Here is a 72,089-nt window from a genome sequence, read left to right as displayed (position 1 = left end):
ATAGCACTACATATACAACATGTACACAACACCATCTGTACATAGCACCGCATATACAACATGTACACATCACTGCATATACAACATGTACATAATACAATATATACAACTGTACACAACACCATATATATACATTCGGAGACCATGTTATCTCTACCAAACAACCTTCCCTCTAATGCCTTTCCACTATTGATGCTTACCCCACCATGTCACAGATCACAATGCTTTCATTTCATTGATGTATCTCTCAACATATCAGCTCCACATAGACATAGTATAAACACATAATATCAATTCATATCCACATGATACTGATCTCATAAATCTATTAGGGCTACTCTTCCCACTTGATACTAGGAACCTCTTCATGTCATTCATCTGCATAAGAAATCATTCCTCCACAAGCAAGATTCGTGATGACCCTGTCAGAAAACAACATATATACATATAAACATTAGCATAAAATAATTATGATCCCTGACGACCCTATCAAAAATTGGCATTCATACATAGATATACATATACATATACATAAACATATGCATATACATACACTTACATACATATATACATAAATACATACATATATATACATAAACATCATCATAATAATGATCACAACCTAATTAACAACATTCATAAGATCAAGATTAAAAGGACTCCCTTTATCCATGTATAACATGCATGACATTGAGAACAATAGTTCCCAACATAGCCAAGGCATATGAAACCTCAAATCCATTTACTTTACCTTTCTTGTTACCATTCCCGTGACTATCTTCTCATCGTCCATTTACCCCAATGGACTCAAGCAATCTAACTGGTTGTCATATTCTTGCCATTATATGCCCTTATACATGAACTGAGATTCATTTGGGTTTTACATTACGTGTCAGGTTCATTCAGCTCTCCCCGAGCTTTGTTAACTTTTATTTCCTCAACCAATTCCCAAGACCCTCAAAACATAAAAAGGAAAGAATAATAAGAAAATAAGAATAAAACCCATGAAAACCAATTGAAACCAATAGAAATATGACAACGCAAAAAATTGGCATGGCCATGCACTAGACATAATCGAAACCGCAAATCAAGTGCAAAAAAATCACATAAGATTGAAAGAAAAAAACTAGCAACAGACACCATGACTCAACCCCATGGTTTCCCAATGCTTCCAAGGGAAATCTTATCTCGAGCCTTCTTCAAGATTTCATGGCAGACTCTTTTTCCATGTGTTTCCTTGCATTATACTTCCATAAACACACAATTGTCAGTGCATAAATAAACATAACAACGAATTGGTTACCTTACCTTGTTGTACCCAACACATTGACCTGTAACTAAACTCATGCATATATCATCTATCAAGGGACTCAAGTTCCTTGATGAATCTTTCCATAACTGGAAATAAACTATTATACTTGTCAAATACACATTCATGACTATAGCACATATCCAAATAATGTTAAACAAAATCAAGTTTAAGAAGACTTCTTGCATGCAAAGCACTCATTTTTTTTGAGTTGCAATTTCCAAACATAGCCAAAGGAATTCTAACCCAATTCCTATTTTTTTTACTTTTTTCTTGCTACAATTGAGTCTTTCTATGTGCTATCACATCACCTACTTGTTAGTTATATAAGAAAATCAATTGTTATCTTGTCACGCTAATGCCAAGCATGTTTCCCTGCAATTGTTCTCACATGTGAGTCACATCTTCAAAATATCAAGACATCATGTCTATTAATTTGAAATTATCCTTTACCAAGAATAACAACCATTTCATAATCAACAGTCAACTCACAGTGATTAGTCATAATAATACAACTAGCACCCACTTGCACTCAAGTGCATATCCGTTGTCTCAACACATATTGTGTTAGTACAATCATCTTAAAGCAATATCATTCCTTCATGCAATCTTATAGATACATACTAATATCATGTAATTCATCAAACATTCAAACAACCTGTAAAAATACCATGTAAGATAAACCAAATAGACAATATAATCAAACTCATAACTTAATGTATTTGAGAGGAGGTTATCACATATGCACAAATCAATCTAAATTAGTATGACATAATATCAAATGTATATCAACCCATACCTGAATGTCATAACACTAACCATATACACAGGAAAATCTAGATTAGCATGATACATATAACATCAATATATTAAATGGAACAACCATAATCATCATATGTATAACCACAATGCAGATAACAACAACTTACTACCATTCACGACTAACCAACGCATGTGAATATGACCACACTGATTAACTAGCATCTATCATGCATGTAACCAAGACAACAATAGAATGACAGGCATGCATATAACCATAATGCATATAAAAACCATCAACCAACATACCTGCATGCCCAAGATATAAACATCTATGGTGATTTTCTCTTACCCCAAACTCTAGTGCTACATCCTCACTCTAATAGTCTGAATCTCTTGCTCCATCTCATCTAACATATCAAGATCATTATGTACCAACGTCATCATGATTACACAAATTGCATAATGACCACCACAATGCATGTCATACGTACTATGCATGCATATCTATATACCTTTAGCTAGATGGGCCAAATCGGCTAACCATAACCATATCCAATCCAAGTGTTTGAACCATGCTCTAATACCAATATGTCGTATCAGATATCCCCCAAGGAGAACGGAAACCTACTTTGATCCTACCCTATAACCACCCCTGCCACATTTAGCCAATTTCACTGGCCTGCTAGGGTAAACATGATATTAAGAGTTACTATGGCATGATCTAACCTCCAAGATTCATTTAATGAAGTGGAGATGACAACTAACCAGATATTGACATCCTACAGGGGATACGAGTCACTCAGGGGCTGAAAAACCACCCCAGGTTTCTAAACCCTGAGTTGGACCCCCTTTCTTCTACCCTGGGCCCACAACTACACCCATAACAAGGCTTTCACGTGGTCAGAGGCCTCCATCCACATGCACAACATTGCATCCACACTATTGTAGCCCAATTTCTCCAGTTTTGAGCATGTGGTCCCAAGATCAGTGCCACCTTTTTAGGCCTACCTCCTAATCACTGCCCATAATTGTTTGTGACTTTCCCTAATCATATCTAACACGGAAAAAAAGCTAAACATTCAATCTCAACTCAAAAATTGACCTAGATTGACCAAAACATACTAGGAATTTCATCAAACACATGAAAAACATGTAAGTTGTGGGTCATGAATGCATATCTGATCATAAAAGTTTGAGATTCATATCAGAATCACCGAGAAGGCCCTATTCACTCTCCACATATCAAAAACAACACTCATTAGTCCATACATTCATCAATGAATCAATTACTAAACAATCCATGACAAGAGCCGTATATGATACACATCATATAATCAACATATAACGAGAAAATAACCAAAATTTAAACCATGTCAACTTAACCATAATATCACCATCATATTCAATACATATTTGCATAGATCATATTATAAAAAACCTCTTATTAACATTTGGATTCCAACCAAGTTAGGGACTTCCACGTACAACCCAACCATAGATTAGGTTGAACCAAATCTTTTTTTCAACCAATCACACTCACACCATATTCTAAGCATGAATGTGGGATATCATGGAATAAACAAAGAAAAACCAAACCATGCCTTTTAGAGGAAAAACAACCTCAACCCTCAACTAGTGATTCCACCTCATGGTGGGACATCACTAATACCAAACAAATGGTCTCTACCCAAGTTTTCTAAGGCTCCAGGAACTAGTGATTCAACCCTTAGCCTTCCAGGGATCCAAAGTGTTTTTCGAACCCAACTCCAAGGACTAGTAATTCAACCGAACAACGGCTCCATATCGTTCATCACAACCTAGGCTCTAGGAATAGTAACTCAACCCAAGTTGTTTCAGGGCTTCCAAAGTGTTTTTTCGAACCCACAACCATAAGGAACATGAGCACCAATTAGAAAAACAACAAGTGGAAAAACCCACAACATCATCGCTATCCCATAAATGACAAGGCAAGGCTAAAACCAATATCAATCCAAGAAAATCTCCATGCCAATGACAACACATAACCAAAAAATCACATGTATATATCATGCATCCAAAAATTGGAAAGGAATCACACATGCAACCTGTTACCTGCAAATCAATCCAGTTGTAGTTGTTGATCCAATTGTTCCCTTGTGCTTTCCTACTTTCCTTTGCCTTCCTTCTAAAGATTCAAGTGAATACTATAGTGCTTCAATCATGCTCCAATAATGTTCTAACTATGTAGGAGTGTGAGGGAATGAGAGAATAGAAGAGAGCTCCAAGCTAAACTAAAAAAATTCCATGACCTAGTCCTCAAAATCCTTTTATCATTGAGGCCTCTATTTTATTCCTCTCCCTCTATTTTTCCTTCAATTTTCCTCTCATGCAAACATGTGACCTTTCATCTCCATTTTCTCCTATTTTCCTTTATTTCATATATAAAATATGAATTAATTTCTCTTTACCTTTTCCAATTTCCTTAGCCATAAATAAACCGAAAGTGACACCCACTAGGATGTTTTCCCCAACATTTAGCTCCCATGACCTTGGTCTTATATTTTTTTACACAGATAATCAATTAGGGGTTGCTACACCTTATTTCTTTCCACTTTGCCATAGTGATTCAACTTATCCCTGAAGACCCACATAGTTCCAATGACAATTTTGTTGGTCTAGGAACAAGTTACCATGTCTGCATTTTCTCAACATGATCAAATTCTTCATGCATTTCCTTTAAACATATTTCATCTTGACTAGCTTGTGCAACATCCTTGGATTTCTCCATTAAAAACAAGGCTACACGTGCTTGCAGAAGGGGATTGGGCAGCTTCGTTCCTTTCTAAACATTTCTTTTTAAATCACCAACTGTAATCTAATCATCTGGCTTATATTTTTTCACATACCTTGAAGGATATTTTTCTTAAGGATTGGAGGGCTCTTCATTATCTTCTTCTGAAAGTGGCTCATGGTCCTCCTCATCATTTTTTATTGGTTTTCCATGGTACTCAATCTTTCTTCCCACTGTTAAATTGATATGAAGTAACCTGGCTCTGATACCAATTGTTAGAAACCAAAACAATCTTGAGAAGGGGGTTGAATCAATATTTTAGGAATTTAAAAACTTTCTTTCACTTTTAATAATATTAGGACACCATAAAAAACTTCAAAAGTTAATTCATATGATCATGACATGAACCAACATGAACAAAACAAATAGCACACAAAGATTCTTCAAAATTTTATCCAATTTCTTCACAAGGCAAGCTACAACTTGTTGTCACAAATTTCTCTGGCTACAACCAACAGGAAGATACATCTCCCTTCTTTATCAGCTACAAATGAAAGGAGCCACAACCCATAATTTTTTTGCAACACCTACTGGAAGGAGCTACAACACCTGATATGCAAACTACAACTTGATTGACATCAATGATTCATCTCTCATCCATTTTCAAACTAGAACCATGAATTCCACATTTTTTTGCAAAATAAAACAATTTGTCTCTTCAAACACTCACCAAAACACATTCAACAATCTCTAATTACTGAGAAACTCAGCATCCACACTAGCAACCTCAATCCAACCCAACTCTTACACTACTACAACACACTAACAAAATTATTCAATAAATTTTTCTTATAATGAAATTTGTTGCTAAATTGGGTTTATTTTCTTTTTAGTTAACTTTACCTTAATTCTTGCATGAATATATTATTTCTAGATTTGTCTTATTCATTTTATTCTTTTGAATTTTCTCTTCAAGTGATTAGTCACTAATCACCTATTTATGTAAGAAAAAATGTTTGAATCTGCTAATTCTGGCAATCTGGCACTTTATCAGGATTTAAGTAAAGTTTTAGTTATAATTCTAACTTTAGTTGTGTGCTAAATTCAGCCAAAGTTCTAAATAAACCTCTTAATCTATTCATGCTTCCAATTTATCCCTTTACTCCCTTGGTGTTGGTGGATTGGCCCCCTTTTCGCCCATAAGACTATGCATTGTGGCCTTCTCCATAGTCCCTAACTTCTTAACCATGGGCCCTTTGCATTTTAAGTTGTGAGGGCTTATTTTCCTTCATGTTGTCAGTCTTCTCAGTGCACAAACCAAGCGTTGGTGCTTGGATCTCAAAAGCTTTATCCTAACACTTTCCTTATTATGCCCTTAATTCCTTTAAGGGTCATGTCTTCAGGTTGACATGTCCTAGTGGGAACTCCTATGTGCTTCTCCCATTAGTCATTGGCTACTCGACTGGACTGCTAGCATATCCCAGCTCTCATCATCTTGATGATAGCCTCATGTGCCTTTAATCTACCTCTAGGGTGTGCCTTCATGGATGAGTTATCATACTGGGTCCTCTACTATACCTATGAGCCAATCAATTGTCAACCCAAGCTGAGTTGTCCCTGACAGTTATCATGTCAGCTTAGCGCCTAAACAACTCACTAGTTCCTCCTCTATGCATTTCAAAGTCCTCCGGGATCAAGCCATCAATATGATGTCATGCTCACATCATCAATGCCTCATGGTCCTCTATGAGTGGTCAAAATATCACCCAAAAATGGCCCACTTAGGTACCCATAACATTTAAATCTACATGTCACAAGTCCATCGTATCTGATGTCATGTTGACACCATTTTCCATGTCAGAGGATAGGGAAAGGATCCTAGAGCCTTGTGTTTTGCGACCATTTCCTTTATAAATTTTTCTATGGGTCCTGGCCATTTTATGCACTATGTTCTTGCCACGTTTCCCAAGTATGATCCATCCCGAGCTTTCTCTTCTTTTGGTTATCCATCGCCTTATTTTAAATCAAATGATACGGTCGTATTTATTGTCTCGGTTGCAGTTATGGAAAAATGTTGGCAGTTTCCACACCCATCTCAGGATGTTCGTCGTTTTGATAGGGGGTAGTGTAATCAGCCTCCACCATCGATCTAGAAATTGGAAGTTTGGGAAAAACCACCCTTTGTGTGACCACCCCACCTGTTAACTCTCGAAAGCGCTTGAACCTATGCACATCCATCAATGTGTTAGTGGGGACTCATAGCCCTTCACCCAACAACTAACATGCCCACCTTTTAGCCAAACACCTTCACCAGTTGTTCCACTAGTTGCTCCACTAGGTTTGGTTGACTGCCAAACTTAAACTTCACCAAAATCACTTTTCCCATTTTAACTTTACATTTTGACTTTTTGGTTCCCTATCTTTAATTGGCCTTATCTTCAAATATAGGAGGACATTTTTAGTCTTCCACATACCACTAGAAATCTCTTTCAGAGCTCTATCCATCTATGTGGTTTCCATATGCTCTTAAGTTGATATCCAACACTATAAATACCTTCAAAGTCTCTACACTGTTTCACCATGCTCTACTCATCTTTGTAGTCACCTTATGTCATCCTTTTGTCATCCTTTTCCATTATTTTCCATCAATGAAAACACATTCTAACAGTAACCACACATTTGATATTTCCATATCTAATCGAAAAATATATTTTTTTTCTAATCAAGCTAATAAATAGAGAAACTTTATAAAAAAAAATGAGATTTATCAACAGTGTGCCAAAACTAAAGTAACTACATAAAACTCTTAAGTCAAATGAAAATTTGTTATTTCGCATAGATAAAAAAGAAAAGTTATTTAGCTTTTTATATAAAATACCAATGGCCCATGGATTTGAACATGTCATGTGAGTCTTAACCTTGATTTCTAGGCTTTAATATTCATGCTTTTGGCTTAAGTCTGTTTAATGTGAAACTTCATAGCGTGAATGAAGACAAAGATGATCTTAGTAATGGGGAATTCTATGCTTATCTTGAAGTCTCATCTTAAAGTCTTAGTATTGTGGGTGTTTCATAGTAGAATACTTATTTTGGAGTCTAAACTAGTAGGATCACTAACTTCTTTACTTTATGAGATTTTATTTGAAATTGCACACACACATATATAGGTAAAGTTTTAAGACACCCATCAAATTGATGGTTTGTAAAATTAACCATGATTAGTGACATGCATGTTTTAAAATGGTCAGTATTTGATAGTTAAATAATGAAAATGCAAGTAAATACTTATCAAGTTTAACCACTACTCACAATGGCCCCAAGGAAATTAACAATGGAGTCATCATGCCTTTCAATAGGCTAGATTTTATTAAAATACCATCGGCGAAATTGTGGGTCAGAAAAACATGAAGCTCACAAGGAACCAATGGTAAATTGACTCTATGACTAAGGGGATTTGACCCTAGTTACCCTAAAAATCTGCCCCATGAAAATTAATTGTGGGTCTGACAACCTTGTTGAAGTCCAAATAAAAATTTTACCTTCCACTGTAATACATGGATAACTAGTCATTGTATATGTTGATTTTCTAAGATAATTTTCCTCCTACATGTTCATCAACCATTTCACATCCTAATATCTCACATTCCCCCACTCAAGCTAGCATATGAGTACACCTACAACCCTTATGCCTATTCATTTCGTTTACTTTATAACTTGATTATACATAACTCCATGTTCCACCACACTACAACATAAATGAGTGTATAACAAGTCTTACAACAAACTAACCTCAAGCTAGAATGCTATTACATATGTCATATTTATACTTATTTTAGTGCTTCATTCTACAACTCAATCCTCCATCCTCTCGACGCATGAGAGGGATGGCATCATGTGGTAGCTCACGACCACATGTATCAGGTTTGACAACAATCTTGGTTTCACCCTTGTACTTATTAAAGTGGTTCATTCTACAACATAATCCTCCATCCATTAGATGCATGAGAGGGATGACATCATGTGTTGTCTCACTAAACATGTATGAGGTTTTACAAAAATATTTGGGAATACTTCTTTCCTATTATTATACTTTACAACTTGGAGAAAACATCTTAGGATGTTTCTATACTATAGTGACTCTCCATAACAAATCAACTACTTCATCACCATCAACTCCATCTACATCCCCATATCCATGCAACTACTTGGCCTTTATCTCAATATATACCCATGCTTTTGAAAACCTTTATATTGTGCATAATTTGCACTTGTTAAATCCAACAAATATCACAATAGCAAGTGACTAGTAATCATTATTGTAATTAAAACAACACATCATCCCCATATACTTTACTCACTTAATATTTTTCCTCTTCCATGTAGATAAAATTATCTAGTTATTTAATCTTCTAAGATATTCCTACTGATGCATTTATTTGCATATATAGTTATCCAAATTGTAGATCTACTTAAGCCACTCTCCATACATACCAATTGTTAAAATATATATATATATAAACACAAATAAAGACAAATTATTAATTGTTATAAAAATATATATACATATATAATATGCATACAAATATGCAACCTGACTGGGCCTGGAGTATGCCCTAAAACTGCTTCTGCTTGGCTAAGAGCTCGTCTTCCTCGGACGTAAAGAAACAGGTTAACGGCCCAAGACCCAGAGGCATCTGGTAGGAGTGAAAGCCTGCTCCCTTACGGACCACCAGCGGGTTATTTCAGGTGGCGTGGTTTTCCTTGATAATAGTGATGTGTCAACTGACATTCGCGGATAGCAGCCAGAGATGGCTGTCCTCACTGTTGGTTTGACAAACTGAGTTTGATAGGTTTTTCCACCTTTTGAAAAAAAATAAAAAATAAAAAAAATAAAAAAATAAAAAAAAAAAAAAAAAAAAATATGCAACCTGACAAACTCGTAGTAAACAAAATTTAGGTAGTTCACCCCATATAAGCTACGCATACCATGAAAATCCCCAATCTTTTATTTTGTCGCTATCATTTTTAAAATATCCTTTCTACCATTCATTTAGAATGACTCAAAAAAAAGTTAACGACGGAGTCATCATGCCTTCAAATAAAGTACACTACATTACAATATTATAAATAAAATTATAAATTACAATTTCTTCCATTTTACCATACCTTACCTTAAGCTTAAAAGAAATGAACATTGGAGTTCTTGTGCCTTCAAATACATTACACTACATTACAATATAAGGAAAATCATAAAATACGAAAATAGCTCATAAACCCAATAGTAAATTGCTTTTATTATTAAGTCAAATTTATTTTAACTATCTTAACAATTTCAACATCAACACATAAATTTGAACATTAATTTGCATTAGATTTAACATTACAATTACATTAAGTTCATAATTATTTTTATTAGAAAATTATATAACTTTAATTAAAAACCAAAATCAATTTTTAATTTAAATCCTAAATGATAATTTTTCATATATCGATATTCTAATTAAATGCTATATCGCATCCGTGTTTAAAAAAAAAAAATTGCTTAAAATGGTCCACATAAGTATGTCAATCAACCTCAAATTTATAGCCTTGAATGGAACAATATATTCGATATACATGTGGTTGTAGTGAGTATATATGTATTTTACATAAGTATGCCATTTAAATAGATAAATATGAGATTATATATGTAGTTTACATAAGTAAGCTATTAAAATAGATAAATATGAGGAGGGAATTTAAATGTAGATTTATCCTAATATATTTATTGTTGGACGGATTATTATTTATTACTTTTAATTTTTTTCCTGAATATAATAACATATTGCATTTCTTTTCTGAAATTTCAACTTTTACACCGAATGAGACTTCAGAATGCATTAATTAAGGTTTGAATTTCTTTTACTGATTTTTTTCGTTACATTAATAATTTCTTACTCTTTAATGCATTTTTTAATAATATATTTTTAAGGCATTAATTGGATTTTGTAGGTAAAAGTTGTCGTGCAAAAGTTGATTTATCATGATTCATTATTATAATTTAAGATAATTTTATATCAATTTTTATTACTTGTGAAAAATAGACTCTGTATATATAAATTATAAAGAAGATTTTAGAAAGGTCATAATTGTAACATTAGTTGTGAGTTTGAAGAGTCAAACTTGACTTTTATTTAGTTATCAGGATACATTATAACCCATCAATTAGGAGGAAAAGAGGTTCCATCAATTTTCAGTTGTATCTTCTTTTGTATTACAGCAGAGTAATAGAAATTAAGAGGGAGGAAGCATAGCATAAGGGTTTTAGTGTTTATAGAAATATTTCAAGTCATAGGTCTTAGATAGCTTCATAGAGAGTGCATTTTCCTCTGTACTTGCATTATTTCCATTTTAGAGAAATAAAGAGGAGCATTATCACCTCCTAATTAAGTTTTCTTTCCCAATAATTTCCTAGAGCATATATTGTATTCATTGTGCTTGGTGTGCAACTATATTTCTTTCTACCCCATTTTCCATGTTTTATCTATTGTGTGCAAAAGTAGAAAAATGATTAAAAACTGAGATTAAACCTCATAGTATAGATTTTAACTTATTTTATTAGATTTGTTGTCAATGACATTGCATTATAATATCCATACTAATTTACAAATCATAGTTATATTGAATATGATGGTATTCTCAAAAGTGTCAAGCACCATGTTATCATTGCTCATAGTTTAATGGTCAAATAGGTAAGACTTAGTAATTTCAAGGTCACAATCAGCCTCCCCTTTATTTTGCAAGGCAAGGAAAAATATGGTCATTTTAATTTGAAGCTAAATCAACATATTTTCAATGATTGTGATTGGCCTTGGAAAAATTGGATTTGACCACATCCTTATCAAAAAAGAAAAAAATATGAAAAAAAAAAAACATTGTACTAATCTCCATTTGAAAAAATTGAAGAATTAATCTCTTTCTTCTCAAAATACTACATGTTAGGATTACTACCAATACAAGTAAGAGGGTCATGAAAGAAACATCATGGAAAGGAAAAATAAGTCATTATTGTAGATTTTGTCTTAGTGACCACAAAATTCATTGCCAATAAGGAAAGTACCACTCTCCTCTTTTGCATTTTTAATCAATGAGTACTGGAAGATGAAAGGATGAAAACAAATCACATTCACAAAATCTTGCTCAAATGTTAAACTAGGATGAGAATCACCCATTAAATTCATGGTTTCTTAGAGATTTGTAGTGTGTAAAAATATCTAAACTTTTCAAACTTTTCATGCCCCAATGCTTTGGTAAAGATATCTACAATTTGTTCTGAGGTTGGACAATGTGTCAGATGAAATGTTTTTGCCTCTACATGATGTCGAATCAAATGATACTTGGTGTTGATATGTTTGGTTCAATCATGAAACTTTGGATTCTTCGCCAATTGAATTGTAGAAGAATTGTCGACAAATAGAGGAGTTGAAGCCTTTTGTTTCACCTGCAAATATTCAAGTATCTTGCGAAGCCAAATGATTTCTTTTGTAGCTTGAGCTGCTACAACATATTCATCTTCGGTGGTAGAACCAGTAGGAACATATTGCTTGTGTGATCTCCAAATGTTGGTTGTTGATCCAAGATTCATCAAATAACCATAGGTTGATACTCCATGATCCTTATCACCATTAAAATTTGAAATTGAAAAACCAGTAAGATGGAAGTCTAAAACTTTGGACTATTTGATGTCATATGTTTGAGTTCCTTTTAATTATTTAAGAATTCATTTTTATTCTACCCAATGCCTTTCATAAGGTTGATGCATAAATCTGGAAATTATCACAACAACAAAACTTATATCAGGACGGGAAGTACAAAGATAAATCAAACTTCCAACAAGTTGTTTGTATTTTGCTAGATCTTCAAATGATTTTCCTTCTTTTGATGTGAGTTTCAAAATTTTTTCCATTGGAGTAGCAACAAGATTACAATCCCTCATACTATATTTGTTCAATAACTTTCCAACATATTTTTTCTAAGAGATAAAAATATGTTGAAGTTTTTGATAAACTTCGATTCCAAAATAATAATGAAGTAAACCTAAATATGTCATATCAAAAACCTTTTCAAATTCCCTCTTAATAGATGATATATATTCATTATTGTTTCATATAATAATCAAATCATCAACATAGACAACTAGATATACAACTAATCTTCCAATTTTTTTAACAAAAACAGTTGCATCATCTAGGTCAAAATGATTAAAGTTCAACTTAAGAAGATGTTCAGTTATTTTCTCATACCATGCATGTGGTGCTTATTTTAAACCATACAAATACTTCATTCATATGCATACCTTTTGTTGTTTCCCTTTGATAGAAAAACCTTCTGATTGAAACATGTAAACGTGTTCCTTTAAATCTCCATTTAAGAAATCAATTGCAATATCCATAGGTCCACACAAATCTAAATGTATGAGATTTATTTTTCTTGAAGCTATAGAAGTAGAACTTTGAAAACATTGTTTGTGATGCTTCCCCAAGATACAAACACTAAACAGAGTCAATTTTCTTGGAACTATTGGAAGTCCCTTAATCCCCTATTGTCTCATAATTCTAATATTGTCATAACTAATATGACCAAAATGGGCATGTTACAATAAACTTGATGACAAAGTATCATTTTGTTGGACTCAATGATTAGTATTTAATGCAATAGATGACATACCTTTCAACTTTAATCATTTGTCTTCTTCCACACCAGTCATTACAGTCTCATTGTCAGTTGCTCTTCGAATTTCTACTTTACCATCAAATATGTGTATTGAATGCCTTTGTCGTCTTATTTGTATAAGAGATGATAAATTCCTTTGAAACTGTGGAGTATAAAGAACATGATTTAAAGTATAATCTGGAAGTTCATGAATTTTTAATTGAGAACTAATCCTTGATAGTTTGATTTGATATTTATCAGCAAAATACACTACTCCATCAATATTATCACTGATTTTTTCAAATAAACCTCTTCTAAAGGTCATATGACAAGAGACACTTATGTCTAAAATCCAAATATCATGCCATGAAGAAAATAAAGTACTAAATATATCTTCCCTATTAAAATTATAATGTACAACAACATCATATACATTCTCAAAACAACATAATATGCATTCTCAAATCGCTATCCTTTTTCTAAAATTAATTAGAAAAACCACACTACATTTATAAAGCAAAATTATATAAAAATATTATTTTTTTCTTTCTCACTAAAACATCCTTTTACCCTTTCCCTATAATAATACAAGATATTATATTATTAAATATTTATAAGAAAAACAATTCGACTAGGTATAAAACACACTATTATCTAAATATATTATTATTATCTAAATATAATAATAAATAATTGCATATGTCTCCGATTTACCTCAGAAAAAGATGGTTAAAATGCAAAACATAAACATCTTAATCAAACTCTAATTCAATACTTTCAAAAAGAACAATATATTCAATCACGTGCGGTTGTGGCGAGTAGCTAAGGTTGCAGTGATTGGGTTGCGTATGGTAAACGTAAGTTCTGATTATCATGTTCATACAAATAACCATTCTCTTAGATATCGAAATTTAAAATATAAGTATGATATTTAAATAGATTAAGATAACCATTCTCTTAGATATCGAAATTTAAAATATAAATATGATATTTAAATAGATTAAGATAAGAAGGAATGTGTATTATATATATCTTCAGAATCTATCGCATTGAAATTTGTCCCATGATAATCATATTTGATGGTTCCAAAAGTTTGAACAATGTTAATGCAATGGATCTAGAAGATGTATTGCAAATCAATTCTAATTATTGAAGTTTCGATTCAATCATGAAATGGAAATTTAAATATATATTTATGTGTATCTTTTATTAAGTGGAAAAAATCAAAATAAAAAAGTGATAGATTAATTTGATGTGTAATTTTTTAACCTGATTTATTAATGCATATTTATAGGAAAATCATGCTTATTATATTAATTTATTAGACTAGTATGATAGTTTGCAAGACTCCTGTCTTTGACATCATGAGTTCAAGTCCTATCTCCCCACACAAGAAGAGAAGTAATATGGTCTGAAAAGGATTGCTTTTAACGATTTTTATCATTACTATTTATAAAAATATTTAGTTAAAATAATAGTGTAACATTAAAATAATGATTTTAAAAAAAATGGAAATGTATTAATTAATGTTAGTATTTTAAATTTTAGAAAGGTTTTTGGGTATTTTTTTTGTTTAATTTGTTTAAAATTTAAGATTTATTGCAAATACAAGTTTGAGTTGTGGGTTTTTTGTTATATTTTCTAGTGTAATTTGTCCAAAATCTAAGCTTTTCAGAGGTTTTTCAGGGTGGTAAGGTATCATTTTTGGGTTGGGATTCAACTACGTTAAACCCATTTAGCACTCATTGCATTGAGTGATGCTCACAAGAGTGAAGAAGTGGGATTGAATCTAGTGAAATAAATCACATAGGGTCAATCATCACTTTTAATGTAGGGTGAAGAAGTCGGATTCAAAAACTCAAGCAAACTTAAAAGTGAAATTTTCGCACAATCAAGCTCACTTAACTTGCTACCCCATTTACAAAACCTTAGCAGGTATCATGCCTAATAAACCATTCAAATAGAATTTCTCAATTTTACTTTCACCAAAAATTTTAAAAACTCCCAAACTTAAAATACTTACACAACGACATATTTTTAAATCATCTATTGCTTACATCAGCAATCGCCCACTGTTTAGCTGCTGCACTTTTAAGCCTAAATTTCTCTGACATGAACGCCAAGTACAAATCAGCCACCACTGTATCACGCTGGCGTTATTGATTTTATATTTGTTCATGGCCGAGAATTAGCAGTCTTCTTTCCAACGTCGATCTAGGTTACGCTGAGGATAAAAGAAAATTTAATATTACACCCAGATACCAATGCATTCTGCAGGATTATGCGAAAATCGAAGAGGGCATACAATTCTCTCGTTTAATTATGAAAGCGATCGGCAAGTGCGACGATTCATTCAAGAAGTCAGAGTCGTAGTGATGGTTGCAGATCCAAGACTCGTGACTCTCATATTCTCTTCAACGACTATGTTATACAACCCTCTGTTCGAATTAGTACATCCCCAGACTGCTGGTGGTATAGTTTTTTTTATTTTTATTTAGTACATCCCCAGACTGCTGGTGGCATAGTTTTTCATTTTTATTCTCTTTTGTTGGCAATAAGGTTGCTATGTGGGTTCAAGGAACGGGTTAATCCAAAGGCGTTGCACATCGAGTCAACTTAACTATTTGCAGCTGGATTTTTATGGACCCAACCAGGATTGAATCCGAGCTTCATAACCAGAATTGCCGCGCTTCTTGACAAAGGGCCAAAAAATTGGCAGTATCTTCAACCGACGGGTTAATCTAAAAGTGTCGAACATTGAGTCAAATTAACCATTTGGAACTTGATATTCATGAACACAAGAAGAATTGAATAGATGCTTTATGACTGTGTTAAAGATTTGGGGAACCCTTAACGAATTGATTAGACATTGTCTCAACTTAATTATTTCGAACTTGATTTTTATGGACCCAAAAAGAATTGAATCTGCTCTTCATCATGGCCAAAATTCGGCGGGAATCTTCAACCCAAAGGCGTTGAACATCGACTCAACTTAACTCTTTGGAGTTTCATGTTCATGAATACAAGAAGAATTGAATCGGGGCTTCATGATAGTGTCAAAGACTTGGGGAATTTTTAACTGACTGGTTAGACATTTTGTCAACTTAACTATTTGGAATTTCATGGAATCTTCAGCCAATAAAGCTATTCATAAAAAATTACTATATCCCAGATTGCAGGTGGCATAATTGTTTCTTTTCTCTTCAAAACGTCCCTAGACTGTTTCATATGGTGATATGTGGTTTAACGACAAGTTTTGTTGGGTAAAATTAGCTAGAGCTCAGTTCAAATCCCATTGAACATATGGTCTCCTATTGTAAGGACCTGTGGTCCTTGACTCGCCCACCGGGTGAAGTGCCACCGCGGATGAAGGCTGAACGAACGCTCCGGCTTGAAGTGTGGCTGTGGTTGGACGAAGTGCGAGCTCCCTTGATATGAAACAGTGTATTATGCGCATAATAGAAGGAGGGCGAACATGTATATATGCGTGGAGCATGACTTAGGAGTTATGGAGGTCGACCAACGAATGTGTGAAACTGACGAAGGGTGAACGCATGTGTAGGAAGGCCGACTTGATGTTTAGGTGGCTTTTGCGATGAAGTAAGGGCATTGGGCGAGTCGGCTGGGCAGTCTAGACTTTGCCCTGCATTTGGTACATATGGAGATGAGTTGGATGGCATTTCAACACATTCAACCATCGCTCAACATTTTCGCTCAAAGGAGTAAGGCGCAGGTCTAGTGCACAGAGCTAAGGAGGAAGGCGCAGATTATAGATGTGTCCATTCTTGGGCTTGGTTGCACAGAGGAGACTCGCTTAACTCGGTTGTGGGTGAAGGGCGTGGGCAGGAGCACCCGGTGGTTGGGTGAGGCATGCACGAGTGTGTGGCGCCCGGTTTGTGCGACGACTTGGCACGGGTTCTTGGGTGACTCGGGTGAGCGCTCGCCCATCGTGCAAGTGTGCACAGTGACTTGGTGAAGTGTTGAGATTGTGGACAAAGGTGTGTCTCGGATAGAGGCGCCCGTGTGTGGCGACTTGGAGGTGCGCCCAGGTTGGGTAAACAACACGATTGTGCGACAAGGTGAACGAAGCATTGGTGAGTCGTGTGGCGACCGTGCGGAGGTGCCGACGAGCTAGGCAACCGAGTTTTGCCTTGGGTTGTAAATTTGGCTAAGTATGAAACTTGGGGTTTCCAAGTATACTTGTAAAGCTTGTAACTTGTAAAAGATTGTATAATATATTATCAGGCAGACTCATTGTTCAGGAAGTTGCCCCTCCCATTATACTGTGCAATTGTGTACTTCATTTATAATTGTTATTGATAATGAATATGTATGGGTGTTCATTGGTATAAAGGATAACATAATAATACTTGGTTGCGAAACACAAACTAAGTAGGAGTAAGTGGTTAGGTGTAGTCCATGAACATAAGTATTGGTGAAAAGAAAGTGTTCAGTGGTGCCGCACCTCGCTAAGAGCGGTTGAAAGACTACCGCCGGCTTGGGGGTGTGACAGGTGGTATCAAAGCTAGTCTGAAGACTTGGAGGAGTCTTGCAGGAAGCTGGGTGAAGAAGGTGTACATACACTTGACAGTTGGTGACAGTGAAGCAGGTACTTGTAGGTGAAGGAAGCTGTTTCACATACATGTGAGACAAGAGTTGGTTCAAGTTGCAAGCATCCTGGTGAAGTTGTTGGATGGTCGAAACTAGATTGCAAAAGAAAAGGAAGCTGTTAGCAACGGCAGCTGAATCTCAGGCTGGGTCTAGTCACAGTGCGAAGGATGCTACTATGGCACTTATGGAAAAAGTGTTGGAGAAGATGGAGGACATGGAAGCATCCTGGACTAAGAAGATGGACTTGTTTGATAGGGAGCAAGAGGCCAATTCGAAGATGAGGGAAGAGCTCGAGGAACTCCGGACTCAACATGAGTACACTGATCTTATGTGTACACAACTTGAAGTAAGGGTCAAGGAGGTTGAAGAGGCAAGAGACCAAGGTCTTTCAGAGATCGTGGGCTTGCGAAAATCTTTTGACGAAGCCAGAGATGAGATCGCGGGGTTCAAGAAGGCCATGAGGCATAACTTAGGTGGAGGAGTGCCTCATGTGAAAGTCAGGGAACTAGAATCTTACGATGGTACAAGGAGTGCAAAAACTCTTGGCAACTTTCTATGGGACATGGAGCAGTACTTGGAATGATTGGGTCTATCTGATGATGAGATGAAGGTCAAGGTAGCTGCTTAGTTCTTGACAAAGCATGCTAAGATGTGGTGGCGAAAGAGGATGGATCAGATTGCCAATGGCAGTGCTGGTGACATTACTTCATGGGATGAGATGAAGAAAGCTTTGCAGACCCATTTCAATCCTCAAGATGAAATGTGGGAAACAAGGATGAAAATTAAGTTCATAAAGCAGACAGGGAACCTTCAGACATATCAGCGGGAGTTTGCAAGTGCGGTTCTGGAACTTCTTGACATGGTGGAGAGGGACAAGGTGTTCAATTTCATTATTGGGTTGAAGCCTTGGGCACGCAATGAAATGAAGAGGCAGAGGATTAGAACACTTGAGGAAGCTTTTGCTAATATGGACAGGTTGGTGGAGCATTATGATGAGACTTCTGATGATAGGAGGAAGAAGTCCGATAAACTGAAAGAGAAGAAGAAGGATGATGCTTCAAAATCGGATGATAATTCGAAGATGAAGAAAGCCTTGAACTGTTGGATATGTGCTGAACCACATACGGTGAAGAACTGTCCTTCTAAACCGAAAGTGGCTGCGATGGCACAATCTAATGCGAAGAATGAAGAAGCTTCTGTGGGGATGATGCAGATACTTAGTGCTACTATTGCTACAGAGGTGGTCTCTCGGAGAGATCTTGAGAGGAATTGGTTGGAGTATGTTTGGATGAAGGTTGGGTGTGCTGATATACTCACTATGGTGGATAGTGGGGCTTCTCACAACTTCATGGGTGAAGATACTACGAGAAGAATTGGGTTGAAATTGATACCGGTGAAGGCACAGATGAAGATAGTCAATTCTCCTCCTCATAATGTTCTTGGTGTAGCTGAGAAAGTGGACACAACACTTGGTGAGTGGACAAGGAAGGTCGACTTCACTATAGTGCGAATTGATGACTATGAAGCTATGCTGGGGATGGAATTCATGAAACAATTTGATGCTATGATTGTTCCACATTTGAGGAAGCTGTACATTTACGATGGAAGGGAAGATGTACCCATTGGTGTACCAACCATTGGAGTGACAAGGCCTGATTGTAAGTTGGCAGTGATGCAAATGGAGGACGAAAAGCGGATGGAAGACATGAGTAAGCGGTTGTCTACAGTTGAGACAAAGCTTACCGAGCAGTCATTGATCATCAGGACACTTTCAGATAGTATCTTGGATTTATTAAGAAGGCTAGAAGTGGTTGAGGATGATGATGATGATGATGAGGCATATGTGAGGCCAAATGTCTAGGAGGAGGATCGGGTCATTTATCTACAGAGGATGGAGATAGAGAATCTTGACAGATGGATTGAGTTGATTAGTGAGGGTGAGCCTCGAGGTTCTACCCCCTCCACATCTTCTTAGATGACAAAGAAGATGGGGCTCATTGTTAGCTGCTCATGGCAGTGAGTCCTTAAAATAGGTTGAGCAGGTATGACAAGATGGTGCAGGGATGGCTTGGCATCAAGCATCATGACATGTTGCGGATGGGATGGAGTTTCCATGGACCTAAGCATGGTGGTGAGATTCTTGGTGAGTTCGATGTGGTAGGAATCCGAGATAGACTGGTGAAAGCATAAGGATGTTCAGTCTCATGGCTTGAGCATGATAGTTGGATTATCTACACAACTATTTCAAACATGGGGTTCGGAAGTGCACAAAGAGATGTTGGCATCAGGCAGACAAGGAGGATAGTTCACAGGATGAGGACGACACATGGTGACGATGGTAGTTCTACATATGTTGCAGGGATGTTTGCAGTATGTGGAAGAGTTGACATCATGGACCAAGGATGAGATAGACATTGATGATGATCTTGGTGGATGGCTACCAGGATGGTACGTTGTCGAGGACAACAACAACTTCAAGTGGAGGAAGATGTAAGGACCTGCAGTCCTTGACTCGCCCACCGGGTGAAGTGCGACCATGGATGAAGGCTGAACGAACGCTCCGGCTTGAAGTGCAACTGCAGTTGGATGAAGTGCGAGCTCCCTTGATATGCAACGGTGTATTATGTGCATAATAGAAGGAGGGCAAACATGTATATATGTGTGAAGCATGACTTAGGAGTTATGGAGGTCGACCAACGAATGTGTGAAACCGACGGAGGATGAACGCATGTGTAGGAAGGATGACTTGATGTTTAGGTGGCTTTTGCAATGAAGTAAGGGCGTTGGGCGAGTCGGCTGGGCAGCCTAGACTTCGCCCCCATTTGGTATATATGGAGATGCATTGGATGGCATTTCAACACATTCAACCATCGCTAAACATCTTTGCTCAAAGGAGTAAGGCGCAGGTCTAGTGCGCAGAACTAAGGAGGAAGGCGCAGATTATAGATGCGCCCATTCTTGGGCTTGGTTGCATGGAGGAGACTCGCTTAACTCGGTTGTGGGTGAAGGGTGTGGGTAGGAGCGCCCGGCGGTTGGGTGAGGCATGCACGGGTGTGTGGCGCCCAGTTTGTGCGACGACTTGGCATGGGTTCTTGGGTGACTCGGGTGAACGCCCGCCTGTCGTGCAAGTGTGCACGGTGACTTGGTGAAGTGTTGAGATTGTGGACAAAGGTGTCTCGGGTAGAGGCACCCATGTGTGGCGACTTGGAGGCGCGCCGAAGTTGCACAAATAACATGATCGTGCGACAAGGTGAACGAAGCGTCAGTGAGTCGTGCGGCGACCGTGCAGAGGCACCGACGATCTAGGAAACCAAGTTTTTCCTTGGGTTGTAAATTTGGCTAAGTATGAAACTTGGGGTTTCCAAGTATACTTGTAAAGCTTGTAACTTGTAAAATATTGTATAATATATTATCGGGCAGACTCATTGTTCAGGGAGTTGCCCCTCCCTTTATACTGTGCAATTGTGTACTTCATTTATAATTGTTGTTGATAATGAATGTGTATGGGTGTTCATTGGTATAAAGGATAACATAATAATACTTGGTTGCGAAACACAAACTAAGTAGGAATAAGTGGTTAGGCATAGTCCACGAACATAAGTATTGGTGAAAAGAAAGTGTTTGGTGGTGCCGCACCTCGCTAAGAGCGGTTGAAAGACTACTGCCGGCTTGAGGGCGTGACACCTATGATCTCTTAGATTAATCCAAAAAAGTATCAATTCACCATGGTTTAAAAAAAAATTAAGTAAAACCTCATATACTCAGTCAACTCAACTCTTGACAGGGTTTTCCATTGGCATATTTTTACTACTGGCATAGTAGAATTACTATACCCCATATTGTAAGTAGCATAGTGTTTTTTTCCTTTCGAAAGGACTTCCCTAGGCATTTTCATAAGGTGATATGTTGTTTAATGGCAAGTTTTGTTAGGTAAAATTAATTAGACCTGAGTTCAAATCTTATTGAATATATAATCTCATATGATCTTTTAGGTTAATCCAAAAAATTATCAATTCACCATGGTTTAAAAAGAAAAATAAGTGAATGCTCACACGCTCAGTGAACTCAACTCTTGACAAGGTTTGCCAGTGGTATATTTTTTAATTTTTTTTTCCTCAGAGGTCGCTGGTTTCATCCGAAGCGTCCCCCTAGTCAACTCAACTATCTTGAGCCTAACCCAGATGGACCCGAAAAAAAATTAAACACACCCCTCGTTACACAAGGCGAGAATCTTCAACCAACCTGTTGGTATAGTTGCACTTGCCTCTGTTTCTTTTCTCTTAAAGGCATAAAACAGGCGGTGAGTGAGCGTGCACACACTCGAAGTGTTTTTGTGCTTTGTGTCTCCTCGTTTTGAGTTTTCATGGCAAAACTATTAATACTGATTTCTTAAATGTACTCTATGTGGCTCTCCAGTAAAGGCGCGTTCGTACATTTTAGTTCCATGCCAGACAGAAGGCCGTCGCATCATTGAAGAGAGTGTGCGCAATCTGCAATATCCACGACATGAGATTGATGGCAGCCGGGCATATGGCCGGCCATCCTCCATGGGCTAATTTCGTTGAGATTGTAGTTGAAAAGTCTTCTCAATAACACCGCTGGGGTGAATTCCGATTACTATGAGGTGCCGCAGATATTTGTATTTCAGCAACCAGCTCATGCATTCAGCTTCCCAAAAACTCAAACATGTCTTCTCCGCTGCTTCCTGGCCAGATCTCAAAGCTTCCCAAAAACCCAAACATGTCTTCTCAACCGCTCCGTCGCCAGATCTCTAGGCACGGCCGTAGACACGCCATGTACTCTTCTAATACGGTGCGTTTAACATTTGAGTGGGCACTTGGTTAAAATAAATATAAAACATATGAGTAGTTTAAAGTTCATTTTTTTTAAGAAAGTTTTCTCATTTAGTTTCACATTTAATTTGTTTCTAATTTTGTATTTTTGTTTCTAATTTTGTTTAGTTTTGAAATTGTGAAATGATAAGTTTGATATTTTGTTTCTAATTTTGTTTAGTTTTGGAATTGTGAAATGATAAGTTTGATAGGTGAATTATTTATAATTGAAGTTAAACTATATAAATCAAAATTTAAATCCAAATTTTTCATCAAATTCCCATAAAAAAAAATTCACCAATTCCAATAAAAAATCCATTAGAAATTTCAAAAAATTCACAATCAGAACAAATGGTTAAAAGTGTAACCAAATGTGCTCAACCTTGCCTGTAGGACTGGTGGGTTTCCTAATTTAATTCGGCCACTCATTCAAGGTTTAGAAATGCCATGAAATGTTTGATGCTGCGGGATTGAGAACCATCCACATTGAAAAGGTTTTCTGATAGTTTATTAATTTTCATATGAGTTGGATTGTACATTTAGGTTTATAATTTTTTTTATATATATCTCAATTAGAAAATAATAAAATACAAGAGAGTTGTTATAAATTTAATTTTTAATTAATATTTTTATTTTACAAAATAGGAAGATTGCTTCTTAAAATTTTATAGTTTTTTATTTAACTTTAGAAGTTAAAAATAATTTATTATTTTTTGTTTTCTAATCATAATAAGAATATTGTATTAAAATCAAATTATGTTATATTATACATAGTTAAAGTAGAATATGAATAAATACTCTAAGAAAGCAAAAAGTTAATGATTTTTAAAAATGACATTTTTCAAATAAAAGAAGGGAGTAGATTCAATACTAGACTTTTCAGCCCTTCAAGGTACTGCATTCTTACAATTAGCTTCCACAAGATGATATCTAGAAATAAAACATTTCCAAGATTTAATCAGAATTAAGCCACCACTAGGACCACAAAATGTATTAGATTTTTGGGTGTCTTACTTGGATCTTTTCAACTTTTTGTTAATGCAGGGGTAGATAACATCTAAATAGGAAGGATAAGGAGAGGAGGGATTGATCTCCTTTTCTTCTTTCAAACTAACCTCTTTCTCCTCCTTATCTAAAGGAGGGATTTTGTCAATATCCTTAGTAGAAGTATTTTCTTTAAAGGATGAAATAATGTTCTCTGAAGGAACTAATGTTCTCTAAAGGCACTTCATCTTAATCTGGATAATCTTCTTCATCTATGTCTTTGGACTATGGCAACTTCAAAGCTTCATATCTATTAAGGAGATTAAGGAGATTTAAACTTGTTGGAATGAGGCCTACTAGATAGATGATTCTTGTGCTTCCTTGAAACTAGTTTGAATGCTCCTTTATCATCATTACTTTCAAAAGATAGTGGAGGAATAGGTGGAGATTGGAATTGTAGAGCTTTTGGACAAATTTTTGCAAATTGCCCATACTCATTGAAAAATTTGCATTTAAAATAAATGTGCTCATAATCTTGAGCTTAATGATGGGACCAACCCTTGAAATCAAGTTGAATCACCTAAGTCAGTCCTTATGCAAAATCCATTTCAACGCAATTTATATCACATGAGATGTTATCACATCCTTTTCATGAAAAATGGTAATTTAGTGGCTCAATTTGTCACCTACAGATTTGAAAATATCACCACCATAGCAAAAAATGGGAAGTTATGACAATATAATTGAGACAGCAACAGAGGAAATTTCCATTTTAGGATTAAAATATAGAGCTAAATGGGTGAGAAGCATGCACTTGGAACCCATGAAATAGGGCTCAAATATGTAGATTTGATCCCTATCCTCTTTGATTTCAAAAAGAAAAGCAAGATAACCATTTCCACAATATGAAATACCAATGGGTGCCTAATTTTTGGATGTCCATTCTGCTATACAGTTATAATTGCCCATACCAAAGACAAGTGAATATACCAATTAACCCTATTTCCTTATGGGTATTAATGCTCTTCTTCAAATGCATGTACCCCAAATCAAGAGAAGGAAATTTATCCACCCTTTTCAAAAATATACCACATGGTAGAGAGCCATGACCATCCATGCTAAGGTTAGCCAGATCATCAATTGTACAAGAAATGAACTCAATAAAATTGGTTTGAAGAATAGATCATTGTGCCAATAGACAGTCAAAAAAGAAACTCCAAATTAGAAGAATAAACTCTTGATCTACCACAAAGACTAAAACACTCCCACTATAAATGACCAAGCAACCAAATTTGCCACAATCTCATCTAGCCCACTGTGTAGATATGCATCGAGTGGGAAGGAGAAGTGGCAACTAAGAAACCCTAACCTCTCACTCCCTTTGACTCTGCCAATCTTTTTTTCCTCTTATTGAATAAAGTTATGGTTCAGTCAAGTCTACTCCAAATTAAGCAATCTACCCACTTACTAAATGTTATCACGAATATCATCTAAGGTAAACATGATTCTTAATAAAACAATTTTTAGGAAAAATCCCTCTATCCACTTGCTAAATCATATCCCAAGTATTTTGTAAAATAAGCTTAGTTCTTAAATAAAAAAGTTTTTAATGTCCACCCTTAATTTTTATTTATAAAATTGAAATCAATAATTAATATTTTTTTAAAATCCTTAGTACAAAAGCCTTGCATAAGAATTTTTTAATATTTAATATTATAAATTTTCATTTAAAAAAATAAAATAATAAAAATAATAATAGCTAATTATAAATTCTATAAATAAATAAAAATGCATATTTAACATTAACTAATGTGTACATTTAAATCTAAAATATATATGGGAAAAAAATCGTATATCTTAAATGATGCAAAATCGTATACATATTTCGAGTGTCATTTGTCTTTTTCAGGTTTTGCCTTTCCAATCTCATGTTGGTTGTTTCTTAATCGTGCCAACTCTCTCTTCCTAGTCAGAGTCTTATCATTATTGATATTTATGTTTTGATGTTTATTTTTTATATTTAAATGTGTCTTTTATTTATAAAAAATGGTCTAATTGAAAATTTAAAAGATAAAAATAATTTAGATTATTTTGAGAGTTTATTGAGTAAATTTGTAAAACTATAAAGTAAATATAACTACAAAATTTTAGGTTCAATTTGTTTTTAGATATTAACCCATAACTCTTTTAAATCCTTCCAAAACCTAAGCCAACTCAATTATTTATTCTTATCAAAATAAAAATTAAAAATTTAAAAAATGTTATCATAAATTATAAAAATTAAATCGTATTTATATATATATATATAAATGTTTTATAAAAGTTTAATCTTACATTCATATATATAGAAAGTAATATTGGAATTGTCCTAAGCCCCAAATGGACGTACTCGTTATAAAAACAAAAAATGGCTAGCGAGTATCACATTTTTTTTTAATGTATATAAGTAGAATTCATCGGAAAGTCATGTACCTGAGAGGTGCTCTATCGCATATTTGGTAAGATTTGTATGATGAGATTGAAATCATAATAATAAAATGTAATGTAGTATGATATAAAAAGTAATAATAAAAATAATATATTGTGTAATCTATTTCATTATATTATAATTTTGTTTTATTAATAAAATAAAATATAATTTTTGTTTAAAAAAAACATAAAATAGATATTATATTACAAGGAATTTAAGGAATAAAGATTCATATTCTTAATTAGAAGATTTAGAATTCCATATTTAAATTTAGTTATTATTTTTAAAATTTAATAGTTATAACAATTTGTTCCTTAAGCTATATATATACACTATCCATATCACATTAAAAAAACAATATAAGTAAATTATAGAATATGTTAATAAAATGTTATAATCATATGTGGTGTAGCAATATGTGTCATGAAAAGTTTAATAGAATTAAAGATAAAAGTGTTCCTATATATAAAGATGTGGAATACATAAAAACTAGCACAACCATATAAATTAAATGGTTGGTAAACATTAATAGGCATCAAAACGTTTACCTTATGATACATATTACATTACTAAAATTTTAAAAAATTCATAAAAATAAATTAAGTTATAATTTTATTTTAAATTATTATTGTTTTTATTAACGATAGAAAAAATTAATATATAAGTTAAACATAAATATAATTTTTACCATGGAGTTTTTTATCTTGTAAATAGATTTTGTTACAATACCATGGTTTAGTTACTAATACTATATGCCCAAAAAACCATGAACCCTATTCATATGGTACATCTTTTATGCCAATTTTTTAATTAATATTTAAGATTTATCTCAAAAATAATTATGCCTTTTCTATATAATATAAATAGTATTATAAAAAACAATACACAAATCTTTCTTAATTCCAAACCAACCTATAAACATTATGAAAAATTAAATCTATCAAAATACAAAAATAAAAATAACTTAAAAAAATCTAAATTAATAATTATTTACTATTTACCCCAGTGTAATAGCCATTCCTTCTTTAAAAAGCTAAGCACATTTCATTGTTATATATAGACATAATCTCATGTTTTTTTTAATAGGAGATCTAATGGGTCATTACTCATTCTCTCTTGTATAAGGTTTTTGTGTTTTACAATTTGTATAAGGTTTTTGTGTTTTACAATAGTTTAGATATCTCCGTGGTATGAGAGAAATATATGCAAGCCCCTTCTTATCTTCTCCAAGAGATATTTGTAGATTGTGTGATCTTCATACCAGATTAGATTAAAGTGGGACCTATCTTGTGTTGTTGCATTCAATCGATCATCGCATTATTTCTATTCTTATCATGTTGGCTTGCCTCTTCTCTTTGAAGATCATATAAACCTATCTTCAGAATTTCTTTGCAATGATAAGGTTTGAAATATAAAGTATTTGGTATATTTTGTTTATAAGGTTAATAATGAACACAGACGATAAAATTTCTCTGTCTCAATATATTTTTTAATATTAAGATGACATTATAACAATTAAAAGAAAATAGCCCAAGGGTTAGCTTAGTTGGTCAAAAACTGTGCCTCGGGAGGTCATAGGGTCGAATCTACTCGAAGCCCTTGGGGTCAGATCTTGCCAGTAGACCGAGGGGCGATTTAGCTCAGCGATCGCCCAGATTTTTTCATGGACGTAGCGATCACTCAGTGACCGGGGTGCTTGTGAACCACATGCAAAAAAACAATTAAAAGAAAATAATAATTGAATAAAATTGGATCGTGTAAACTTTCTTTATTTAATTCTCATTGGTGTTCTAAATTCTTAATAATAAGCTTCATGTATAACCAGCATAATACACCATGTTTAAATCCGTCACTCACCTGTCATTCATTAATCTCATTTGCATCATTTGGGAATCTTATAAGTTCAAATGAGTTGGAAAATATTGTGGCATATCTCATCCTTCGAATTTGAATTTCCTTTCCTACCAGCATCACAGTTAGTAGTATGTGCTATGTGGTCTCTCTCGTATAGAGTAGATTCTATATATGCAATATATTTAAGATCCTAGAGCACTTTCGGGGAAAATTGGTTTGCTTCCTTTATATATATATATATCAAACTAAAACTTAAAATTGAGTACAATTTAATTTTATGCAAATGTCACACATTGGAATATGAATATCATATATGTGACTACACCATAAAGCATTGTTTTCATTGTTTGATTTCGTATAAAAACAAATTTTGGGCATTGTATGGTATTCTTTTGTTAAAATGGTGAAGTCAAATATGGTTGATCTCTTAATTTTTCATAATTATCTTATGTGTAAATTCAAGCTGCAACAATAAAGGGATTTGGAAAATAATAGTTTTGAATATCATATATTTGGTTACATCATAAACTATTATTGTTTTTTATTTTATTTTATATAATAACAAATGTTGGTCATTGTGTATTTTTTTGATAAAATAGTGTAAGTTAAAGATGGTTGATTGCCTAATTTTTTATTATTATTTTATATGTAAATTCAAGATGTAACAATTGTTCAATGTAAAGGGATTTAGAAAATGATAGTTACGGTACAAATGGCATTGATGAAAGAAATATGTTTTTTCTTATTGAAACAAATTATATGAACCACGAGTTTGATTGGATTACATGTTTCATTAGATTATATGTTTCAGTTAGATTATTGTTTTATATTGCTAAATGTAAAATTCAAAAAACAAGTTGGCTCCTTGTTTTGTAAGGTCAATGAATTTTGAGCTTTACAATTAGAAATAGACTTGCTATCACTTGTACTTGATGAACATGCATCGATTGAACACTATCTTTCCAAATTTAAATTATTAGTGGCATAGTTGAAAACATGTTGGAAAACTAAATGAAATGAAGGGTACATTTTCTTGGTCCTATTCAAGCTAAACAATCATTTTCAAGTATTTTCTTCCACATTTTATTATTCTAAAGTTTATGTTTATACAATTAAATGCTATTTATATCTCTAAGAATTAAGGTCTTGTATCTCAAACTTTTCCAGATAGGCACACAAAACATGGTATAAGAAAAATATATATTATTCACAAGTTTATAAGTCGCCCTCCAATCCCAAGTAGAATACGAAGTCCTTTTCTTTGTCTTCCAAATTTGGTGATTTTTTCTTGAAGAAAAGAAAGAAGAGGTCAAGTGAAACATATAGTTTTTATGGAGTACATGGGCATATCAAATCTAAATGTTGGATAAAACTAGAATCCTTCAATGAATTCATGCATCAACACAACATCTTAGTGCCAAAATCTTCTTCATATGGTAAAGGGCATGCTTTATCTACTAAGCCTCATAAGCATCATCAAATAATTGGATACTTGATTCTGGTGCATTATTTCATATGAGTCACTCTCATGAGTTGTTGTCTTTCATATCCAACTCTAACATTTTTAAAACTATATTTTGTGACTGTACATGGCTTGATATTTTAGGATCAAGAACTATGTGGTTAGGTGATGTGTGCATCAATGTTGTTCTTGTTTTCTTGACATATCTTCCAATCTACTTTCTATTTATTAAATCTGACATTTTGATATAACATGAATACAATGTATTTTCCTCCTTATGATGTACCCATCTGAGAGCTACAAAATCTAGAGACTATTGTTTCTTTTAAAGGTATTGATCATAGTTCCCAAATGTGCAAGTTTAAATGTATTGATCATTCTACATCTTCCTATTTCATTGCACATGCTAATTATTTGAGTAGACTTTGGTATGAAATATTTGACCATCTAAACTATACCTATTTGCAACAATTAAGAACACAAACTCAGGTGCTTAGTCTTCCCAAAGTTTCTTGAATTGATGGAGTTTGTCTAGGTTATGTTCTTGAAATGAAACATCAAGACCCTTTTCCTAAAGGATAGGCCTTTGGTCATGCTACTGCACCTCTTGGGTTGGTACATAGTGCTTTGATTTCATTTCCAACTCATTCAATTTCAACGGCTAAATGTAAACTAATTTTCATGGATGACTTCTCACATCACTATTGAGTTTACTTTCTTAACCATAAGAGTGAGGAATTGGTTACTTTTAAGATAATCAAATTTTTTTGAGAAACAATCTTCTCTTTCTATTAAGAAACTACGCAAAAATCATTGGGGGGGGGCTATGTCAATTAGGAATTCAATTATATTTGTACATATCATGGAATTTTGAATTAACATTGTGTTCCCTACACCCCTTAGAAAATGGAATTATTGAAGGAAAGCACTAGACACTAAAGAACATGGAAAACTATGTGATTTAATTGAAGAACGTGACACCTTCTTTCCAGACTTAGGTAGTGAAATGCACCATTTATATTAAAAATTGGATGCCTTATAAGGAATTGTTGCATATGACCCCAAAGGAATCTTGGACCCATGTTAGGATAGATGTCTCCACTTATAGGGTATTTGGAAGTCTAGTGTGGGCCTTAATCCTAGATGGAAAGAACGGATCTATGGAAAAGGAGAGATAACCACTAATATTTGTTTTTTACTGTGAGGCTATGGAGGCATATATGTTATTTGATCCCATTTTGAAAGATGTCTTATTTTGGAAGGTTTTGTTAGTTACTCTGAAGATATGGAGGCAGATAGGTTATTTGAGCTTATTTCAAAGGTTTTCATGTTTTGAATGGCTATCCATTCTAATTAATGATCGAACCTCACATTATCTCCTTATTTCAAAAAATTTCATGTTTATGGTGGTGTACATCATGATGATAATTATGCTTTTGTTGAATAATACAATTATGAATATTTTGAAGTTGAAAATAAGCCAAAATAAAATCAACCACAAAGAGAAGCAAAACATGAATGGCTTGAATAGGAACAAATTCATAAATAATAGTATTTGAGGAGGAGTTTTCATAAGTGAAAGAGGCATGACATGTACATGGACATAATCAAATTGATTTCATTTATTTTGCCTTTTATTCTCACCATAACCATCCATAAACAAATGTTGTCTCCTTTTCGACTCATGTCATTTCATATTATCCATAATAGTTTTTTGATGTAGTTGGGTCACTTTAATGGGATGCTACCATAACAAAGGAGTAGTCTTCTTGAATGAATAAACACACATGGACTCCCATTGATCTTCCTAAGCGGAAATTGTTGCTTTGCTTTAAGTGGGTCTATAGAACCATTTATGTAGTAGATGAATCTATAAATAAGCATACCATACATTTGGTGGCCAATGAATTTTCATAGGTTGAAGGGATTGATTATTCCAAGATATTTTGTGGCCTCTTGTCAAGATGAATTATATATGCCTTAGCATTCCTATTTTTACCTACTAAGCATATCCAGTCTATCATATGGATCTAAAGAGTGTTTTTGGACATGGTAATCTACAAGGGATACCCTCCTAGTCTTTTGTAGGATCCTTCTCTTGTTTGTAAGTTTTGACAAATTATATATGGTTTGAAACAAGCTTTTATATCTTAGTATAAGAATATGGATAATTTTCTTATTTCTTTAGGGTTCAATAATTTCCATTTTGTTCTTATAGATTATACCTAGAAGGGGGGGCTCTCATATCTTGATTATAGTCTTTTATGTGAATGATTTATTTTTTTTGCAAGGAGTTCTTTATATAGATTCAAAGTGTTTAGGATGCATTTATGGGAAAACTTAATATGGAAAATCTAGGACACCTTCATTATTTTCTCAGCCCGTGTCCATTTTCTAGAAAAAGCATGTTGTTGTTTTACTTCAATGTAGGGAAAATTTTAGAGGATAAATTTCATAGATTAGCTAATTTTCCATACTTTTTTCCAAAAAAGAGATTCACTAACTTCCATTTTTTCTAACCCAAATTTTATGGGATAAAATTATTTTACCTTAAAAATACTCAAAATTTATAAAGACTATAATTCATTAGAAATTTGAATATTTATACAAACATACCACCAAACATTTTATATTTCATATAATAGGGACTAGAAGCATTTTCCGAGGTTTTCAAACTTTAGGATAACTTTCCATCATTAAAAATTGTCCTCCAGTTCTTTGGTATGTATAATTGTAAGCTCATGGCTAGTAGTGAATTTTAGTCAGGTGATACCATTTCTACTAGTTTCTCTACGCCATGCATTATTCCTACATTGTATTTGCAACTTGTTTAGAGTTTGTTGTATTTGACTCATACTCACGTTGGTATCTCTTTTTGCAGCATGGATTGTCTCTCAATTCTCTCAAGATCATCATGACATTCAGAAGGAGTATGCAAAGCACATTCTGAGTTTCATTCAGAGTACTATCAATTTTGGAATTTAGTACAGCTTTGGTGCCTCTCATCTTGTGGGAATCATTGATTTTGATGGGTCAGTTCATTCGATGATTGGGCATTCACATCCAATTTTTTATTCCACCTTGGATCAACTCCTATTACATGGTCTCACAATAAGCAATTGACAATTGCATTATTCTCTATACAGGTTGAGTATTATGCTATAATTCTTACTAGTTAGGAAGGCCTTTAACATCAACAACTAATTACAATGTCCGTCACTAACCAAGACCATCCACCACTCTTTTGGTGTGATAATTGAAGTATCCTCAACATTTCTTGTGACATAGTTGAACATCAATAAAACAAGCACATTAAGGTCTACGAGTACTTTATTCGACACCTCATCCAAAATGTTGTTACCATTTTGGAGTATTCACTAAAGCTTTGGAGAAAAATGATTTTCTTCAAATTATGATCAATCCTTGGTGTGAATGAAGTTGTCCTTGGAGGGTCATTTTGAAGTTCTCCTTCAATCATTTTTTGTTGTTTTCTCTTTTGATGTCGAATACTTCCCATGGGTTTTCTCCTTTTCTCCACTTATGAGAGTTTTCTTAGGTACTTTAGTAGGCCTAATTTTCTATACCCATTTGTAACTTCTATGTTTACTTCATATGTTTCTTTTAAGAGGATCATTAGTGTTATTCTCTAATGCATTATTCTTTTCCAATGCATTTTGATTTGAAAATGTGGCTTCTTAAGAGGAAACACGAATTCTTAATCATTAGACTAATTTAATATCATTAAATATGTATAGAAAAAAATATAACTATATTAATACCATTACATATGTAATTATTACATGAAAAAAATATAATGTAAAAGTATTCAATCACATTGTATTTTGCTTTGCTTTGTTAATTTAAAATTACAGTCATTTTTAAATGAAAAAGATATAATGTTATTGACTTAAATATAATATAAATACTAACTCAAAACACATTTCATATTAAGTGAGAATATATATAAAATTTTATATGTGTGTGTGAGAGGTAATTTTTATAAAATAAATATAATTTAAATATAATACATAGAATTTATAAATTTTGCATTATTGTATATCAAATATAGATAAATACGAAATGATGCAATACAAGTATTTCAATTTAAGAGAAAGAAAAAAGAAGAAGAAAAAAATAACGTTCCTTAGTGTTTTGAATTTTTTGAATCATTCGTAATAATCATTTCAAAATTATTAATACTTAATATAGTGTATTTCAATTTAAGAGAAAGAAAAAAAAAATAATATTGGTCAGTGTTTTGAATTTTTTGAATAATTCGTAATAATCATTTTAAAATTATTAATATTTAATATATCAATATTTACCATATTAAAATTATTAATATTTAATATATCAATATTTAGCATAGTGTGTATGAGAAATATTCTTCACCTTCATTTTTTATATTTGTCTCGAAATTTGTTTACAAATTTTAACATTATAGACAATTTTTTATTAATATTTTAATAAAAATAAGATATTTTTTAATGTTTAATGTTTTTTATTTTTCTAAAAGATAAAAAATTAAAAATATCATATAATTAATTTTAACAATTAAAATGAATAATTAAAAATCAACCATATTAACCAAAAGCATAATCAACGTAAAAAAAATCACAAAAAACAAATCACATCTAATATATACACTGAAAGATATGAATCAAAAAGTTGACTTTACATTTATAAATGTGTAAATTTGAGAGTTAAGTAAATTAATAAATATAGTTGGTTTACATTTCTTTTTATGTAGTGGTAAAATTTATTACAATTTATTTGTTAAATTAGTAGTGAAGATAATTATTATTAGTTATTATTGGTGAATGTAGGCTAACTCATCATCATTATTCAAGGAAAACCATGCTTCCCAGAATTACTCACTAGTAGTCCATAAGGAGACAAGTTTTCCCTCTTGCCACATACCTCTAAGTCTTGAGTCATTAACCTCTTGCCAGATAACTCTAGGTCTTGGGCCATTAACCTCTTGCCACATACCTCTAAATCTTGAGCAGTTAACCTGTTAACTTATTTCCTTGAGCTCTTAACCAAATAATTTTTTTTTAAAAACATAATCTAAATCCAATATAATTGATCTACCCATTAAAACCCATTCTATCTTATTACACCATTAAAGTTTACTATATTTAATATTTTATTTCTTTAGGAAGAGATTCACAATGTATATCTTATTTCTTTAGGAAGAGATTCAAAATATAAACTTTTCCTTGGGTATTGTCCCCGGACTGTTATCCACATATCCATGAAGGGACATAAAATTCATGAAGGTGCCTAAGTTTTAGGGTTCCACATCCGTCCACGTAAAGATAGCTCCGTATTCGTACATTCGTTTGGCAGAGACTTTAGCGATCAACCAGCCGAAATTTTAGAAGGCATTGTACAGCAAAAACTTAACTGGATGACAACAAAATTATCCGAAACGCGAACTACCCATTTTCATTTGAATTTGAACATAATTGGGAGATCTCATGGGAGCACCACATGGCTTGAAATTTAGGTTTTGTTGTTTGGTCTTGAACGGGGTAGGCTCAAGCGCAGAAATGCAGGAATCTTCTGCCCTGATTCCGGTACAGTTCCGAGTGGTTTCGGGGAACTTTGGCAATACATCATCTGAAAGTTACGTTTTATCTGCTAGATAGACAACGCCCTTGAAAACCAAGCCACAGGATTGTCTGATGGTTCCTATTTCTAACGTGGGCTGCTTCGAATTTCGTGAAGGCCACTTGCTTTTCACTTTGGAATTACAATGTAATTTTCGCGACATTGGTGTCTTCAACTTTTATCCATTCTATGCTTCCGTATCAAATCAAATCAAATCAGCTCCTTTTTACTATTGTAATTTGTCCCGTTTTTCCTGGTAACACACCAAATCTCTCACCGACAGTAGGGTACGCTTAAAGTCTAAGAAAGCAGTGCAGTCATGAGTTGTGTCTGAGATGAAGGAGACCGGCTGCGAACAATAGCATCATCCTCCACAGTTGGATCATTGACTGCTTTTTATGTCATCATAACTTCTTCCACACCGACACTTCTCCTTCATATCCCCCAACTGTATAAATGCACAACGTCCACAGGGCTTCATCCTCTAACAAAGCACAGTTCCTTACTCATTTAACCGGTCTCTTCCTATATCAGAGAATTCTATATATAGATCTCTATCTCTCTCTCGTTTTACATTTCAAATAGATAGTGTTTCTAGAGTTCAGAACTCTCCTCCACTAAACCCTAAGTTGTGCAACTCATATCATTTTAGGTTTCAAATCTACCTGGGTTTTATCTTTCCCCAGGAAAGGATTACACAACTATGATCCCCAGGAGCAGTTCTGTGAGCAAAGTTGTTATATCTTGCAAGGCCATCATGACTGTTACACAGTTCTTGGCATTGCTTATCATATGCAGTGCCCTTGCAAGCACTTCTCTGCAGGCACGAGCCCACCATGAAGGTAACAACATTATAACCTCTTTTATGTAGAGTTAGCAAGCTTCACAAACTTTGTTTAATTGTCGGTCATTAATGGAGATCTTCATCTTCATCTTACTTTGTTTGTCTTTGTGAGAAAATGTTTCTTCTGTGTGGTTTTATTGAAATGCTGGTTATAATAACTTGCAGTATGTATACTATGAACCATTTTTATATCATCAGAATTAGTCAAGATTTGCACCTGGCCTTATCGGCGCGTTTAGGAGACCTTAGTGAGAGTTAATACAAGCCAAAGTACTTGGCTGCTTAAAATTAATACAATCCTGAGCACCTGATATCTTGCTGCCAGCAGCAATACAAACCAGAGTCCATCTGCTTAGGATTATTACAATCCTAAGAACCTATCTGCTTGCTGCCAGACCATAATAGATGCCAAAGCACCTGGCTGCTCACTATGAATGTAAACCCAAGCATCTAGCAATTTAGGATTAAGACAGGCCCAAGCACGTAGTTGCTTGCAACCAGTCTACACACCTATGGGCTAGGCTTATGCATCTTTGCAATAAGTGTGTTTTTGGTATTGTTTATCTGTGTCAGGGAAGAATACCTGCATGTAATGGTATGTAATATGTTTCATCAGTTTTACTTGTATCCAACTAATGGGTATGATATATTTCAGGTACCGGACTGGTTGGCAGGCGAACCAACTTCTTCACTGTGGAGCAGTCAGCCTCCCACACTCAGAACCAATCAGACAGCTCTGTTGAAAACAATAATGTAAGTAATAATAATTTTCTTTCATGATCTAACAAGTGTTATGCAAAATTATGCTAGTTGGGGTCAGAATCCATCTACGATAGACCACGTCCAGCTGCAGTAAGACTTTAACGAAAGGGACCAAGTGTCTAGTGCCATTTGAAATCCTAGGTTCATTGATCACCTTGTAATTTTGATTCTAGATTTCTAAGGCTCTAGGATTATTAAGTTTGTTCATTGAACGTTGATAGATTCTGGGTCATTAGAATTAAGCATCAATATTGAATAAATTTGATATGAGTAAATACTTGTTCATGGAATTTAATATAGAAACGAGCATGTTTACTTTTATGGCTGATTAAATCCAGAAGTTGGCTTCCATATGGCAGGGAATGGAGCTTGCAAGCGATCGCTCAATACCAACAAGGCTGAGGGGAATGGAATCGACACAAGCAGACCGTAAATTAACAAACAAGGACAGAATAACAGAGAACAAACCCATACAAACTCGAACTGTTGCTGCTAATGGGAATGTACTTCGCAAGCTTGGGGCTGTAAAAGGAGCTGCACACTCTAGTCTGGCCTCAAAGTCTAAGAGACTTCGTCCTTCCTCAGGTGCCAGTTCAATGCATACACATGAAGAAATCTCCAAAAGTCATGAATTGACTAGCTTGGTGGGAAAGATGATCAATGTTGTTGATTTGAATAAACCTCGTGAAAAATATGATGAGCCATCCTTGAATGCTGACTACCATGGGCCCAAAACCCACCCTCCCAAGCATAACTGAACTGGGAGCTGCATCACTGGTTTTAAATATGTAGGATGCAGCTCAGGAATCAAATCAATTGAAAGCAAGGATGGCGGTGTTATTGGTTTGGGCTCAACTATTACTTTAAAATCTCTGGGATTGTTGAAAAAATAAATTCACTGTACAGGGACTAGGACTATTCCTTCATAAACGAAATATAGGCTAAAAGAGAGATGAGATGAGATACATAATGTTGTGGAGGCTAACCTGTGGCTAAGCCAGGTTGTGACCCACGCAAACGGAGTATCCGATATATTTAACTTGTTTTCCTTTCATGTATGCTATAACTATATCCAATTTTGAATATGATGAAAATTTTCTTGTGAGTGGATAAATGTTGTTATGGTCTGCAACCCTGCATGTAACATGAGTTGAAGTACTTCAACCACTTTGGTCATACGATAAACTGCATCATGTAATGTGTTGCTGCGTAATAAATAATTTGGCACTTGCTCTCCACATTAAAACCGAACCTCTTTTCGCCAGTCTACTTATATGAATTCATTGCATACTTATCTGGCTCATAGAGTTCCGTAATGGGCATTCAATTATATGTTATCTGTTTCTGCAGGCATCCAGACTACTTTAAGCTCCCTACATGAAAGCAAGGTCGTTTCAAAGGAGAAAATGGAAGGACTCACATTTCAGGTATGGTCCCCTAATGTTACAATAACTTAGACTTATGATTTTTTCGTTTAGTTTTGTTTGTAGTTTCCATTTTATTTTTTTTTATGTCTTGAATCATATTTTGAGCTCCAAGCCTCGTCTGAGATATTGTTTTACATTTTATGTCTGTCATACTTCCGTGTGTGAGTGAAAGAAACTTGGGAAGGGATGTCATTATACATCGTTTAATGAAAATTATGCAATTCTATATGTTGGTAGCATTACTGCAAGATCCAGTATAAATATATAGATGCATGATGCCTCCTCTTTTTTTTGTCTGATAATTCCCAACTCAAATAACTGATAGTGTTTGATTGTAGTTTTTTATAGGCCCCTGGTTCAGACTAGTTTTGGTTTGAGGTAGCTGCCAATAGCTTCTGTTTGAAAACAAAAATTACATATGTTTCATTTTGAAATTACATTCTTCTTCCTTTCATTCTTCCCTCACCTAGTGGGGCAACACTATCAACATATCAAATCCTAATTTCTGAGGGTTTCTAAAGCCTTCAAATGCACTATCTCTATATTTTGGTGCCAGATGATCTGTTATGGTGCACCTCACAGGGTATAACCACATATTTGATCGATGCTAATTTGAGGCCTTTTGAACTCCAAGTTGCAGTTCAGATGATTGTGTTGCAGTGTAATCCTCATAATTATAATGATTACCCTTATCTAGGGTTGAGGGATCTCTTTCCAGGTTAAAAGATCCAAAAGAAACTTATTTATCTTTCTTGGTTGACATTATGGTAGTTTAATCAAAATCTCTCTGTGCAAGTTTACAATTCCTGACTTCTCCTGGATGTGTGTCATTTTCAGGAATTCGAGATAACGACGAAGAGAACATTGAAGTCCACTGCAAGCAGCCCTAGCCAGGGGCAAGAGAAAGAAGAGATTTCCAGTGAAACAAACACTTACAAGCCTGCTCCACCAAGTGCTACCAGTGGACATAGGGGCCAGACATCTCCAATTCCACAATCTCAAACATTCCACGTGTCAGGGTCAATGACATATGAATCAAGCGAAGCTTCAGACCTTTCCGACATTATAGGAATGGACTATGGTCGTGCACGCAGAAAGCCACCTATTCACAACAAAGTTCCTGAACCATAGTTTTGTTTATATGCTTTTAAGGCTTGAAATATCTTTTGATACTGAGTATATGTAAGGAAATAATTTATAAAGGCATTAAACAGTATATAATATAGTATAAAGCAACAGATCGTCCATAGTTTTGATATCACAATGAGACATAAGGTACGGTATTAGCTAGGTTGGTTCCCACCTACATACGTTTTAGGTAACTTACAGTGTTCTACAGTGATAAGTGCTAGACTTTTCTAATACAGATATACTAGTTCGACATTTACCGAGTATTACCAACTGTGTTTTTGTGATATAATATTTATTTTCTCTGGTTGCTTAGAGAGGTACATTTTATAGTACAGTGTGAGAATAATGTGTGATTTTATTTTGCTGCCCAAAGTTGATATATATATATATTTGTTAAATGAATATTTGACTAAGAACATGTTCATATTTATGTAACAATCTGACATAATATTATTAATTTTTTCTGGTTGGTCATAAAAGTACATTCTACAATCCAGTGCGAGAATAATGTGTTGGTCATAAAAGTACATTCTACAATCTAGTGTGAGGATAATGTGTGATTCCATCTTACTGCTGAAAGTTGAAATATATATTTTGTTAGATTAATATTTAACCATGACCATGTTCATATTTATGTAACAATTAGATTTATCTAATAAGTTGGTGCTTGTAGTTAGAAAATTTAATTCAAATTAAAATTATACAATTATTAAAATTGTGATTTTCAATATATAACAAATTTAAGTGTCTCTAAAAATGGCTATTTCATCTGCAAGTTAAGTTATGATAGTTTTATAATTTCAAAATTAATTTAATTCAAAATTCAATCTTATTATGTCCATGGGTCTTGGGTAAATGGTGATCTGGTCCTCTGTTAAGAATCTTCTTGATGTGAAATCATGGGCTCAATTCCCCGCCAGATCGGGGTGATATATTGGACATAAGGACTATATAGTCCTGCAAAGCTTACAAAAAAATCAACCCTATTAAAATCACAATTTCAATATATAATTAATTTGTTTTTTTAATTTAAAATAACATAAATATTTAAACTTTTTATGAAATTAATAGAAAATAATCCACATAACCTTTTTTTATCAAACTTCCACTTTTGATTATTTACAAATAAAATATTTGATCCTCTAAAAATATGATAGATCCAAAATTAAATGAATATAAGCTAATAAGTTAAAATTAAAACTAAGTTTAAATGAATTTACTGTCAAATTCCAAACCTCAGACAGTAACAGAGCCAGAAAATAGAAAATCTTCCATATCGATATTTCAAAAACAGCAGCTTTGGCACGTGCATTTTGCAAATTTTGATACGACGTAACGTATGTATCTGTCAAATCACGTTATAAATTAATTGGAAAGTGGCATCTTCAATTGAAAGATTGCAGGCAGCCGAGCCAAAATTGACTTTCGCCTTAACTTTTTCTCGAAAATATAGCACTATCCATTTAGGGACCGGTCACGTACCCTTCCTTTAAATAGATAACGGACATTAACTGCCCACTAATAATCACAACGGAGAAAACGTGGATTATTTTTCCTCACTATAATCTTTTTTGCATTGATTACCAAATGTAAATGCTAAATTTGTGGGTCAAAAAAGATTTGCTCGTTTCTCCGCATGGTGGATTCAAAATGTTTTTTTGCAGAGAAACGATAAATTTGTGGGTCCACGCCTGCTAGAAAAAAATTGGAGAAAGCCCCACTCCTGCTAATGTGTGGAGTAGCGCCAACGGCCCGTTTCTCACGGTGGACTCAAAATGCTTTTTGCATTGACTGCCAAACGCTAAATTAGTGGGTCAATTTTTTTTTGGAAAAAGGCCTTGCTCCTTCTGAGATACGAAGTACCACGGTGCGGAAAGGCCCGTTTGTTTTGGGCCAGCAACTTTAGAATTTTATGGGCTATACATATCGGAAGCCATAGTATTAAATGATGAGTAGTACTTTAAATATTAGTTTCCTTTCTCTTTATAGTGGATCCAAAATGCTTTTTACATTGACTGCTGTAGTAATGTAAAGAGGTTTCGTTGACCGCTAAAACCCTATAGTAACGTTGGACTTTGATCCAGTGGATTGAATTTTAACTTAGTTAAAGTAAAGTGTTTTATGTGGTCAGGTTTTCTATTATATAAGTTTAGTAAACTTTTAACTATTATTATTTTTTTTGAGTAGTTTCTGGTGGATCTCACAGAGTTTAGAAATCCAACATCGTCATTCAAAAGCAAATTGGGGAATCAAATTTGGGCCAAGGCTCTGATATCATATTAGGTTTTCTATTACATCAAAATATGTAGGTTTAGTAAACTTCCCAACCATTAACATTATCTTTTTAAATGTAAAAATGTAACACTTCTCTCGTTCAAATTTTTTTTGACTTTTCTAATAATTTTTTAAAAATATATTATATTTTTAATTTAATGAGAAATCAGAAAAAAATAAATAAATAATTGAATTTGCATGGTTTAAATTCAAATAAAAAATAGAAAAAAAATCAATACACCAATATAAATGCAGGACAATAAGCAAATCCTAAAACCCTAAACGTGGATATATCACAGCAATTTGTCATAAAAATTTTGGGTTATTAACTTTTCGACTTTATTAATGGGATTCATTATTTTCATTCTCATCCTGATCATGAACCTTATTAATAGGTTTTCAAAAATTTCATGAAATGGATCTCCAACAAACCTCAAATCGTAAATGTCTCAAATCTTTAAAAAGAATATTGTCGCCAAATAAATTATTGTGCCCTACATTGGGAGAACGCCTTCTAATCCTCTCGACCTCTGATACTAATCACAGTGAAAGACCATTGATATGATCAATTTAAAGCAAGACCATTGATATGATTTATATAAAGCACATTTTTCAGATATCCTTATCATCCTTTCGTTTCGATTGACCTAACTGAAAGATGCAACATTTTGCTAGTGATTATGAGTTCTCCGTTGGTTGTATTTTCAAGATAGATTAAACACAGGCTCAAAAAAGTACACAGTTTGAATATAGTTTATTTCTTGTATATTGTTGAAGCTTTGATACATTAAAATAATTAAATAGAAAGAATTTGTACATGTAAATAAATTTTCTGGATAAATTTTTTTGCAAAGTTCATGGCTATAGAATAAAAGTTTCAATCTTCTAACAGATTTATGAGTTCAACACATCATTTAAAAATTAAATAGGAATGAAATTATAACAATATTAACTTCTTATATTGTATAGATATAATTTTCAAAGTATGTAGTTAGAAGATTTAATGTCATTAAACAGAATATATTAGCCATAATACTACTAATTTCTCCCTTTGGACTTGATGGCAACCATCTGCAAATACAAGGTCTTCTCTCTCGCTTTGACATCAAGTGGAAAGGGAAGAACCATGTTGATAGAATTACTTTCATGATGACAACCTACATGTCAACTATGATGTTGACGTAAAGTTATAATATGAGGTCAACCCGGATGTCAAATGTGTTGTCCTTGATGCCAACTTGTCATATGACATCACACTCTTGTTTTTCCCAACTAGTCTATCGATGGATGATGACTACAAAGATTTGTTGAATGATTGCAAGTGATATGAAAGCATGTACAGGTGTTATTGCAAGTGATATGAAAGCATGTACAGGTGTTGCAGAAGATGAGGAAGAGTTTTGACAAATTAGTCACAAATTGGATTTGAAATAGATTGAAGAATTTGAAGTTTTAAAAATATATGCTACTTTTCTTCAGCAAAGTCGAGTACATGCACCACTTTTCTTCGACAAAGTCGTGTATACATCCTAAAAGTGAAATTGTCAAGTTGTGCATGCACATAAAATACCATGAGCATTTTCCATGGTAATCACCATAGTTTTGTGATGACAACATTTATTTGATTCCGTTAACAATTACTAACAACATTACAAAAGGATTTGTCTGTGGTATTGGAAAGACAAAAGGTTATATAAGAGAAGGAGATAAAGGAGTTGATGTGTGAAATGTAATGGATTATTCATGTGTGATCTTATTTGAAACAGGTGTACACCAGGGAGCAAGGAAAAGGCTAAGATATGATAGATCTAAAAGTATATTGAAGACTAATGGCTGTAGTTGTTTGATTTGCTTATGGTTGTGTAGCTAACAAGGCTAGATTTTTGGTTACAATGATTGTATGATCTGAATGTGTCTGTAGTGGTGTGTGATATTGATAGTGAAGTATGTAGAAAGTATGTTATGTTTGCAGTGAAGGTTTAATTCAATAATTTAAGATATGTACGCAAGTTCTTTTAGTAATGTCACGTATATACACAAACTCGCTTCAGTATAGTCACATATACATTTCAAGTTAAAAAGTTTTAATTTTGCTACATGATTTGGGTTGTTGATAGTCATAGTGATGTTGATTAATGATTATAGATGAGATCACTTTTTAACATAAAGGCTTGGCTAAGAAGTATTCGGTGATTTGAAAGGCGTACATGGGTTTTGAACGTAAGTGTGTATATACGCAAATCTACTAGAAGTCATGTATATCTTCTAGGGTTTCCAATTGTCGCTTATTTGATGAATTGTGTATTATTTGTTGTTGTATGTCAATGATGTCTTGATCATGATGGATGGTATTTGATAGTGTTGATTGAATTGATTTAGTTATAGCTTGATTATTGATCAGTGATGATGTTGCAGGATTGTGACTGGGTATTCAGTGATTCAATATTGGTATATTTGTGATTAGTTGTTGCGGTGATTTAACGTTTATACTTAGTGATTCAATGGTTCAGTGATTCAGTGATTCAATTTTTTAGTATTTAGAATTCAGTGATTTGAGATATGTACACAGGTTTCATTCCTAAATACCATGTACATATGCCAATCTCCTTTATTAGCGTGGGTTAGTTAAACTAACTGCTTGTTGTTGGTTTTTGTTGCTTGTTGTCACTTTGATGAATGAGAGGATTAACACGACAATTGTTTTTCTGGTTGATGAGAATTTGTTTTCTTGGCATTTGGCATCTTGATAAACTTGTTGAAGAAAGGGATTTAATGGCTTTAACATCTTGATGAATTGGTTGCAATATGTATTTAGAGCATTTGTTTGATGCAAATAAAGTTTGACAGATAATAAGTTTTGATATTTAGTGGCCAGAGATATGTATGCGGATATTATACAAAAAAGGCGTGTATATATGCAGATATCCCTAGTGATAATTGCATATATATTATGATTTGAATAGAGTTTACAGTGTTGCTCTGACCATAACAGTTAATGAATCTTTTGTTGTTTGTTGTTGTTTTTCAAGGATGTCTTTATTATTGTTGTGATAGTTGTTGATCAAAATTTGGTTCTTGATCTAGTTGATCTATGATTAGTTGATGATTCGTATATGATCTTTATGATGAGCATGGATGAGTATTGACTTGGTTTTGGACACATTGGCACTGCTTAGTTATGATAATATTTACTTTAGTTTGGCATCCGATAAAGGTTTATGATATTGTGACTTGGTTGGCTTGATATATTGGTTTGGTCAGTATTATGGTTGTAGAGATATAATTGGTATTCAATGATTCATTTATTGGCATTCCATTCTCAAATTGATCAGTGATTCACATTGGTATTGGTCTTGGTAGTTAGTGGTTGGTTCAATGATTCAGTGATATAGTGAGTCAGTTGTTGGCATATTGGTATTCAGTATTGGTATTGGTCTTCAATGATTCAAAATTTTGTTGTGGCTTATTAGATTGGTTTGATTAGTGAAAAATTGTTATTCAGTATTCATAAATTATTTTTAGTGTTTGAGAAAAAACGCTGGTGTGGATTGAGCTTGTAAATATGATGAGAGGTGGCCTATATGTTTTGATGTGTATTTGAGACAGGAGGATCTAGTGTGAAAATTATGAAATGTGGTCCATGAAGGGTGCTAAGGGTTGGAGCCTTTGGTAAGGGAAACATAGCTTCCTTCTAGTGGTAGATGGTAACCTTAATGAGGGAGTAGGAGCTTCCTTTCAGTTGTAGCTAGGAAACTTATTGAGGGAGTAGGACATTCCTTTCACTAGGAGCTATTAAACTTGATTAGGGGATTGTAGCTCCCTTTTAGTGGGTGTTAGAGAACTAGTTGAGGTTGTAGCCTCCTATAGGTAGGAATTTGCATGCTGGTAAGAGTCTTCTCCAATACAAGATGTAATGAAGCATTTATTTATATAATAAGAAAGAAGACAGAGACAACAACAATAGTGGTTTTCTCCCACAATGTGTTTCCACCTAAAGTCTCAATATCCATATGTGTTGATTATGTTATGTGATTTATCTGTTCTTTACTGCATATTGAATGGCTAATGAACTAATAATGCAATGCTTAAGTTAAAAATCTAATGGACATTATGAAAATTAACTAATATGGATATACGTAGTTTTAATTCATTGAAGGCGCATACACACGTGAGTTGTCTAAATAAAAACAACATACATAATTCTAAATATGAAATTGAAAGTTAAAGTGAATTAAAAATATTGATTCACACCCCCCCAGTATTTTTCCTAACAATTGGTACCAGAGTAGGTCTCTCCAATAAATCTTGATGGCTTGAGAATAGATCAGGGAGAATAGGAAGAAATCACAAGAAGAAGGAAACACAAAGGAAGAGGTCAAGTCAGGAAAGCAGTGATAGTGATGCATATGATGTTGTGGCAATATCTACATTAATAGATCATGGACAATTTGTAGCAGATCAAGCCAAGTGGGTATGTATGGACAATAAAGATATGATTGTGCTTAATGATGCTAATTATCAAGGTTGGAAAGAAAATATGAACATAATGTTCCTTGAATATCATGTTTCACATTTAGTCTATAATGGTTATATTAAAAATCCACCATCAAACTAATAAATCCAGAAGAACAGTCAGGCACTAAATACAATCCTTAGTAACGTATCTGATTTAGTACTAAAGAAGAACATGCACTATGAAATTGCAAAGGAGGTACATGATAACCTGCAGAGCATCTATGAAGGAGAAGGAAAATTAGTAAATAATAAATTTTGTTTATCAGGTAAACCAATAGGTAATGTTATTTTTACAACATTAAATGAATCTAAAGGAACTTGTAGTCTATCAAAAGATGATAGTGACCATGAATTATCAGATGGAGTTGATGACTCAGAAGAAGACAGGTTAGAAGAAGTACTAAATCTTAGAAGAAATCTTACTTCTCCCTTGAAAATGATTAACAATATTGAGAATAAGTTATAGGAATATAAATCTAGGATGAATCAATGAATATTGTAGTGATAACAAAACAACATGAAAAAGGAAACAATATTATAATGGAATTAAAGTCATAGTCATCTCTCTGAGATCAAATCTTGAAAAGTCAAACAAATGACCTGACGACATACCTCAAGTATTTGAAATGGGCTCAAGGAAGAGATTATCAAATTAAGAGCACAAGTAGAAAATGGAAGAAAGGTTGAAGAAGGAATGAGGAAACAATGTATGGAAAAGGAAGGCCAGTGTCAAAGACTAGAGGTTGAGGAAAGCATTCTAAAAGGTAAATTAGTAGAAAAAGACAAACATTTTAAATTGCATGATAGTTCCAAGATATTGAACAATCTTCTTAACAGTCAAAGATCCCTCTCTGTCAAATCACACCTTGGTTTTCATGAAATTGTTAAAGGAGGATCTAGTTCACAGGCTTATGCAAGAAACTCTAAGGATAACAAAGAAAACATTGAAAAACATGATAAATAATTGAGAAGTCAACTAGACCAGCAACTAAGGAAAATGATTTTTCAAAGGAAATCATCTACTCCAAATTTTAGAATCACTAATCAATTCTTACCCTTGAGCAATGATATTGAATGTTTTATTTGTCATAACTATGGACACATGGAAATCAATTGCAGAACTAGATTATTCAGACCTCAGGAAAATGGTTTCTACACATGAACATCATCATCTATCATGTAATCAAGTTTCTTTCAGGGGTATTGTTTTTCATGCAATGTGTTTGGTCATAAAGCTATTGATTATAATAAGAGGAGTATGAAGCAAACACATTATAATTCTCTTGCTCCCTTCTCTGGTCATTTCAGATGTTATACTTGTAACAAGATTGGACATGCAACAAAGGAATGTAGGAACAAGACAATGGATTCACAAAGACAACAAATTAATTTCCTCAAAGGCAAGCAACTAGACAAGAATAGATCCACCATCACTTCTCATATCAAGCAAAATGAAGAAGAACAAATTAATTGTGGCCTTTCTATATATTCATTTGAAGAATAAGATCAATGGTACATAGACATAGGATGCTCTCATCACGTGTCTAGGAATAAAAGAAAATTTATCTCTCTTAAGAAAAATTAGGTGGTAAGATTATTCTTGGGATTGGTACATCTATAGAGGGATTAGGTAAGGGTAATTTTGATGTTGATATTAAGAATACAGAAGCAAAAAATTTATTATCGGTAGATGGGATAAAGGATAACATTCTAAGTGTAGGTCAAATAGTTGATAAAGGAGTTGTAATTGCATTTACATCAATTAAATGTAAAATTATAAAAGAAGACACTGGAAAAACTATATCAAAAGTATCGAGAAATGCAGGCAAGTTGTATGTACTAAGGAATAATCTAAGCAGAAATAAGAGGTCTAGCTCCTCTTCTTTAGATTCAGAGTAAAAGAACATAGGCACTATTGTAGTCTATTGTACTTAATGCATATTTCTAACAGTGACTACAAAAATCTCAGGTACACAACCTCATAGAAAATATATGCCAATTACCAGGTCCACAAGATCAATGGTATATGATCTCAGGGGGAGCTATGATGTGTTCCTTGATGATGATGATTCCATGTGTTACTATATTATTCTTTTGGTTACGAGTTTTTCATCTGATGAAGTGAAAGTGATTAGGAACAAATATGACATTTTCAATGAGGGATAGGGCCATGCAAAATAAACATTTCATATTATGTACAAATTTCTTATGAATGATAGTCACATGTATATGATGTTATTGATTGAGAAATTCATGTATGTTTCTTTGAGATGATAAAGGAATGGCACAATTTCAGGGTGAGCCTCTCAAAAGCTTCCATTAGGACATTATTAGAATTTTTTATTCTAACATTGGTTTGTTGTAGTGTGCTATGGTTACCCTTATGCTATGTGTGAAAAAGTAATTTCTCATAATGAATGTTGAGTTGTCACACAATATTATTATTGTTATTGATTGATCTCTTTGCTAACGGTAAGAAGGAGATAATGTTATCACAATTTATAATGAAGAGTTGGCACAATTTTAGGGGCATCACCTTTTATGGTTCTAATGGTTCATTGTTGGCATTATGGTCTCTTGAGAACTCCTTATTCAATGATGTTTCCTCTGATGAGTTCATGTTTATTAATGCTATCATAATTCCTATTTCATATATGTGTTGTTGTCACTTGTGACGTGATTTATCAATTCCACTTGGATTACATGTAGTGAAGTGATGGATGGTGCTTTATTATTGTTGCTATCATATAAATCAGTCTCTCTATTGTACTTGATGAGGAAGAAATGTTTTATATGGTCATTATTGATGATTGGTTATGCTCTAGGTTCACTTATTTTTCACATATGTTGTTGGTGCCTAGTCGCTGTTAGTGATTACCATGGTTTTGCTAAAAACAATTCATTGATGAGATCCCTGTTTGTAAATGAGATGTTGCAAAGAGCATAGTTTATTTCTCATGGATTCCATATCATTATATAGGGCTTGCATTGAGGAGATCACACTTGTCAACATTTGTAAAATTCATGCATAATTGTTGTTTTATCTTGTCGTTGTATTGGACATGAAAAGATCCATGTTGTAAACACTAGTAAAGTATGGGTTATTGGGATCAATGCATGTCATATATGTAGCCCCATTATTTTGGGTGATTGATGTAAACATGGGATCATAGAGTCATTGATTATAGGAGAGTTAATGAGTCATAAATCCTATTACTTATATTGCATATCTCTAGAAGGTCTAACACGTGCTCAAGGGCAGTGTGGTCGGTATGAAAGGTCATGATGGTGCAGATGAGTTCTTTGATTCACTTCAGCAAGAGAAGATTTAAGTTTTTAGATCTATAGGGGAAGTAATTATATCAACATGGTTCTACACTTTTCACTTTATGTCAGAGGGGGAGAGAAGACTTGGTGTTTGCGGAAGGTTTCCATCACGAAAAACATGTTAGCCATAATGCCAACAATGTTAATGATATATGTAAGAGTATCCACCAAAGTATTATATTTCCAACTCCAAATATGATGTTCCCTATATTTTCCTATATTAAAAGGAAAAGAACAAGGTCTTCCTTATAATTTAATGATATAACAATTGAAATCCACATGAATTAAAATCTAATCTATTAGTTCAAATCTATTTATCTCAACAAGCCAAATTTAAGATACAAAATAGATGAGTCAATGACAAACACTTTGGGGTTGAATGCGTGTAGATCTATATTTAATAAATGAAATAGATTATAGTAATAGATGATACCTTGATATATATTGCTATTATCATAGCTCCATGACATCGAACTCTTCCCATTAGACAAAATCTTTCTATGTTGAACAAGCATAACCATTCAACATATCATGGTAAGAAAAAGTTCTAGCTCTCACTTGGGCTTTAGTTTCACTCTATTTGATGCTAAACATTCAACAATGGGGTATTTATTTCATTCACTATTGTAAGGATGTTTTATTTCTCTTATCATTGCCTCTTCCCCTTGGCTTGAGCCTCAAATTATATATCCTTAAAGGATCTTGAGGATAATTTCCATGGCATGTGAACTAAGTGTAACACTGCCTCCAAAATTTACCCACTTTGACAAGCACTCCAGGGTAAACATGAGATGAGTGTCGCTATGATATGACCCAACCTCCATGTTCTAGTTATGGAAGTGGGGCCTACAAACCAAAAAGATGACATCCCTCAGAGACAAAAAATCACTTAGGATGCTACCAACCACCCGAGGTGATCAATCCCTAAGTTGGAAGTCTTATTTGCTATGTTTACTCCCCATCCACAACCATAATAATTCATGCATGCGGTTGGGAGACTATAACTATGCCTACAAGCATGTCTCCATGTAATTATGACCCAAAATTCCATGTTCAATCCATGCGGTCGCGAGATCTATGCCACTTTTCAAGATAGCATCCAAACCACTACCCAGAACTGCCTATAACTTTCTAGAATCATGACAATGATGATAAAAATGCTACAGAAATAAAACTTGAGAAAGATCTTGACCACTACATGCATAATTCAAAATAGACATTTCTTCAAACATATGACAAACATAGAATCTAGAGGTCATGAATGCATATATGATTATAAACTTATGAACTACATCAAAGAATTATCAAGAAGGTCAAATTCCCTCTTAAGGTAACTGCAACAACACTTGTTAGCTCATGAAGACATCAATTATTAAATCACTAGCCAAATCATGAATAAGAGCCATAACTTGAGCACTTCATAGAACCATGCATATAACCAGAATAGAAACCATGAAAAATTAGCCATAAGATCACATAATAACCAGTACATGTGCTCATAAATAACAATAATGAAAATAATTTATATTAACATATGCAAACGCCAACCAAGTCAGAGACTTCCGCATACCACCTAACTATAGATTGGACTGAACCAAATCTCTCTTTCAACCAATCACCCCTCTGACATATTCCAAGCATGAATATGGGATCATATGGATTAAACCAAAATTAAACCAACCAAGGATTCTAAAGGCAAAACGAACTTAACCGTCAACCATAGTGATTTCACCTAACAAATCCCAAAATCACTAACATCAAAACAAGCTCGAATGCCTCCAATTTTCTTCACCACATTTAGAGGATTTTTCTTGTCTCCACACATATATCAAGAATTCCAGGAGAAATCCCATCCCCACCCCTGACCCTTGGGAATTTCCTAAGACCAATTCACTAATATCTAAAGTTTACTGACCATCCAAAGCTTAAACCAACACAAGGCACCCACAAGACGATGGCTATCCAAGAAATGGAAAGGCAAGGTTGAAACAACTGTCAATTCAGGCAAATAGCATGTCAGTGACAATAAAATAACCAAAATACCACTTGCAATTACAATGCATCCAGAAACCAACAAGGAAATCACACCTGCTACCTACAAACTATCCCTGTTGTAGTTGGTGATCCAACCTTCTTTTATGGTGTCCTCCAATTCCTTGCTTGTTCTTTGCTTGCTTTCTCCAAGTCCAAGTGAATGATAGAATGATCCATGAAATATCTAAGTGTACAAGAGTATGAGAGAATAAACAAAATCTAAACTCAAAACTATCGAAAGGATAGTAACCGATTCTCTAATACCTTTTTATCATTAATGTCTCCTTTTTCTTCATTTTCCTTCATTTTTCCTCTAATTTCCCTTGCATGTAAATTTGCATCTCATCACCTTCCTTGTAACACCCTCCTCCCACATTTACCTGAGCTAAGTAGTCCACCGAAGTAAACATGTGACAAAGATTACTATGATATGATTCATCTCCCCAAGTATAGTTAAGGAAGTGGAATTGACAAAACAAAACCAAATTGACCTTCCTTAGGAACTATGGAACCTTCATGAGCCAACCAACACCTTTAGGTGTCCAACCCCTAAGAGAACTTGATGTTTTGTTGAACTATACCCCCATTTGCTCTCATGACAATCCTTCCATATGACTATGACCCTCCAATCACTCCCGTAGCAAAGCATCCATGCAATTGTGGCCTTTTTGAGTAGTTCTTTGCCAGCAACCCTGGATTTTGAGTCACATTTTTAGGGCCAAAACTCAGGCCTCTACCCAAAACTTCATGAAACTCTCAGAAATGATAAATAACATGATGAAAAGGCCTCCAGTGCAAAACTTGAACAAGGATCTAACCTAACAAGGCCTATCCATGACATAAATTATGTCAAACACATCATGAACATGTAATCTACAGGTCATATAAAACATCTGAGCATAGGTACTTATCTGAGAATTGTCAAGAAGGTTTGATGCCCTCTCATAATAGCTACATTATCATCTATTAGGTTATACATTCATTGTTTGTTCATTTACCAATCAAAACAAGATGAGAGCCATAACCAAATCTATCATAAACCATGCTTATAAACAACATATAACTAACATAATAACAATGATAGAAAAACCATTAAAAGCACATTAACAAGTATATTTATTCATGGAAGATAAGAGGAAAAGATCTCTTATTAACATATTCAAAATCGAATCAAGCCAGGGACTTCCACATACCACCCGACCATATGTTGGGATAAACCAAATATTTATTTTAGCCAATCACCCCCATGCCATATTCCAAGCATGAATGTAGGACTTACAACAAAACAACCAGGGCTTCCTCATGCTTTATTGAAATTGACCAAGGGATTCCTAGGACCAATCCCCATCTATAAAACCAGGCTTTATTGCAATCCCAGCAAGGAATTCTTAGGCCCAAACAAGAAACATACACTACTACGATTTACTGTAATCCCACCATATACCGGTCTAGGGACCACTAGGCCTATACAAGCATGGAATTTTTCGGATCTCTGCATCTAAACCATGATGAGTTTGTATCTCTCCACCTCTAGGCTTTACTGTATATCCCACTATTCATTGTTTGAGGATTCTTGGGCCCAACGAGGCTCCACCATCTAGGATTTACCGTATATATTTCCTTTCACTAGTCAAGGATTCCTATGCCTATGGATGGTATACATAATCAATATTTAATGCAATCCAACCTTCACTGGTCCAGGGATTCCTGGGCCTTGTGTTTCCTCCCTGAGACCACTCGACTCAATTTCGAAACAATGTGGAAATCTAGATTAACCAAATAAGAAAAACCCCATCACACCATAGTTATCGAGATTTGGAAAGGAAAGGTTGAAAACCATTGCCACACTTGGAAACGCTTATGCCAATGACAACAAGAGAACCAAATACACACATGCATGCCAAAACTAGCAAGGAAATCATACTTGCAACTCGATACTTGTAAGTAATTCCTTTGTAGTTGCTAGGTTGTGCACTTCCTTGATTGATCATTTCTTTCCTTTGCCTTCTTTATCCTTCCTTTGCCTTCCTTCCTCCAATACTATAGTTCTTTAAGAATACTCTAAGTGTGCAAGAGTATGAGAGAGAGAGAATAGAGAGAGAGCTCCAAAATGAGCTAACAAAAGGTTGTGAACTGATCCTCAGAAGCATTTTGATTAATGAGGCCTCTAGTTTCTTCAATTTCCATTATTTTCCTTCATTTTCCTCCTCACATGCAACCTGTGACATTTCTCCTTCCTTTTGTCCTAATTTCCATTATGTTCATAAATAAAATTCTAATTAATACCACTTGCCTTTCAAAATCCTCTGCCATTTCCTTTTCCAATTTCCCCTAGCGATAATAAACCAAATGAACACCCACACTAGGATGTTTTACCCAACATTATACTTGGAATACATGTCCCATGAACTTGGTTTTATTTCTTCCTTTACATGAACATTTAACCCGGGGTTGTTGCATACCCCTACCCCTTAGGGGAAAACCATCCTCGGTGTTCAATGATACCTACAACTAGTAAGACCGCTGAAAATAAAAACATACTGGCCATGGAGATTAAAACTTAGCTTGTTGTCGTATTTACAATGAACAACATACTTAAAAGAAAACCAACATGACAAACATAACAACATGACAACCATACCGCTTATTGGAGATTTATAACACAACTCATGGTAGTATTTACATCCATATACATGTATACATATACCAAAACACCATGCCAAAATACATCCACTCAACCAGTGAATAGAAAAGGATACATAGACAACATCTAATCAACCATCTCCCATGTAGCTTCATCAGGCCTAAAGTGATTCTAATGCACTTTACTTGGTCGATTTCTTGGTTTCAAAGCCTGAGCATCTTTCTCTGCAAAGGTTTTGGCTGGAATTCTCCTTTTGGATCCACTTATAATACAAACCAATCAATAACATGATTAAGATAATTTACATATATTTTAAGCAATGAAACATGGAGAACATCATGGACTTTCATTGTTGGAGGCAATGCAAGTCTATAGGCCACTGGTCCAATCCTTTCAAGGATCTTGAAAATCTGACAATACTGAGGTGCTAACTTCGCACATGACCCGATCCTCAAGGAGCTCTTCTTGGGCTTGGTGTTCAAGTACACATGTTCCCTAACCTAAAACTCCTTGAACAACTTGTGTTGATCTGAATAATTTTTATTCTTGTCCCATGTTGCCTTTTTATTCTACTTGATAACCTACATTTTTTGTTCCATATTTGTCAACATGTCCAGTCCTACCAGTGCCCCATTCACTGGATCACTCCAACTGATGGGAGTATTACAACTCCTCCCTTATAGTGCCTTAAACGAATTCATTCCCAATGACTCTTGATACCCATTTTTGTAAGAAAACTCTACTAGTAGAAGATACTCTTCCCACTTTCATTGCTGATGCATAACATACATTCTCAACATGTCCTCCAAAATCCCGTTGACCCTCTCTATCTCTCCATATGTATATGGATGATAAGTTATACTACAGACCAACTATCTACCCAAACCTACAAATAAATCTTTCGAGAACCTAGAAGTGAACATAGCATCCCTGTCTGACACACTCTTCCTCAAAACACCATGCAACCTCACTACATCTTTGATGAAGATATGTGCTACATCATTAGCTGAATAAGTAGACTTCACTGGAATAAAGTGTGCTACCTTTATCAACTTCTACACCACAACCATGATGGAATCATGCTATCTAGATGGCCCCAAAAAACATGTAATGAAATCCATGGAAATGACCTCCCATTTCCACTCTAGAATTGGAATTGACTGTAGTAAAACAGCTGGATGCTTAGACTCTGATTTTACCTATTGACAATCCAATCATCTAGCCACAAACTTTACAACTTCCTTCTTTATATTCCTCCAATAATATATCTTCATCGTCAATGTCAATGTCTTCTGATATACTGAGTGACCTGAAAACAGTTTAGCATTAAATTACCTCAAGATAAGCCTCTATAGCTCATTGTCATCTGACACATAGATCCTATTACTAAATTTGATCAAACCATCTATTGTAAGATGATAGTTGACATCATGTTCACATATACACTATTGTAACCTGTGCCTAAGCTCCATGTACCTGTCATCCTATTGTCCTACCTGTAAGATTTGATCTTGTAGATTTGTCCCATAAGAAATCATAGTTGCTATATGATTCAATTTCACTCTTTTACTAAGAGAATTTACAACCCAATTTTCCTTTCCTTTAATTTACCTGATGTCAAAGTCAAACTCAGTAGTCATGGCCAACCATTTATCTTTCCTATCATTTAGATTTGGTTGGTCAAATAGATATCTCAATCCACTTTGATTGCTCATCAATACAAACCTACCTCAAAGAAGATAGTGCCTCCATATATTTAGTGAATAGCTGATCACTGCCAACTCAAGGTCATGTGTAACATAATTCTACTAATTCTCATTCAATTTCCTTGATTCATAACATACCACTTGTCCCTCCTGCATTAGGACTCTACCACGTCCTCTCTTGCAAGTATCTCCACACACGACACTCTTTGTCCAGATTTGAAATCTTTAAAACTAGAGAATTTGTCAACAACTGCTTCAAGTACTCAAAACTTGTTGCACATTCCTTTGTCCATTCAAACTTCTTACCTTTTCTTTTCAATGGTGTAATAGGATAAGAAATCTCTTAGAAGTTCCTTATGAACCTCCAATAATAACCTACGAACCCCATGAATGATCTAACCTCATCCACATTCCTAGGAGATTCCCCCTCCATGATAAACCTTATATCTTCTGGATCCACTGCTATGCCTTCGTTGGAGACCACATGCCCCAAGTAATGTGCCTATATCTGAAGGAAATTGCATTGACTAAACTTTGAATACAACTAATTCTCTCTTGTAAATCTCAACATTGTTGCTAAATGTTTGGCATGCTCTTCCTCGTTCGTAGAATATATCAATATATCATCAATGAACACGATAACAAACTTATCCATATAAGGACGCAACACACTATTCATCAAGCACATAAAATTATTTGGAGCATTAGTCAAACCAAATGGAACTACAACAAACTCATAATGCCCATATGTGGTCCATAAAGCAATCTTGTAGATGACGTCTTCTTTAATGCATACTTGATGATATCTGGATCTTATATCAATCTTTGAGAACATTGTTTCTCCCTTCAACTGATCAAACAAGTAATCGATCCTTAGCAATGAATACCTATTATTGATAGTTACCTTGTTCAAATTATTGTAATCAATGGATAGCCTTAGAGTACCATCCTTCTTCTTTACAAAGAACACTGGTGCACCCAAAGGTTATACACATGGCCTAATGTATCCCTTATCAAGCATTTCCTTCAACTGCAACTTTAACTTTGCTAACTCAAGTGTGCTAATCTTGTATGGTGCCTTTGCTGCTGGTATTGCACCTGGTACCAACTCAATAGAAAATTCCACTTCTCTATGAGGCAGAAACTCTAAAATATCTACCAGAAATACATCTGGAAACTTTTGTAAGACTAGGTACCTGTTCATTATCTTCACACCCTCAACATCCTTACCTTTATAATTAGAAATATGTACTGCAAACAATACACACCATTTGTTATGAATACACTTTTCATACATTTATTTCACCATCCTAAATGATGTTGCCTTCTTCTTACCCTGTAGGATCCTTTGTTCTTCATTGTCATCCAAGCACTCAATAGCCTTGTCATAACAATCTACCTTGGTCCTGTGAAGATATAGCCAATCCACACCCAAAAGCATACTATATGATCCCAATGGAAGTACATTCAGATGCGTTGATGTAGGCATACCATTAAACTCAAATGCACAAGCTCTTACCCAATGATGAACTCTTTTCTTCATACCTGTACCCAATTGTACTAATCAAGATTCTACATGCACTTCTTTATTCAAACCACACTAATCCACTAGGTCAGGATTAACATAAATATAATTAGATCCAGGTTCAATCAAGATAGAAACAAGTTAATCACAAAGATTACCATCCATCACGATAATATATTCTTGGTGATCTGCCTTCCTATTATCCAATGCAACATAGATACAAGGAATTCTCTACACAACATCCCCAATTGTCTGTGCTTCTTATGCACTATATATATGAGGCCTACCACTTTGATTCTATGGATAATCCTTTTTGAGATGTTCATTACCACATCTCCAACATTGTAACTATCCCTTACCATCACCTCTATTCTACTTCCCTCTAGGCTGAGGTCCATTAAACTTCTCGTAAGATGAAAAATTTTCTTTGTCACATGCATCCTAAGGTCTTTCTCACTCTGGCTACCATTTACCTTTAGTCTTGTATTTCCCTTTTCGACCTTGCTAAGATTTTGTCTTACGATTTTATTGCTCATAACAATGCTTCAACTTACCAATGAATTCTTCAAGTGATCGAGGCTCATCATATTCAATCTGAACTCTAAATGCTAATGGTAATCCACTGACAAATATCTAAAATTTGGCCTTTTCATCCTTAAGATATGAGACATACCTCAACAACTCTAGGAACTTGGTCCTATACTCCTCATTTTTCATCAATCCAAACTTTAACTCATAGAACTCCTAGGCTTTATTGTCACATTACCTCTTTGACAAATATTTCTTCCTGAAAAGTCACTTGTATTTATGCTAACTCAACTCTTATTTCCTGATGTCTCTAACCTACTTCACATCTTCCCACTAGATCTATGATTTCCTTTTGAGGCTAAGGATAGATATTATGGCCATCATGTTCTCTATGTAATCATGAAACTACAATAATTTCTTCATCCCAAGTAACCATGCCTCTGCTTCTTCTGGTTTCTTCAAATCTCCATTCAAGGTAGGTGGTTTTTCTTTCTTAAACTCATCTGGAAAATAAACCCTATCATTCCTCGTGTAAGGATGATAACAATGATGACCATGATACTTGTCAGAACTAGAACTAGAATATAATCTGTGTCCATCACCTCTCCTATCCGATGAGTCCAAGAACCTTCCATCCCTGATCGTGTCATCCCTATCCGACCTATGCCCACCATGAGACCTACTTCCATATGCCTCGTTAGTCTTATCCTCCTGTCCATGATTGGTCCTAAGCAGTCCCTATTCATTATCTTCTTTGCTACTTCTTATTTCTTACTTCAAACTTCTTAAAGTTTCTGAGAGATCCTATAAACATGTTTTTCAGCTAATGTAAATGTATAGGGAGAATGTCATGAATTGTATTATACCATCTTGCTAGTAATATTTGATCTTCTTCCTACAAGTATACCAAGTCATCTAAACCAAAATATAAACATAATCAACATACCTTAGTATAGTTGAGGGGAGGATATCTCATCTGCAAGATCAACCCAATTAGCACAATGCATGTATAAGCTTAATCATATTAGTATATAGACATAATTTCAACTATTATCTAGTTACCATGCATGAGCATAGCATAACCATGACAATGCATGAATAACAAAATATACACACTGACATGCATAACAGATGCATAACCGAAATGCACTCATGACGACCACATCCAACATAAAACACCATCAACTTCCACATGGAGACACAACTACAATAATGACCACCATTGTGCATACACAACAAGAACATATACCACAAGCATAAAGAACACATATGCAATAGAAATGTATACATGACAAACAAAATTAGCACATCCTATCTAAGGGGTGAACCATGCTCTGATACCACTTTGTAACACCCTCCTTCCACATTTACCCAAGCTAACTGATCCACCGGGGTAAACATGTGATTAAGAGTTACTATGATATGATTTAACTTCCCAAGTACAGTTAAGGAAGTGGAACTGACCAAAAAAAAAAAAAAACTGACCTTCCTCAGGAGCTACATGACCTTCAGGAGCCAACCAACCCCTCCAGGTGTCCAACCCCTGAGAGAAATTGATGTTTTACTGAAATAGACCCCCATTCACTCCCATGGCAAGCCTTCCATGTGACCGGGATCCTCTAGTATCTCCCACATCAAGGCCTCCATGCAATTGTGGCCTTTTTTAGGAAGCTTTGTGCTAGTGACCCCGAATTCTGAGCCACTTTTTCAGGGCCAGGACTTAGGCCTTTGGCCAGAACTTCATGAAACTCTAAAAAATGATAAATAACATGATGACAAGGCCTCTAATGTGAAAATTGAACAAGGAACTAACCTGAAAATTCCTATCCATGACAGACATTTGGTCAAACACATCATGAACATGTAATATACAAGTCATATAAACACATCTAAGCATAGGGACTTCATACTTATCTGAGAATCATCAAGAAGGTCTGATGCCCTCTCATAATAGTTGCATTATCATCTATTATGTCATACATTCATTTTTCATTCATTTACCAATCAAAACAAGATGAGAGACATAAACAATTCTATCATAAACCGTGTTTATAATGAGTAGAATAATAATGATAGAAAAACATTAAAACCACATGTTAACAAGTATATTTACACATGTAACACAAGAGGAAAAGAGCTCTTATTAACATATGAAAAATCTAACCAACCTAGGGACTTCCACGTAGCACCATAGATTGGGCTAAGCCAAGTATTTCTTTCAGCGAATCACCCTTGTGCCATATTCCAAGCATGAATGTGGGACTTACATCAAAACAACCAGGGATTCCTCAGGGTTTACTACAATCCACCAAGGGATTTGTAGGCCTAAAGAAGAAACATACACTACCAAGATTTACTGAAATCCCACCATATACTGGTCTAGGGATCACTAGGCCTATACAAGCATGGATGCCTCAAGATCTCTCCACCTAAACTATGAGGAATTTGTCTGTCTCCACCTCTAGGCTTTACCGTATATCTCTCCATTCATTGGTCAAGGATTCTTAGGCCCAACAAGGCTCCACCCTCTAGGATTTACCATATATCCTGACATTCATCAGTCGAGGATTCCTAGGCCCAACAAGGATCCACCATCTAGGCTTTATTGTATATCATGCCATTCATCAGTCAAATATTCCTAGGCCCAGTGAGGGTATACACAATCAGGTTTTACGTCAATCCCAACTTCATTGGTATAGGGATTCCTAGGCCTTGTTGTTCCTCCCTTAGACCACCCCACTCAATTTCAAAACCATCCGGAATCCAACTCAACCAAATAAGAGAAATACAATTACACCATGGTTATCCAGAAATGGAAAGGTAAGGATGAAACCACTCTCACACCTGGAAAAAGCCATGCCAATGGTAGAAATAGAGCCAAATACACACATGCATATACCATTCATGCCAAAAGCAACAAGGAAATCATACATGCAACTCGATACTTGCAAGTAATTCCTTTGCAGCCACTAGATCCACGCTTCCTTGCTTGATCTTTGATTTCCTTTTCCTTCCTTGTCCATGCCTTTCCTTCCTTCCTCCAATGCTAGAGTGCTCCAAGAATACTATAAGTGTGCTAGAGTATGTGAGAGAGAGAACAGAGAGAGGGAGCTCCAAAACTGAACTGACAAAAGGTTGTGAACTAATCCTCAGAAACCTTTTTATTAATGAGGCCTCTAATTTCTTCAGTTTCCATTATTTTCCTTCATTTTCCTCCTCACATGAAACCTGTGACCTCTCACCTTCCTTTTCTCCTAATTTTCGTTATTTTCATAAATAAAATGCAAATTAATGTCACTTGCCTTTCCGAATCCTTTTCCGTTGCATTTGTCAATTTCCCCTAGCCATAATAAACCAAATGAATACCCACACTAGGATTTTTTTTCCCAACATTCATCTTGGAATACATGTCGCATGACCTTGGTTTTATCTTTGCCTTTATTAACTTTATTACATGAAATTTTAACCTGGGGTTGTTACATTCTTTTTCTCCTATTTTCCTTTATTTTCATAATTAAATGCCAATTATTGCATCTTTTCCCTTGCCATTTCCTTTGTCATTTTTGATAGCCATTAATAAAGCACAAGGGATACTCAATTTGATGTTTTCCCCTCCATTTATCTTGGAATATGTGTCCCATGTCCTTGGTCTTATCTCATTTACATGGAAAATCAACCAAGGGCTATTAGAAACCCCTCCCCCTTGGGGGAACACCATCCTCCATGTTCAATGATGCTTATGACCAACAAAATATAATTCCTATGGAGCTTTATAACATAGCTCAATGTAGTATTAAAAATAAGAAACTATTGCAAACCATGACCAACATGACAAACATGACAAACGTACTACTTATTCGAGCTTTATAACACAACTCAATGCAATATTTACAATGACACGTATTTATATATACATATATGTACACACACACACACACACACACACATGTATAAGCCTTAAGGGTTATCTTACTTGGTCGAGTTCTCATTGCTAAGTACTTGCCAGTTGGGAGGTCACAGGGTCAAATATCCTCAACTCTCTTTGGGTTAGTCCCCGCTTATTTGGTCGATGGGTAGATCCCTTCGGGTTGATCTGCTTGGATTTTTCCTATGGATGTAAAGACCACCTAGTGTTCGTGAACCACCCTTTTATATATATATATATATATATATATATATATATATATATATATATATATATATATATATATATATATATATATATATATCTATATATATATATATATATATATATATATATATAGATATATATATATATAGATATATATATATATAGATATATATATATATATATATATATATATATATATATATATATATATATATATATATATATATATATATATATATATATATATATATATCAAAACTCATTTTCTTCAACTAGAAAAAAATAAGGATATAATTCTTGCATTTGATAAGCCATCTACCATGTAGATTCATTGGGCCCAAAGTGCTTCCATTGCACTTTAACCTACTCTATTTCTTTATTTCATAGCATGGGTTATTTCTTTTGAAATATGAATTGTGTCTCTCGATGGAACTCTCCCTCTGGTTCCACCTACAATACAAACCAAACGATCACATGATCACCATCCCGCACATATCTCTTAAGTAATGAAACATGGAAAACATCATGGAATTTCATGATTGGCAGTAGAGCATGTCTCCAGGCCACTAGTCTAATTCTCAAGGATCTCAAAAGTCCCACAATACTGAGGTGACATCTTGGCACATGACCCAATCCTCAAGGATATCCTCTTGGGCTTGATGCACAAGTACACATGCTCGCCAACCTAAAAATTCTCGAATGGTCTATTTTGATCTACATAACTCTACTACCTATCCTATGTTTCCTTCAAGTTCCTCTTCATAACATGTATCTCTTGCTCCATATTAGCCAACATGTCTAGTCAAATTAGCACTTGGTTCACTGGATCACTCTAGCTGATAGGAGTATTACAACTCTACCCATAGAATACCTAAAATTGACTCATACTCAAGGATTCTTGATACCCATTATTATATGTGAACTCTACAAGTGGAATATACTCCTCCCACTTCCTTTACTGATGCATGACATACATCCTCAACATATCCTAAAGATTCATGTTAACCTTCTCTATTTTTCCATCAATTTGTGGATGATAAGTTGTACTGAAAGCTAACTCTATCCACAAACCTACAAACAATTCCTTCCAAAACATGGAAGTGAACTCAACATATCTATCTAATACAATCTTCTTTGGAACGCCATGCAACCTCACTATCTCCCTGATGAGGATCTGAGCTACCTCACTAGCTAAATTAGTAGACTCCACTGCAATGAAGTGAGCTACCTCACTAACTAAATTACTAGACTTCACTACCATGAAGTGAGCTACCTCACTAACTGAATTAGTAGACTTCACTGCCATGAAGTGAGCTACCTTTCTCAACCTGTCAACCACAACAATAATGGAATCATTCTTCCTCGATGTCCTCGAAAACCCTGTAATGGAGTCCATGGAAATGACCTCCCATTTCCATTATAGAATCATAATAGGCTACAGAAAACCAGTTGGGTGTTTACACTCAAATTCCCCCAACTGAAAGTCCAAGCACTTCGCAAAAAACTCAACCACCTATATCTTCAAGTAAATCCAATGATAGAACTTCTTGATTGTTTTAAAATCCTTCTGATATCATAGGTGGCATGAATATGGCTTGAGATGAAGTTCTCTTAAGATAAGCTGCTTTAGCTCATTTTTATTTGGCACATAAATCTTATTCCTGAATCTCGTCAAACCATTTGTTGTGAGGTGATACTCCTCATTTCTATCACCTTCACCCTGCTTCAACCTATGCTTCAATTGTTGGTACTTCTCATCATGCTTCCCTACATGAATGATCTACTCTTGCAAATTTGTCCCATAATAGCTCACAGATGAAATATGATTCACCTGCACTATCATACTGAGAGAATTAGCAACCATGTTCTCCTTAGCCTTGATGTACTTGATTTCAAAGTCAAACTCATTGATGGTGGCCAACCATCTATATTTCTTGGAATTAAGATTGGGTTGTTCAAATAGATACCTCAACCCACTATGATTTCTCATCTAAACAAACCTCATCCAAGGAGATAATGTCTCTGCATCTTCAATGCATGAATGATAGCTTCCAACTCAAGGTCATGAGTCACATAGTTCTTCTCATGCTCATTCAGATTCTTTGATTCATAGCATACCACTTTCCCTTCCTACATCATGGCTCCACCAAGTCCTTCCTTGCAAGAATTTTTACATACCATGAACTCCTTATCAGGATTTGTAATCTTCAAAATCGGGGCATTTATAAACAAATTCTTCAACTTCTCAAAACTAGTTGTACACTCCTCAATCCATTCAAACTTCTTACTTTTTCTTTGCAAATATGTAATAGGATAGGCAATCCTTAACAAGTTCTTGATGAACCTCCTATAATAACACACTAGTCCCATGAATGAACTGACCTCATCCACATTCCTAGGAGTCGGCCACTCCATGATAGCCTTAACCTTTTCCGAGTCCACTGCAATCCCCCCATTGGAAACAACATGTCCCAAGTAGTGAATCTGACACTGAAATAAATTACACTTGATAAGCTTGGCATACAATTGATGCTCTCTCAACAATCTCAACACTGTTACTAGATGCTCAACATGCTCCTCCTCATTCTTGGAGTATATCAATATATCATCAATAAACATTATCACAAACTTGTCTAGGTAAGGACGTAACACACTATTGATAAAACACATGAAAGTGGTTGGAGCATTGGTAAGACCAAATGTAACCAAAAAAAACTTATAATGTCCGTACCTCATATAAAATGAAGTCTTACAGATGTATTATTCTTTGATGTGCACTTGATGATATGCTAATCTCAAATCAATCTTTGAGAACATTGTTGTTCCCTTCAACTGATCAAACAAATCATTAATTTGTGGCAATGGATACCTGTTCTTGATGGTCACTTTATTTAACTATGTGTAATCAATGCACAATCTGAGAGCATTTTCCTTCTTCTTCAAAAACAATAATGTTGCACCCCAAGGCAACACACTTGGCCTAATTTTTCCATTATCAAGCATCTCCTTAAGTTGCAACTTCAATTCCACCAACTCTAGAGTGCTCATTTTTTAAGGTTCCTTAGATGCTCATGTTTCTCTTGACACCAACTTAATAGAAAAGTCCACCTCTCTATGAGGAGGAAAATCTAGAATCACTGCAGGAATCACATCCTGAAACTGCTGCAAAATAGGAAAGCTCTTTACCACTACATCACCCACGACATCCTTCCCTTTTCCACTAGAAATATGAACTACAAACAATACACTTCCCTTCCTACAACTACTCTTTTCCTATGTAGCTGTAATCTCATTGATATAGGCTTCTTCTTTCCCTGTAAGAATCTCTTTTCCCCATCATCATCCTGCACTCAATAGCTTTGTCATAGCAATCCACTTTAGTAGGGGTGATTTTAGGGGCGAATGTTCGCCCTTTGGCGTAATTAAGGGGTTTTAAATTTTTAGTGGGCGATTATTTTGTATCATAGTACATTTTTACAAATCACCTCAAATAGCCCAGCTTCTTTTAAGGGAGAGGGTAAAAAAGGTAAATTTAGCCCTTGAAATTAGGAGTTAGAACCTTCCATTCGCCCATTTTCAAGAATAGGTTTTATTTAAGTGAATCCATTCGCCCATTTTCAAGAATAGGTTTTATTTAAGTGAATCCTATGGGCCAAAGGCCCAAATACCATATTTATAAAAGAGGTATGGTAAATTAATAAAAATATAAATAAATGAGAAGTATGGTAAATAAATAAAACATTTTTTATATTTACTCCATAAGTCACCTTATATACATGCAAGGGTGTAAACAAATAAAAATATAAGTAAAGTGGAGGTATGGTAAATAAATAAAACGTCTTTTTATACTTACTCAAAAGGTATGGTAAATAAATAAAAATATAAATAAACTAGACGCATGGTAAATAAATAAAACCTCTTTTTATATTTAGTCCATAACCCTCGTTCTATTTATGAAGGCTCAAGAAAGAGGTTTTATTTAAGTGAATCCTATGGGCCAAATACCATATTTGTAAAAGAGGTATGGTAAATTAATAAAAATATAAATAAACGAGAGGTATGGTAAACAAATAAAACATTTTTTTATATTTACTCGATAAGTCACCTTATATTTACGAACACTCAAAAAATGCGTTATATTTAGGTGAAACCTATGGGCAAAATACTATGGGACAAATACCATGGACTAGATTGTTATTAATACCATGAAAAAAACATTATTAACCCTAATATTAGTATTAATAAAAATAAAAATGGCACATGGTATTGACCCATGGTATTCACCAAAATGGCACATGGTATTGACCCATGGTATTCACCTGGAATGTAGCCTATCCATCTTTACTTTGGATCTAGTAACCCCCCAGAGGTATCAAATATCGTGATATGAAAACTAGCATAGAGTGAAAAAGTATTTGATCCGATCAAGAGTAAAAATGGATGTTGTAATTTAAAATGGATGTTGTAATTTAATGTATGTTAAACATTTTAGCTTGGTTAAAATAAAAAATAAAATAAAAATCAACTATTAATTTTATTAATTTTTATAAATTACTAATAGTAATTTTTAAGCTCCAGGTTTATGATAACCCATGGTATTTACCCATGGTAATACCATGGTATTCATGTGAGCATAGACTATTTAAAGGGGAAATTCTATCATCTTAGATCCATCTTAATTCTGGGTCTACCAAGTGCTCAGAGGGATAAATAGATTTCATCCCCCTAAGAGTGGTAGATGTGGAGTTAAGATGGATATAGGTTGGTTTTTATGATAATGAAGATATTAAATAGACTCAGGAAATTATATTGTAAAAACATCTTAAGGTGAATGGTTAAAGCATAGACATTGGACAAGTATATTTGTATACTTTTGTTTTAAACTGAAACAAATCCAGAGCTAAAAGGAATGGATTGATTGCACTAGTCATCCTTCTATAACTTTCCAACATATGCTGGAGAAAACAGATTGTAATTTGGTTAATTTTTCTAATTGCAAATAGGAACATACTTGTGTATTGGCAGGGTGGTTACGAGTTGCCTAGAAGTGATGAATTTGAATTTTTCTTGGTTTTATATATAGTATTAGATTTTTTCTCATGCTTTCTGTGAATGGCACGGGTGAATTTTATCCCACACCTACTAGGTTATCAATATGTAATTTCGGTAATTTTGATTTCAAAAGATATTTTAAAGAAATGCAATGATTTCATTTGTGTATTCAATAAACACAAGATTTTATAATTGAGTAAATATTTGCCATGCCTGGTGAGAGATTCGCCAAAAAATTATATATACATATCATATTATTGATAAAATCGCCTTCCATTTTTCCTATATACCATGGAGATTCGCCCATTTATTATACATGTAAATTTAGGGGGGGGTTCTTAAAATTTTCCCTGCACTTTAGTCTTGTGAAAAAATAGTCAGTCCATGCCCAAAAGCATACTATATGAACCCAAAGGAAGTACATTAAAATGTGTTGATGTAGGCATACCATTCATCTCAAATGCATAAGATATAACCCAATGATGAACTCTTATCTTGGTCCCTATAGATAGTTACACCAACCAAGATTTTGCATGAACTAATTTATTCAAGCAACACTTATCCTAGATTGGGACTGATATAACTATAATTATATCTAGGATCATTAAAAATGGAAAAAATGTGATCATGGACCTTACCTTCCATCTCAATAATGGATGACTGATGATCTTACATGTTATCCGTTGTTGCATAAATTCAAGGAATACTTTGAACAACATCTCCAACTACTTGTGCCTCCTTAGCACTGTAAATCTAAGGCTTCCTGCCCTAATGTGATGGAAAATCTATCTTATGATGCTCTCTACCACAAGTCCAACACATCAATGGATTTTTTCCATCACCCGTGTTCTTTTCCTTAGGGTGAGACCCATGTCCTTTCTCAGCTATGTTGAACTTTTCATGAGGCCCCACATTCTCCTTGTCACCTGCATCTTCAGGTATTCCTTGCTTTAGAAGCCACTATCCTTAAGGGTTCTCATTACATGTTGAATCCCACTTAGGCTTAGACTTGTTTTTATACTACTCATAACAATGCTTCAGCTTCTCGATGACTTCCTCCAATGACTGAAGCTCATCATACTCAATTTGATCCTTGAATGCTACTGGAGTTCCACTAATGAACATTTGGACCTTTGTCTTCTCATCCTTGAGGTAGGGAACATACCTTAACAACTCCAGAAACTTGTTTACATACTATTCATTTGTCATGGAACCCTTCTTCAACTCATAGAACACCTTGACCTTCTCGTCACAATATCTCTCAGACAATTACTTCTTCATGAAGAGTCTTTTAAACTCATGCCAACTCATCTCATCTTCCCTGATTCTTATGACCCACTTAGAATATTCCCACCAAATAGATTTTTTTCCTTTGAGACTGAATATAACTACCTTAGCCTTCATGTTCTCTGAATAGTCAACCAATATGAAGAAATTCTTCATCCCAAGTAGCCATGCTTCTGCCTCTTTTGAGTCCTTCATTTCCCCGTCAAAAGTAGGAGGCTTGATATAGATTTAATAGGAATGCAAACAAATATAGATATAATCGTAAATACAGAGATGCAACAAAAATAATACTTCATTTCATTAATGTAAAATATTGAAATATGCTTACAAACGAAAATGGAAAATAAACTAGCTAGGGCAATGGTAGCTTATCTCTGAGAAGAGATGTAGAGGCTACATGTCTTTGAAATATGTTACAATGAGGCTCGAAGGCCTATTTATTATTGAGAAGTAGTGGAAAACCCAAAACATCCAAAAACCTAACCCTAGAAGATGAAACACCAAATTGTGGGCCCCGTTTGGGTAAATTGGTACATCAACTTCTCGGGGTTGTAACTTTGGCGTATGATCTTCGTTTTACATGCAAAATATCTCATTAGAAAGATCTATCTGAGAACTACAACTTTGGGCAGAGAAACATCTGTCCATGGACCCATGTTTCTCTCAAATTTCCCAAAAAAATTCTTTTACGGCCTCAAAACGGCTCTGGAAGTTCAAGGCCCGAAAAACTGCTAAAAATAGTAAATTGTGCTACAATTAAGGAAACTGAAAAACTAAAAGAGATAGTTGTGGGGGTCCAAGTGGGATAGGTTAGTGGCCACCAAAATCCACCTGGATCAATCCTCCCCCCTTAGGAAGCAATGGTCCCCATGGCGTTGAGTCCCTCCATGAGATGAGGAATCTTCTGCTGAACTTGGTACCTGGTGAGCTGTTCTACAACCTCTGATGTGTCTAGTAATGATGGGAAGCATGGTTGAGGGTAGTCCACATTAAACATTCGGTGCAAACGAAGGAATACGGGAATGCAGTGCTCCAAAGCATTGTTTCCCACAACCTTGGTAATAGCGTAAGGACCATGTCGGAGTGGTCTGAGCTTTTGATGGACTCTTGTAACGCGTTATTTCTACAGATGCAACCAAACTTTGTCGCCCAATTGAAACTTGTGTGGTACCCCTGTGGGTGAGGAGAAGATGTTCCTATGTTCTATCATGATCATATCCCTTTGTTGTTGCTGCTGCGTGGAGGAACCATTCGAGGGGGTCATGGATGTGGTGACGATCTTCCCCTTACTTTGGGAGCAGAATAGATAGAAAATAAATTTCCTAGTGTGTGAGATAATAATTCTGCATTTCTTGGCAGAGATCAAAGAGGTGGTGGTAGGTGGGGCTACCTTCTGTATCCTGTATAATGAATTATCCAAAGAAATAATAACAACGCAAGGTCTTTACTCATACACAGCATGTCACCTCCATAAGTATGGTTGGACCAATAATACATCACATATACCTCATCTGTGAAGGGCTTGATGTTGTAGGGAAGGGGGCACTACCAGCGGACTCAGAGATATTGCCCTTCGTGAAGCCACCCGATACTATATGGCTGCGGGTGTGGTGTAGTCAGTAGGCCCAACCGCTTCACGACCTCTACTAAAATGAGTTTCTTTTGGATCCCACTGTCAACAATGAATTGCAACGGCAAACCCTTCACCAACATCTATGAGTGGAAAAGACGCTCCCCCTCCTCTGGATCTTCGAGCTCATTCTTCTGGATCTTGGCGATGGAAATAGTGGCTCTGGGCTCCACATCAATGATCTTCTTCCCTTTGTCATTCCCCTTGTCCGGTTTTGACTCAAGGGCGGAACATGTATCTGATTCTGAAGCCTTCAACTTAGCCACCAGCAACTACTTGGTCCGACACTCACTTTTGTTGTGAGTGGGGCTCTTATGGAACTCACACCACTTTCCTATGTCCTTCTTAGACTTTGTGGTGTTGTTCTTTTCTTGTGGCTTCGACAGGTTGCCTTTGGTCACCCTGCCTTGGCTTTGTCCTTTTGTCTTCGGATTCGTAGATCCAAAGTCTCGCTTCTTTTGTTTAAACTTTTGCTCGATCTTGATAGTGTATCAGTACGCCTTGTTGAGCGAGGAGATGTCCAAGAACTCCATCTCGTCCTAGATGTACCTATGTAGGTAGCCGCAGTATTTGAGTACCAAATGCAGCCTAGAATCCTTGATACCCAACTGCGTGTGAAGGGTATGAAAAATGTTTGTGAACTCCGGCACATCTTGCTCCCTTCCCTATCACAGCGTGGTCAATTTTATGTATTTGTCCTCATAGCTTTTGGCAGGGTAATACTACTCCTTAATGGCATCCCGGAATGAATTCCAGGTGGGTGCGGCTGAAAATAGTGAGCCCGTACTTTCATCCTTCTGCTCACAGTAGGTTTCCCACCAGTCCTTGACGTGGGGAGATGCTTTGAGAAGAGCAAAAATAATCTTTTCCTGACTAGAAAAATCATGAACAGAAAAATACCATCTAGCAGATTTAACCATTTATCTATGGCATCTGTGTTTATTTGACCCTCAAATATGGGGATTTCAAAATTAACTTGTACCTTAAAGGGTGTGGTGTGTCCATGGTAGCTATTGGAAGTCGATGTGTCGCCTCTGGGTAGCCGCTGAAGGATCTAGGCAAATTTTTCCATCATTGCATTCTTTTGTCACTCGAGGGCTTCTTCAAGCAAGATTTTGATAGGATATCCTACCCCCTCGTCTTTCTTTTCATCCACCATGGGAGGCCATCCGGATTTGCAAGGCTGTTCTTGCAAAGGTTCGACCAGTTCAATCCCTAACTCCTTATATCCCGACCTCATTGGGGACATGCAAAGAAAAATAGAGAAAAAGCAGACCTCTCTAATACAACTAATCCATATTTAAATAGGAATGAAAAAAATTATAAATATAACCATAAATACAGAGATACAGCAGAAATAATGCTTCATTTCATTAATGTAAAATATTGAAATATGCTTACAAACAAAAATGGAAATAAACCAGTTGGGGCGACGATAACTTATCTCTGAGAAGAGATGTGGCAGCTACATGCCTCTAAACTTTGTTACAATGAGGCTCGAAGGCCTATATATTGTTGAAAAATAATGGAAAATCCTAAACATCTAAAAACCTAACCCTAGAATATGAAACGCCAAATTGTGGGCCCCATTTGGGTAAATTGGTACATCAACTTCCTGGGGGTCGTAACTTTGGCGTATGATATTCGTTTGACACGCACAAAACCTAGTTAGAAAGATATATTCAATAACTACAACTTTGGGAAGAGCAAGATCGGTCTCTAGACTCATGTTGCTCCCATATTTCCCAAAAAACATCGTTTAGGGCCTCAAAATGGCTCTGGAAGTTGAGGACCCGAAAAACTACTAAAAATAGTAAATTATGCTACAATTAAGGAAATTGAAGAACTGAAAGAGACAGTTGTGGGGTTCCAAGTGGGATAGGTTGGTGGCCACCAACATCCACCTGAAT

At 34.7% G+C, this 72,089-nt stretch overlaps 1 protein-coding gene across 1 annotated transcript; it reads left to right on the top strand.

Moving 5' to 3' along the window:
- The first annotated feature begins 35,710 nt into the window (after positions 1–35,710).
- LOC149266811 (uncharacterized) lies at positions 35,711–39,791 on the top strand. Its single transcript, XM_089397504.1, has 5 exons — positions 35,711–36,203; positions 36,861–36,958; positions 37,327–37,552; positions 38,318–38,394; positions 39,232–39,791. Exons 1-5 carry the CDS (start codon positions 36,065–36,067, stop codon positions 39,523–39,525), a joined length of 834 nt encoding a protein of 277 aa, XP_089253630.1. The 5' UTR covers positions 35,711–36,064; the 3' UTR covers positions 39,526–39,791.
- Positions 39,792–72,089: the final 32,298 nt, after the last annotated feature.

Source organism: Pinus tabuliformis, chromosome 6, assembly GCF_031772625.1.
Source record: "Pinus tabuliformis cultivar Carrire ecotype Pingquan chromosome 6, CPIR1, whole genome shotgun sequence".
NCBI lineage: Eukaryota > Viridiplantae > Streptophyta > Pinopsida > Pinales > Pinaceae > Pinus > Pinus tabuliformis.
This window is presented reverse-complemented; position numbering and strand designations above follow the sequence as displayed.

Coding starts and splice junctions, on each gene's coding strand:
- LOC149266811 (XM_089397504.1), top strand. CDS start 36,065: ATGATCCCCAGGAGCAGTTCTGTGAGCAAAGTTGTTATATCTTGCAAG. Junction 36,959..37,326: donor GCTCTGTTGAAAACAATAAT/GTAAGTAATAAT, acceptor TCCATATGGCAG/GGAATGGAGCTTGCAAGCGA. Junction 38,395..39,231: donor TGGAAGGACTCACATTTCAG/GTATGGTCCCCT, acceptor TGTCATTTTCAG/GAATTCGAGATAACGACGAA.